The 72,089-nt window shown below is 45.9% G+C and overlaps 1 long non-coding RNA gene across 2 annotated transcripts; it reads right to left on the reverse strand.

Moving 5' to 3' along the window:
- Nucleotides 1-9,104: 9,104 nt before the first annotated feature.
- On the reverse strand, nt 9,105-41,556 carry LOC122924943. Of its 2 annotated transcripts, none has more exons than XR_006387463.1 (3): nt 41,495-41,556; nt 9,479-9,602; nt 9,105-9,163 (listed from the first exon to the last, which is right to left on the reverse strand). It is a non-coding gene; the product is annotated as an uncharacterized LOC122924943 (long non-coding RNA). The 2 variants fall into 2 exon arrangements; XR_006387462.1 differs by lacking the exon at nt 41,495-41,556 and adding an exon at nt 34,919-35,133.
- Between the last annotated feature and the right edge of the window lie 30,533 nt (nt 41,557-72,089).

A 72,089-nucleotide genomic window follows, 5' to 3' on the forward strand; every position in this document is an offset into this window, starting at 1 on the left:
CTCTCGTGGTCACCGCAGTGTGGGGCTAGTTGCATCCATGGGCCTGTCAAGTTGCTGTGTACTTCCTCGGACTCTCTGTTGCCTCCTGAATACGAGGAGTACCGGGATGTATTCGATAAGGTGCGTGCGGTTGCCCTACCTCCGCACCGCCCATACGATTGTGCCATAGAGTTACAATCTGGTGCCGTTCCTCCTCGTGGCAAAGTCTATCCACTGTCGGTAGCGGAGAATGAGGCCATGGAGGAGTACGTGAGGGAGGCGCTTTCACGCGGACACATTCGCAAATCCTCGTCCCCGGCAGGGGCTGGATTTTTCTTTGTGAAAAAGAAGGGCGGTGAGTTGAGGCCTTGCATCGACTACAGGGGTCTCAATCGCATCACGATCAAGAACGCTTACCCGATACCCTTGATTTCCGAGCTGTTCGATCGCCTCAAAGGGGCCACGGTCTTTACCAAACTCGACCTGAGGGCGGCATATAACCTGGTAAGGATCAAGGCGGGCGATGAGTGGAAGACCGCGTTTAACACCAGGACCGGTCATTATGAATCCTTGGTTATGCCCTTTGGGTTGTGCAATGCGCCCGCAGTCTTCCAGGAATTCATCAACGATGTTTTCCGTGACCTGTTGCAGCAGTGTGTGGTGGTCTATTTGGATGACATCTTGGTATATTCTGAATCCATGGAGGCCCACATTCTGGATGTCAGACGAGTGTTGCAACGCTTACGAGAGAACAAGCTGTTCGGTAAGCTTGAGAAATGCGAATTTCACCGATCCCAGGTAACCTTCTTAGGTTACATCATTTCCGCTGAGGGGTTCTCCATGGATCCTGAGAAGGTTTCGGCTGTCTTACAGTGGCCCCAGCCCAGTGGGCTTCGTGCCCTGCAGCGCTTTTTGGGCTTCGCCAATTATTATCGGAAGTTCATCAGGGACTTTTCCATGCTAGCCAAGCCTCTCACGGATCTGACCAGGAAGGGCAGTAATCCCCAGGTCTGGCCGCTCGAGGCCATCCGAGCTTTTGAGGCTCTAAAGTCCGCCTTTGTGTCGGCTCCGATTCTGTCGCATCCCAACCCTGGGTTGCCTTTTGTCCTCGAGGTGGACGCGTCTGAGACGGGAGTAGGCGCCCTCCTGTCTCAGCGTAGAACACCAGAGGGTCCTCTGCTTCCTTGTGGGTTTTACTCCCGGAAACTGTCTTCCGCGGAGTGCAACTATCAGATTGGTGACAGGGAGTTATTGGCCATCGTGCAGGCCCTTAAAGAATGGAGGCACTTGCTCGAGGGCTCGGTGGTTCCGGTTCTCATCCTGACGGACCACAAGAATCTGACCTACCTCTCTGAGGCCAAGAGATTGACACCACGTCAGGCCAGATGGGCTCTGTTCTTGTCACGTTTTAATTACGTGGTCTCCTACCTACCCGGTTCCAAGAACATCAGAGCGGATGCCTTATCACGGCAGTACTCCGAGCTGTCCGGGGAGGAGTCGATTCCGACTTCGGTCATACCTCCGAATCAGATCCTGGCCGCTATTCGCACCAGCCTGACCTCTCCCCTGGGTGAGCAGATTTTGGCGGCTCAATCTGGTGCTCCCTCTGGGAGACCCAACGGCAGATGTTTTGTGCCTGAGGAGTTGCGCACTCGGTTGTTGCGAACCTACCATAACTCCAAGGCCGCGGGGCATCCTGGAAAGAATCAGCTGTCCTGGGCTGTTTCACGTCTGTTCTGGTGGCCTTCTCTACGTTCCGACATCGCCGCATATGTAGCGGCATGCTCCGTTTGTGCCCAGAGTAAGTCCCCTCGGCACCTTCCGTTGGGCCTTTTGCAACCCATAGCCACCGGGGAGCGTCCATGGTCACACCTGGGGATGGATTTCATTGTGGACCTCCCTGCATCCCGAGGCCATACGGTCATTCTCATGATTGTGGATCGGTTTTCCAAAATGTGCCACTGTGTTCCTCTCAAGAAGTTACCCTCTGCACAAGAGTTGGCCTCGATTTTTGCCAGGGAGGTCTTCCGGTTGCACGGTTTGCCCAAGGAGATTGTGTCGGATCGGGGGAGTCAGTTTGTGTCCAGGTTCTGGCGCGCCTTTTGCTCCCAGTTGGGGATTCATCTCTCTTTCTCCTCGGCCTACCACCCTCAGTCCAATGGGGCCGCAGAACGATCCAATCAGGCCTTGGAGCAATTCCTTCGTTGCTATGTCTCCGATCACCAAGACAATTGGGTTGACCTCCTGCCTTGGGCTGAGTTTGCCAGGAACACGGCGGTGAACTCTTCCTCTGGGACGTCTCCCTTCATGGCCAATTATGGGTTCCAACCTGCCGTGTTACCGGAGGTATTCTCTCCCCAGGATATTCCGGCTGTGGAGGATCACCTTTCCGTCCTACGTGCTTCTTGGGTACAGATCCAGAGGTCCCTTGAGGTCTCTGCGCAGCGCCAGAGACTCCAGGCTGATCGCAGACGAGCGCCCGCTCCTTCCTACCAGGTCGGAGACCGCGTATGGTTGTCCACCCGCAACCTCAACCTTCGAGTGCCCACTCCCAAGCTGGCGCCTCGCTTTGTTGGTCCCTTCCGAGTGCTTCGCAGGGTAAACCCGGTAGCCTATGCCCTCGCGCTTCCTCCTGGCATGCGGATCTCCAACGTGTTTCATGTCTCCCTGTTGAAGCCACTGGTGTGTAATCGTTTCACTTCCTCGGTTCCTCGGCCTCGTCCGGTCCAAGTGGGCAATCGTGAGGAGTATGAGGTGAGCAATATCCTGGACTCACGCCTGGTCCGCGGTCGGGTGCAGTTTTTGGTCCATTGGCGTGGTTATGGTCCAGAGGAGCGTTCCTGGGTTCCCTCCGCAGATGTCCATGCTCCTGCCTTGCTCCGAGCCTTCCACGCACGCTTCCCTCAGAAACCGTTCTTTACTCCGCGGAGGAGGGGCCCTTGAGGGGGAGGTACTGTCATGGTCTTACCTTCTTGCTGTCCTCCTTCGTTTGACATGTGCTGGCGGCCATCTTGGTTTCTGGGTTTCTTGTAGCCTCCCACCCTGCGGCTTCTCCTTCCCACTGGGAGGAGCTGGATGCCCAGCTCATATATATAGGAGGTCTGTGGCTTCAGTTCCCTGCTTGGTCCTCCTGTGTTCACATGCTTCTAAGACTGCTGCTGCTTCTGGTTCCTGATCCTGGCTTCGTCTGACTACCCTTCTGGTTCCTGATCCTGGCTTCGTCTGACTACCCTGCTGGTTCCTGATCCAGGCTTCGTCTGACTACCCTTCTGGTTCCCGACTTCTGGCTTCGCAAGACCCTGCTTCGGTTTAGCCATCCGCTTGGACTTTTGCCTTACGGCTTGACTTTCAATAAAGCCTTCTTATTTTCACTATCTCTTGTTGTACGTCTGGTTCATGGTTCCTTGACACTGCCCCTGTTCCAATTACACAAGGCTGGACCTGAACGTGTCATAACCACTCCCCGCTTCAGAGTAGGTAAAAACAGTGACACACTCAGGTCCTGGGTCCTTATTCTACCATCTGACGTCGACTAACATCACGACCGCCCGCGGGACACGGGCACACCCCACCATCTTGGATTATTCTACAAAGACTTTGCCTATTACTGGACCCTACCACGGTAATTCTGAACTTACAGACATTCTATTCCCTTCCACCTCTTACCTATTTCTATCCAAACCAATTTGTTCAACTGGCAGGTATATTTATCTGTCAACTTTAATATATATATTTTTGTGTATAGTTTTAGAATAAAAAACTAGCGATTTCATCGTTCCAGTTTTGCCCTTGTTACTTGATGACCTGATCTATGCTAAGAACTCTGTCCTCAGAAGACATACTACCAAATCGTTTTATTTTTATAAATTGCTAATGTACTAGCTAGGTTTCAAATAACCGTTTCGTCCCTTTAGGATTAGCTAGCCGGGGTCTCTTCGCCCCGATTCAATACGAAGAGTGGTGGCAGCAAAATTAATTTGATTTCCAGCGTGAAATCAGTAATTTTATTTTTACCGATTGTACATACAATCGTGATTGCATCCGGTCTGGGCCCACCAACCAATCTTAAACGTCTTCTGTGCTCACAGTGGGTTCGCCTCCAGAAGTCTCTAGTGGAGACCTGTATGGCAACTGTGGCTTAGTACGACGGGATTGGCGGGTGGTTGTCACACCGATCACTTTTGGTCTATTCACAATGAAGCAACGACCTTATTATCTGAGGTGTGCCAACATTGCCATTGCCAACACACTCATAGAGGTCGTCGCTTCATTATGATACGCAAGCCCCTTCACCACAACAAGGTAACGATCACGAAGGGGAATTGACACATGTATGTGCCTTTTATTTTTTGTTTGGTTTTTGAAGCCACAGTGCAGCACCAAATGCCTGAAAAATTAGGTATTGTTGCAGCCATACAGCAGCGGCCAGAAAAATTGATGTTTCCCAGGCAGAAAGTGCCCTAAAACATTGCGGCTTGAACCCTAGTTGGTGGCGGATAAGTCACGCAAGTCATCCGGCATTCAGAGATAAAATACAGCAGCGTGTCGACCATTTTTAGCCCAAGGCAGCTCATGTCATCAGGCCTTTTTTAGTCAAATGCATCGCCCACTGTCAGTCCCTTCGGGATCAATCCCTCATTCATCTTAATAAAGGTGAGGTAATCTAGACTTTTTTGACCTAGGCGACTTCTCTTTTCAGTGACATTACCTCCTGCTGCACTCAAGGTCCTTTCTGACAGGACACTTGAAGCGGGGCAGGCCAGAAGTTCTATCGCAAATTGGGATAGCTCAGGCCACAGGTCAAGCCTGCACACCCAGTAGTCAAGGGGTTCATCGCTCCTCAGAGTGTCAATATCTGCAGTTAAGGCGAGGTAGTCTGCTACCCGTCGGTCGAGACGTTCTCTGAGGGTGGACCCCGAAGGGCTGTGGCGATGTGTAGGACTTAAAAAGCTCTGCATGTCCTCTATCAACAACACGTCTGTAAAGCGTCCTGTCCTTGCCGGCGTTGTCGTGAGAGGAGGAGGATTACTTTCACCTCTTCCCTTGTTAGACTCCCGTTGTGCTGTGACATCACCCTTATACGCTGTGTAAAGCATACTTTAATTTTTTTTTGGAACTGCCGCATCTTTTTGACTTGTGGTAATACGGTCACATTTCAGGCACTTTCTGCTTATATCGGGGGTCTTGTAGCGTGGACACCCAGTACAGGTCGTTCTCCTTCAGCCTTTTTATACGATAGTCCCTCAACAGGCACGACAGCATGAAAGACCCCATTTGTACAAGGTTGGATGCCGAGCTACTCATATCCCGTTCCTCGTCCTCAGTGATCTCACTGAAGGTATGAGCTTCCCCCCAGCCACGTACAACACCACGGGTACCAGATAGGTGACAACGAGCACCCTGGGATGCCTGTTGTGGTTGGTCTTCCTCCTCCTCCTCAAAGCCACATTCCTCCTCTGACTTTTCTTCCTCACAATCCTCTTCCAGCATTGCTGCAGGTCCAGCAAGCGATGCTGATAAGACTGTTTCTGGTGGTGATGGAGACCACAACTCTTCCTCTTCACACTCACCTACGGCCTGATCCAGCACTGTTCGCAGGGCACGCTCTAGGAAGAAAACAAATGGTATGATGTCGCTGATGGTGCCTTCGGTGCGACTGACTAGGTTTGTCACCTCCTCAAAAGGACGCATGAGCCTACAGGCATTGCGCATGAGCGTCCAGTAACGTGGCAAAAAAATTCCCAGCTCAGCAGAGGCTGTCCTAGCACCCCAGTCATACAAATACTCGTTGATGGCTTTTTCTTGTTGGAGCAGGAGGTCGAACATTAGGAGTGTTGAATTCCAACGTGTCGGGCTGTCGCAAATCAAGCGCCTCACTGGCATGTTGTTTCGCCGCTGGATATCTGAAAAGTGCGCCATGGCCGTGTAGGAACACCTGAAATAGCCACACACCTTCGTGGCCTGCTTGAGGACGTCCTGTAAGCCTGGGTACTTATGCACAAAGCGTTGTACGATCAGATTACACACATGTGCCATGCACGGCACATGTGTCAACTTACTAAAATTCAATGCCACCAACAAATTGCTTCCGTTGTCACACACCACTTTGCCGATCTCCAGTTGGTGCGGAGTCAGCCACTGATCCACCATGCGTTCAGGGCGGACAGGAGTGCTGGTCCGGTGCGACTCTCTGCTTTCAGGCAAGTCAACCCCAAGACGGCGTGACACTGCCGTATCCGGGATGTGGAATAGCCCCTGGGGAGCTGATGGGGTGCCGTTGATGTGGAGCAAGACGCAGCAGCAGAAGAAGACTTGGCCGAGAAGGTTATGGAAGAGGATGGAGGAGGTGGCAGCAGGCCTGCCTGCAAGTCGTGGCGGTGTCACCAACTGCAGAGCCACGCATTCCATGCTTGGCAGCCGTCAGCAGGTTTACCCAATGCGCAGTGTAGGTGATATACCTGCCCTGACCGTGCTTTGCAGACCAGGTATCAGTGGTCAGATGGACCCTTGCCCCAACACTGTGTGCCAGACATGCCATTACTTCCTTTTGCACAATCGAGTACAGGTTGGGGATTGCCTTATGTGCAAAGAAATTTCGTCCGGGTACCTTCCACTGCGGTGTCCCAATAGCTACACATTTTTGGAAGGCCTCAGACTCCACCAGCTTGTATGGTAAAAGCTGGCGGGCTAAGAGTTCTGACAAGCCAGCTGTCAGACGCCGGGCAAGGGGGTGACTTTGTGACATTGGCTTCTTATGCTCAAACATGTCCTTGACAGACACCTGACTGTGGCCTCTGAACACCGGGCATTATTCTAGGGCCAAAGGGAATCACAGCACCACAACCACGACGGCCCCTGCGGGGTGGCCTGCCTCTGCCTGTCATTTTTTTTCAGATTAGTTAAGTTGTACTATGCGTGCAAGCTACTGTGACACCAGATATGAGTTGCACTGAAGTGACACTATGGACTTGCAGCTGGGCCTTAAACACACAAACACGTGTGTAACTGACTGCTATTTATTCACAGTCAAAATTGTTGTTTTTCTTTAAATGGAATCGAATGTGACACCAGATATGAGTTGCGCTGGTGACACTATGCACTTGCAGGGCATGAAACACACGCGTGTGCCGGCAACTGACTGCTATTATATTACAGTCCAAATTTTTTTTATTTTTTTTTAAATGCAAGCTACTGTGACACCAGATATGAGTGGTGGCACTGGGCAAGTGGGCACAGTATACGCTGTGAGACTGACACACACGCTGGCAGGCAACTGCAATTAGATTACACAGGGAAAAAAAAAAAGAAGCAGACTGATGTACTTGCCCTAAAAAGGGCTTTTTGAGGTGCTGTCCTTACAGCAGAGATCAGATGAGTCTTTCAGGACTGTAGTGGACACTGAATACACTGGCCTAGCTATCGATTTCCCTATTAAATCAGCAGCAGCTACACTGTCCCTCCTCTCACTAAGAGTGCAGCTTCCGAATGAATCTAAAATGGATGCTGTCCAGGAGGTGGGAGGGTCTGGGAGGGAGGGTCTGCGGCTGATTGGCTGGAATGTGTCTGCTGACTGTGAGGTACAGGGTCAAAGTTAACACATTGATGACGAATAGGGGGCGGACCGAACATCGCATATGTTTGCCCACCGCGGCGAACGCGAACAAGCTATGTTCGCCGGGAACTATTCGCCAGCGAATAGTTCGGGACATCTCTACTTATATACCATTTCTTTCTAAACTAGACCCTTTTAGTGGGAGGGGTGGAGTGGAGAAACTCAGCACAAACAGATATATTGCTACAACTCTCGTCTGTCATAGACTTCTGTTAGAGCTTCAATGATACCTAATGGGAATGACACAGCAGTTTTTCCAGACAAAAACAAGTCTTCAGACATAACAACAGAGCAAAACCAGAAAGTCACAAGGTCAGGCTGTCTGGATTTGGTGGTAAACAAATCTGGATTTTCCCCTCCAAAACATGGTCTTCTTTAAACCTTACGGTAGTTGTGGAGAATTACCAGCTTCTCATTCAAAGTCTGAAAGGTCTCTCAGTATTCTTTAACCCTTTCCACAGAGCCTTGCAAATACAGTGCAAATGAACAGGATATATATCACAAAATACATATAATAAAATGTAGTTAAACAGTATTAAACAGTGCAAGTTAACCCTTTCAAGAGAAATAAAGTAGTTGAATGTTAAAGTTGATGTCTTTGAGTAGGGGGAACAGGGCAAATGTCCACAAATGTCCAGACTTTAAAGTACCCCTGCTCCAGGGCACTAGACATCTACCCCCATCCCCCGATCACATCAAACCCATAGAGATGACAATTTAACCCCTTATATGCCTTATTTCCAGACTCTACCCCCCCGCACCTGCCATCCTGGGCATTAAAGTAACTTTTACAAAGCCTTTCCCTGGTGAATACAATAAACGGATATTAACCCCAATATTACTGTACCAGCCTGGCCCATCAGACGTTATGATAATCTCTATATCAGTGATCGGTCTCCACAATCTGAAGGGAGCACTAGCCATCCCACCACCTCTCACCTAGAGGGCATTTGGCCACCCGTACACACAGAATTCTGGGAAGTCTGCACAGGACAGAGTGCCCTATGTACAGAACTTCTAGACTTGCAGGTGTCAGCCATCGAACCTAAAAAGGAGGGTTCCCCCTTATAAAGAGGGGCAAATACATCTGTATAATCACTGCAGAAGACGAGTCTTACCTTGTGATATAAGAGCCTGGTGGTCCTCCATTACATGTCACTGCGCACACGTGTATACACTGCACATGGGTCTCACCTTGTGATATCAGAGGCTGGTGCTCCTCCATCATGGCCTCCTTGTACAGATCCTTGTGTCCTTCTATATACTCCCATTCCTCCATGGAGAAATAAACAGTGACATCCTGGCACCTTATAGGAACCTGACAACACAATGACACCGTCATCACCCAGACCCCTCCAGTACTGTTACTGAAGAATTTCCCAGCAATGTCACCTCTCTAGTCAGCAGCTCGATCATCTTGTGGGTGAGTTCTAGGATCTTCTGCTCATGTATCCGGGGGCAAGGGGGGGGCTCTGTCATGGGGTGAGGGGTCCTGCTCCGCCCTCCTGACTCCTGGAGATGGATGACGGGAGTCACACAGTCCCCAGATGTCTTCTTCACTATTGTGTACTCCTGTGGATGGAGAGAGACACTTAGGGAATAAACCTTTCAGGGGCCATGTGCTCTCCTCCGGCCCTCTCCTCCTGGTTACAACATGCCTACTTACCTTCTCATGGCTCCTACAACATGACTATTGGTCACTGTTCACATGATACATCACTTACCATATTGGTGGTTGATCTTCAGGTTCTTCATCACTTGGAAGGTCTGAAGGCCTTCTACAGGACCCTGGACTTTTCCTATCACTTCCTATGATGAATTCTCCTTCCCAATGTCTAAATTGTTACAGAATACAAAAAAAGAGGAGGGAAATCTAGAAAAGTTTACCTCTCCGCTCAGCAGGGAGATGATCTCCAAGGTGAGGTCTAATATCCTTCTGCTGATCTCCTTCCTGTCCACCCTTGGTGGCTCATTCTGGAGAAGGGTCATATTGCTGGTTTTCTTCATCCCCCTCCAAAGAAAAAAGAAAAAAAGGTTAATCAGCAAGTCCAATGTTCCCTATAATGAGGCTGAGAAAAAATACTCATCCCGCAACTCAGACCCTCATAAAGCTGAGCTGATGGGAAAAACCCCGAGCTCCTGATAGTACAGTGTGTTTAAGCTCTGTGTATATGTAAGCTCCTGGCAGCACAGTGAGCATCTAAGCTCCTGGCCGGGCAGTGTGTGGGGGCAGAAAGCTCTGTATGTATCTAAGCTCCTGGCTGCTGGACATGAAGTTGTACAAATAACACTGGTTTCTTTCGCTTGACAGTGAGTTGCTGAACTCCAACATAAGCTAGAGGTGCAAAGTCTTAGGGCTCATGCACACGACCGTATGCCCTCGAGATATATGGTCCATGAGCGGGCCATATGTCCCGAAGTGGCATACATCGTGAGACTGTGCACATCGGGCCGCCTGCGGAACTACTGTCCTGCACTCGTATGATCATATGATCAAGACAAACCACAGCTTTTTCAAACATCCCAGTTTTATTTTGAATGATTACATACTTTGCCCACAGAAATTAAATTATTTCACAAAAAAAAACACTACTACTGGAAAAGCTTTTGGTCTCACTGATGTTAAGGGCTTATGTGTGTGCCCCGTAACTTGTGGCCCACAATTCATGTATACAGTCCATATGCACGCCGTTTGCGGATGAGGACCCATTCACTTAAGGTAAATGTGTCCACGATCCGCAAGAGGCCTCAGGTCTAATCCATGCTATGAGGCCATAACCTGGATGTCCTCTCCTTACAGGTCATCTCCACTGCACTCTCCTCTCAGCTGAACACACTGGAAGCAATGGCTGAGCTTAGGCTCCTTTATCTCCATATCCATCCAGAAGCCTCACAGGAGAGGGTCAATAGAAACCAGCTCCAGCTGGATTGGAAAAAATAAATAAAAAAATTATAATTTTTTCCTGTGCTCAGGCACACATCGAAATCCCACATTAGTGCTCCACAGTGCTTCCGATCTGTGTATCTGTTTCCTCAACGCACCCCTTGAGGATTTCAGACTCATTCAAGTCAATGTCATCACACACATTGTGCCCTGCTTCACACCACAGGCACACATGTTCGTGTGCATGAGTCCTTAGCACCAGAGAGGCTAATAATTATGACCATGGTAGTTTTTGGTTTTTATGAAATAATTTCATTTCTGTGGGCACAGTAAACTGATGTTTGCGGGCTGCAGTATGGGCATTGGGGACACACGGTCATGTGCATGAGGCCTAACAATCGTCAGCCGTTTGCTGTAGTTTTCAACAAATCTCTGACACCTTTCCTAAGAAATCCTAGCCCATTCTTCTTTGGCAAATCTCTCAAACTCCTCCAGATTTGATGGCTTTCTGGCATGAACCTTATTATTCAGTTCACTCCACAGATTTTCAATAGCATTCAAGTCAGGGCTTGGTGCTGGCCAGTCAACAACGTTCACGTTGGTCTTCTGGAGGAAGTTCTTCACTGGGAACGATGTATGTTTTGGGTCATTGTCATATTGGAATAGAAAGCGAGGACCCAGACCAAGTTTTTCTGCTGACTGCTTAAGGTTTTCTTTCCAAATCTTCACAAATCCTTCTTTCTTTACAATATCTTCCACCTTGACGAAATTCCCCTGTCCAGACGCACTACGCCCACCACCAAGCTTCACTGTGGAGATGGTGTTCTTTGAGTTATAAGCCTCTCCCTTTTTCCTTCAAACATAAGCAATGTTTTTTTCTGGCCAAAGAGCTGCAGTTGTTTATCATCTGACTAAAGGACATGCTTCCAGTACGCATGATTTTTCTCCAGGTTGTCCTCAACATACTGGAGTCTGGCTTATAGGTGTTGTGATGATGGTGGTGTATTAATATAGTCAACAATAGCACAGCACCATGATGTTTCGCACACACACACAGCCATCTAAATTCAGCTGCATTTCAGCGACCGGGATGTACACTTGTCCCTTGGGAGTTTTAATCTGCTTCTAATCTTCAAATTTTCTGTTAGAAATAACTGAAATGGCACCAGACTGGCAGCCATTTCAGTAAGAGTTTGGTTACCTAGGCAACCTGTCAGAGTCTGTGTGAGCTGGATGCAGGAAGCCATTTTGGTGTTCAGTTGAGAGCAGCAGCAGAGGAGAGAGCTGTGTGGTAACCGCTCTGACAGGACACCAAATGTGTGCAGGACTCTAGACATAACCCAAGAGCCAAGATAATACTCATTTATGAAAGGTATTTTTTCAATGTTAAACCCCTTTTGTTTACATTTCATGCCATATGTTTTGTCTACCATTTTTTCTGTAAATCTTTGAAAACGCATCTTGTTATGATCGACTTTGTTCCATTAAAAAGAACTATTACTTTTTAATTGTTTGTTTCCTTTCGCTCTGAAATATTAACAGCTTGAGAATCCAACTTCCTTCAGGAGAGAATTGGTTTATTCCAGTGTTATGGTGAAGATTTAATTGTATGCCGATTGTAAATGTATGGGGACTGTCCAATCAGATGTGGGTCATCTGAGAGAAGATTATTGTGCCAAGGAAAGTGACACATAGGCCTTCTGATATAGCACCCAAGTGTTACAGTGCAATAGGTCATAGGTGATCGACAGGGAGCAAGTTGATGCTTAATTAACGGTAGATTGGCAATTGCAGTATCAAAATCCCTGATCCTCAGGTTTAGTGTGGGTCTCTTTACAAACCTGGTGGCAGCAAATATAGGGTGTGGGGAGTTAATGCTTTGATTGATTCTCGGCACCCATATAATGTCACGGCCATGTTACATGGTCAGGCTCTTTCCGGCAGGCGCCTGTGTTACCAGTAGTAACTGGAGGTGGTTGCGCCAGGCTTAGCTTGGCTGTGGGCACGGTCTGCACCCACACAATTCATTCCTGTGCAGGGCTCTAGTGATTGTCTTTTTTGAGACAATTTCTGACTTGGCCAAGTCCTTCACAAATGTCCTGGTAGTTGTTATGGGTTCTTTATGTGTTGTGCTGCCTGGTTTTAATATTCGTTACAGGGTCTCAAAAGTGCAGCACAAGGCTTCAATTTTGTCCCCGTTCATTGTCAATAAGGACAAAATGGAACAAAACAGAATGGAGTTCACCAGAATGCATTCCATTCAGGTTAGTTGCGTTCCCAAGGCAGACACAAAATTGCTGCAAGTAGCATTTTTGTGTCTGGCATGGAAAACTGAACATGATGGAACTGGCACCAAAAACCATGGAAGTCAATGGTACCGAATCAGTTTTATTTTTTTCAGTTTTCAGGTTTTTTTTTTGGACACGGCGCCCATTGACTTACAATGGTTTTAGTGCTGGATCCGGTTTCTTCATTTTTGATAGACTACAACCGGATCTGTTCTGAACGAATGCAGCCGGTTATATTATTCAAACTGAAGCGTTTTGCTGTGGTTTTGAAATTCCCTGTCAGATCTCAAAACCGTACAGCAACAACGCTTATGTGAAAACAGCCTAATGTAGCATTAGTAGATTTTCTATAGCCAGTATGGCACTATTATATTTACTTTGTTATTTGTGGTGCATTGTGATTGTTTTTGTGCTTTCAGCCATGGCTACGTGCACCTGCGGACTGGAATGTGCTGTTTTGTTTAATAAGTCGATTTTACATGATTTATATAATTTTATATTATCTTATGATCCACTTTGAAGTGGTATGAAGTGGGATCTCGCCCATGCAGGATATACAGGAAGTCCTGCAGACTTCGCAACTTATGTTTTTTGGGTCTCTTGAATACAAATGAAGCAGTGTGTAGACCAGGGCTGAGGAGTTAGAGTCAATTTTGAGTACCTGGAGTCGGAGTCGGCAAAAAATTAACCGACTCCGACTCCTACTATATTTAAATTGGAATAAAAAAATAAAAAAAAGCAAGTTTAAATGTCCCAATTCAGAAAAAGTTATAATTAATTACAGTATTTTTTTTGGGAGGAGGAAAGGAAGGTTTTTGAGGAGGAAAATAAGAAAAAAAAAATTTTGAACCAAAAGATGTGCTTTTGGTGGGTTTTGAACTAATGGTAGTCTGTGGGTGGCACTGTTATGGGGGCATCTGTGGGTGGCACTGTTATGAGGGATCATTGTGGGGGCATCTGTGGATGACACATATATAGCATCTTATCTTATGTGTCATCCACAGATCCCCCCCATAACAGTGTCCCTGTGTAGTGAATGGGGGCCGGCATCTGTTTCTGTAATGGCAGCGGGGCCCGGTGCCTGCTTCATTCATAAAGTGGGCGGAGCAGGCGTGTGACGTAGTGAGCTACGCTACGAGCGCCCACCCGGCCTCCTGACTGCCAAGAAGTTAGTAGTAAGTAGTACAGCGCTAGATTTAAGATGATTGGAATACTTTAACAATACCCACAAGTTAGATATGATTACCGTATACTACAGTGAGTAGGGCCCGGTGTAGTAGAATTCAGTGACTGCAGCGGGCCCCGCTGCAATTACAGAAACAGATGCCGGCCCCCAGCCCCTCCTCCCTCTCGGCCTATTCACCGGAAGGTCGCAGCATTCGCCCCATAAGACGCACTGCTATTTTTCCCCCACTTTTGCGGAAAAATACGGTACTTCTCTACTGTAAGAATAAAGGCCAATGCATGCAGTGAGTCACGTTACCGCAAAATGAACACGTTAAGTGACCATGAAGAAGCATGCTTTTCATATGCTTCAAACTATATAGCACGCAACGCACTAGCTAAAACCCCCTTAATGACCAGGCCACTTTTTACAATTCTGCACTACACTATTTTTACAGTTTATTGCTCGGTCATACAACTTACCACCCAAATGAATTTTACCTCCTTTTCTTTCTCACTAATAGAGCTTTCATTTGGTGGTATTTCATTGCTGCTGACATTTTTACTTTTTTTGTTATTAATCGAAATGTAACGATTTTTTTTTTTAAGTTGTAAAATTTAGCAAAAAAAAAAATACATCCATATATACATTTTTCGCTAAATTTATTGTTCTACATGTCTTTGATAAAAAAAAAATGTTTGGGTAAAAAAAAAAAAAATGGTTTGGGTAAAAGTTATAGCGTTTACACACTATGGTACAAAAATGTCAATTTCCGCTTTTTGAAACAGCTCTGACTTTCTGAGCACCTGTCATGTTTCCTGAGGTTCTACAATGCCCAGACAGTAGAAAAACCTCACAAAATGACCCCATTTCGGAAAGTAGACACCCTAAGGTATTCACTGATGGGCATAGTGAGTTCATAGAACTTTTTATTTTTTGTCACAAGTTAGCGGAAAATGATGATTTATTTTTTATTTTATTTTTTTCTTACAAAGTCTCATATTCCACTAACTTGTGACAAAAAATAAAAAATTCTAGGAACTCGCCATGCCTCTCACGGAATACCCTGAGGTGTCTTCTTTCCGGTGAAATCCGAAAGGTGCCCTTTGGAATGTGTGCCCCTTTGCCCACCTAGGCTGCAAAAAAGTGTCACACATCTGGTATCGCCGTACTCAGGAGAAGTTGGGGAATGTGTTTTGGGGTGTCATTTTACATATGCCCATGCTGGGTGAGAGAAATATCTTGGTCAAATGCCAACTTTGTATAAAAAAAATGGGAAATGTTGTCTTTTGCCAAGATATTTCTCTCACCCAGCATGGGTATATGTAAAATGACACCCCAAAACACATTCCCCACCTTCTCCTGAGTACAGCGATACCAGATGTGTGACACTTTTTTGCAGCCTAGGTGGGCAAAGGGGCAGACATTCCAAAGAGCACCTTTAGGATTTCACAGGTCATTTTTTACAGATTTTGATTTCAAACTACTTCTCACGCATATGGGCCCCTAAATTGCCAGGGCAGTATAACTACCCCACAAGTGACCCCGTTTTGGGGTGTCATTTTACATATACCCATGCTGGGTGAGAGAAATATCCCATTTTTTTATACAAAGTTGGCATTTGACCAAGATATTTATCTCACCCAGCATGGGTATATGTAAAATGACACCCCAAAACACATTCCCCAACTTCTCCTGAGTACGGCGATACCAGATGTGTGACACTTTTTTGCAGCCTAGATGCGCAAAGCAGCCCAAATACCTTTTAGGAGGGCATTTTTAGACATTTGGATCCCAGACTTCTTCTCACGCTTTCAGGCCCCTAAAATGCCAGGGCAGTATAAATACCGCACATGTGACCCCATTTTGGAAAGAAGACACCCCAAGGTATTCAATGAGGGGCATGGCGAGTTCATAGAATTTTTTTTTTGGGCACAAGTTAGCGGAAATCTTTTTTTTTTTTTTTTTTTTCTCACAAAGTCTCCCTTTCCGCTAACTTGGGACAAAAATTTCAATCTTTCATGGACTCAATATGCCCCTCACGGAATACCTTGGGGTGTCTTCTTTCCGAAATGGGGTCACATGTGGGGTATTTATACTGCCCTGGCATTTTAGGGGCCCGAAAGTGTGAGAAGAAGTCTGGAATATAAATGTCTAAAAAATGTTATGCATTTGGATTCCGTGAGGGGTATGGCGAGTTCATGTGAGATTTTATTTTTTGACACAAGTTAGTGGAATATGAGACTTTGTAAGAAAAACAAAATAAAAATAAAATATCTATTTCCGCTAACTTGTGCCCAAAAAAATGTCTAAATGGAGCCTTACAGGGGGTGATCAATGACAGGGGGGTGATCAGGGAGTCTGTATGGGGTGATCACCCCCTGTCATTGATCACCCCCCTGTAAGGCTCCATTCAGACGTCCGTATGTGTTTTGCGGATCCGATCCATGTATCCGTGGATCCGTAAAAATCATACGGACGTCTGAACGGAGCCTGACAGGGGGGTGATCAATGACAGGGGGGTGATCAATGACAGGGGGTGATCAGGGAGTGTATATGAGGTGATCACCCCCCTGTCATTGATCACCCTCCTGTAAGGCTCCATTCAGACGTCCGTATGTGTTTTGCGGATCCGATCCATGTATCCGTGGATCCGTAGAAATCATACGGATGTCTGAATGGAGCCTTACAGGGGGGTGATCAATGACAGGGTGTGATCAGGGAGTGTATATGAGGTGATCACCCCCCTGTAAGGCTCCATTCAGACGTCCGTATGTGTTTTGCGGATCCAATCCATGTATCCGTGGATCCGTAAAAATCATACGGACGTCTGAACGGAGCCTGACAGGGGGGTGATCAATGACAGGGGGTGATCAGGGAGTCTATATGGGGTGATCAGGGGTTCATAAGGGGTTAATAAGTGACAGGGGGGTGTAGTGTAGTGGTGTTTTGTGGTACTTTACACAGCTACCTGTGTCCTCTGGTGGTCGATCCAAACAAAAAGGGACCACCAGAGGACCAGGTAGCAGGTATATTAGACGCTGTTATCAAAACAGCGTCTAATATACCTGTTAGGGGTTAAAAAAAAAAAAAAAAAATCGCATCTCCAGCCTGCCAGCGAACAATGGCCGCTGGCAGGCTGGAGATCCTGTCTCTTACCTTCCGTTCCTGTGTGCGCGCGTACACAGGAAGTCACGGCTCTCGCGAGGTGACGCGTATATGAGTCTAATATAATTAGCCTCTCATTGATAACTGATTAAGTAAATATGTTTTTTTGCAGGACTAGGCACTTGTAAAAGTGAAGGGAATGGATAGTCAATAGTTCAAGACTGAGGCTGTAAACCATTTGAAAAACTGTTGTCATTCAGCTAAGGCTATGAAAACTTGTAAACTCCGATTGTTAGCTTAAACTTTAAACATGACTATGGGATTCTACTAGGGAAATTATGTTTTAAAATAAATGCCCCTTCCTGGATCCTCCCACTTCCGTTTCTTCAGCAGAAGATCAGCACACAAAGGAGAAGGCAGCAGCTTCCTAGCCAGTAGTTCTGTGGTAATGACATGTATGTTGCTTTTCTTTCCTTTAAGGAATGTATAAAATACATTTGCATATTAAATACAGAGGAGTCGGAGTCGGGGAGTCGGAAGTACCAAAAACTGAGGAGTCGGACCATTTATCTACCGACTCCACAGCCCTGGTGTAGACACCAACTGTCTCATTAACCAGTTGGAGTTTTGCCTTTTATATACTTCAGACGAGAGTATGCTTTGAATCCATCTTGGGACAAACGATCTGGCTTGCAATGAGGTTTCAAAGGTGAAAGAAGCTTTTCACACACTTGCAAATGATATACGGGAGGTTGCATCAACTGTTTCATTCTCTGCGGTTTTGCCTGTGCATAACCTTCAGCATGACAGGAAGATGCGCATTAAGGAATTCAATGTATGGCTTGGTGAATGGTGTCTGAACCAAGGGTTTGGCTTTGTGTCTCATGTTAGCTCTTGTTGGAATGGAAAAGAACTGTACAAGAAAGATGGTTTGAATCTTTCTCTCAAGGGAACGAATGTCCTCGGTGAACAGTTCCAAGTATTTGCTAAGAAGCATTTAAACTAGGAAAGGGGGGCAAAAGAGTGATAATCCAGCAGTCCAACTGCCCCCCGGAACAATGCCAGAAGAGGCCAGTAGCACAAAGGTTAAGAAATGACAAGCTCAGAGTCTTGTCTACAAATGCTCGCAGTCTAGGGAATAAGATCAATGAACTTGAGGCTATAATGGCATCTGAGAATATAGATGTAGTGGCTGTTACTGAGACATGACTGGGATATATCAATACCAGGGTTCTCTATATACAGGAAAGACAGAGAAGGCAAGAAGGGGGGAGGGGTGGCCCTGTATGTGAAAGATAGCATAAAATCTAATTTGATACAAGTTAGCGAGAACAATTTAGAGAGTCAGTTTGGGTTACCTTGCAGCTTGATAATCATAAGGTAACTCGTGTAGGTGTGATATATAGACCACCTAGCCAAGTCATAGAATTAGATGATCTACTAGTTGAGGAAATAGCTAAAATGACATTGACAGGGGAAGTTATAATTATGGGAGACTTCAATCTTCCAGATGTAAATTGTAAAACCAAAATAGCTAGTTCTGCCAGGAGTACAGATATTCTAAATTCCCTACTGGGATCATCTCTACAGCAAGTAGTGGAGGAGCCAACCCGGAAGGAGGCCATTTTTAGATTTAGTATTCACAAATGGGAATTTGGTATCTGATATTACTGTAGGGGAAAGCTTGGGATCTAGTGATCACCAGTCAGTGTGGGTTACTATAAGTACAGTGACTGAGTCACACCACACAAAAACAAAAGTTTTAGATTTTAGAAAAACTGACTTTTCTAAAATTAGATTAGTGGTATACGAGTCCCTATCAGACTGGAACAGTTTCATTGGAGTCCAGGAGAAATAGGACTACTTAAAAGTGGCACTATTGAAGGCAACAGAAAATTGCATTAGGCTTGTCAGTAAAAGCAAAAAAAGGACCACTGTGGTACTCAGCAGAAGTGGACAAAATCATTAAAAACAAAAAGATAGCATTTAGGAATTATAAAAAAAAAAAACAAAAAAAAAAAAAACGAGGATGACAGACAAATTTATAAGATTAGGCAGAGAGAGGCCAAACAAGTTATACGAGCTTCTAAAGCACAGGCAGAAGAGAAATTAGCTCAGTCAGGGAAAAAAGGCGATAAGGCATTCTTCAGATACATAAATGAAAAAGGGAAACTAAATCAAGGAATTACCAAATTAAAAACAAAAGAAGGAAGGTATATGGAAGATAAAGAACTAGCTGACTGCCTCAATGAATACTTCTGTTCAGTTTTTACAAAAGGAAAATGAAGGAGAAGGACCTCAGTTAGGAAAGAAGACTAATGAATCTTTTGATGCATGTGTCTTTACAGAGGAAGAGGTTCTAAGTCAGCTGTCTCAAATTAATACAAATAAGTCACAGGGGCCTGATGGGATACACCCAAAGCTAGCAAAACCATTAACAGATTTATTTAACCAATCACTGGCAACAGGAGTCGTCCCAGAAGATTGGAAATTAGCAAATGTTGTGCCCAGTCACAAAAAAGGTAGTAGGGAGGAATCGGCAACTATAGGCCAGTAAGCCTGACATCAATAGTGGGGAAATTAATGGAAACCATACTAAGGCTGTATTCACACGTCCGCAATGTGTTTTGCGGATACACGGAGACACGGATCCGCAAAACACGGAAAGCGGCAATGTGCTTTCCGCATTTTGCGGACCGCACATTGCCGACATAATAGAATATGCCTGTTCTTGTCCGCAATTGCGGACAAGAATAGGACATGTTCTATTTTTTTGCGGAAACGGAAGCACGGAGGCGGAAGTGCGGATCCGCAAATGTGGATGCGGACAGCACATTCCACCCCCATAGAGAATGAATGGGTCCGCACCCTTTCCGCAAAATTGCGGAAAGGATGCGGACCCATTTTGCGGACGTGTGAATGGAGCCTTAAGGAGAGGATTGTGGAACATCTAAAATCCCATGGATTGAAAGATGAAAAACAGCATGGGTTTACTTCAGGGAGATCATGTCAAACTAATCTTATTGGTTTTTTTTAATTGGGTGACTAAAATAATAGATGGAGGAGGTGCAGGAGACATAACTTATCTAGACTTTAGTAAGGCTTTTGATACTGTCCCACATAGAAGGCTTATCAATAAAGTGCAGTCTTTGGGCTTGGACTCCCATATTGTTGAATGGATTAGGCAGTGGCTGAGGGACAGGCAACAGAGGGTTGTAGTCAATGGAGTATATTCAGACCAAGGTCTTGTTACCAGTGGGGTACCTCAGGGATCTGTTCTGGGACCCATATTGTTTAATATCTTTATCAGCGAAATTGCAGAAGGCCTTAATGGTAAGGTGTGTCTTTTTGCTAATGACACAAAGATTTGTAACAGGGTTTATGTTCCTGGAGGGATACACCAAATGGAAAAGGACTTCGGAAAACTAGAGGAATGGTCAAAAATATGGCAACTAAAATTTAATGTTGATAAGTGCAAGATAATGCACCTGGGACGTAAAAACCCAAGAGCAGAATATAAAATCAGTGATACAGTCCTAACCTCAGTATCTGAGGAACGGGATTTAGGGATCATTATTTCAGAAGACTTAAAGGTTGGCAGACAATGTCATAGAGCAGCAGGAAACACTAGACACGGAGGGAGTCAGGGTCACCTGGGATCCAGCAAACATAAAATCACAAATGAATGTACAACACTTATCTTGTAGAAGACTGGGAAATAGGATCAGCATGCACACACACTCCAGGAAGTTGTATAAACCGCACACTAATGCATTATGGGGAGGAATTTAAAGGGATGCAATCAGTCCAACTACATGACAGCTGAGAGAGGCTAACGAGATGAGGAACTGAAAACCAAAACAAAGAAAGCTCAAGGAGGAGGTTCTGAAAGGCATCTGTCAGAGCTTCTCAGCTGTCTGGTTGTGACAGTTCAAGAAACCATTTTTCCAGTCTTAAACAGTCCAATTTTGGTGAGCTCGTGCAAATTGTAGCCTCTTTTTTCTATTTGCAGTGAAGATGAGTGGTACCCGGTGGGGTCTTCTGCTGTTGTAGCCCATCCGCCTCAAGGTTGTGCGTGTTGTGGCTTCACAAATGCTTTGCTGCATACCTCAGTTGTAACGAGTGGTTATTTCAGTCAACGTTGCTCTTCTATCAGCTTGAATCGGTCGGCCCATTCTCCTCTGACCTCTAGCATCAACAAGGCATTTTCGCCCACAGGACTGCCGCATACTGGATGTTTTTCCCTTTTCACACCATTCTTTGTAAACCCTAGAAATGGTTGTGCGTGAAAATCCCAGTAACTGAGCAGATTGTGAAATACTCAGACCGGCCCATCTGGCACCAACAACCATGCCAAGCTCAAAATGGCTTAAATCACCTTTCTTTCCCATTCTGACATTCAGTTTGGAGTTCAGGAGATTGTCTTGACCAGGACCACAACCCTACATGCATTGAAGCAACTGCCATGTGATTGGTTGACTAGATAATTGCATTAATGAGAAATAGAACAGGTGTTCCTAATAATTCTTTAGGCGAGTATATAAGTGCCAACAATTGAAGGCGAAGTCCGCAGAAGAAAAGAAAAAATTTGTGCTGGATAACCAACTATGTTTCGGATGCCTAAGAAAAGGCCATGTTACTAAGGAGTGTAAGAAAAAGGCCACATGCAGCGTTTGCAAAGGACACTATCCTACACCATTACATGAAGAACGTCCAAAGAAAGATAATTCCTCAATACCTAAAGATACTGAGGAAGGAAAGAAAGGATCGGTATTCTCTTGCAGAGTGAAGGAAGGAGAAAGCAATGGCACATTAATGGTTGTACCAGTGTGCATAATAAATCCTAAAAGGAGGAACAAGAAGGTATATGCCTATGCGCTACTGGATGCCCAGAGTGATGTCACCTTCATTGATCAAGAAATCTGCAAGAAATTAAAAGTGGCTACAGAACCAGTGATGCTCAAACTCACTACAATGACGGGGAAAGACACATTAGTGAACAGTCAAAGGGTCAAAGGACTGAGAGTTAGAGGACTTCATTCAAACTGCACATTAGATCTACCTCCAGCTTATACAAAAGACAATATACCTCTAGATCGAGATCGCATACCTACCTGTGAAACAGCCAATGAATGGGAGCACCTCACTGTCATATCTCATGAAATGTCCCGTTGAAGGAGTTTGGTAGTAGACTGTTGATAGGTTACGATTGTCCCAAAGCCTTGTTACCACGAAAGGTAATCCCAGGAGGAAAAGGGTGAACCCTATGCTGTTCAAACTGGTCTATAATGGGGTGTTGGATGAAAACAGCAGATCGCAAACTCAAGACAGGTGACAGGATTGTGTCATCGAATATCTGTCCAAGAGTTACCAACTGTAAGTCCAGCAAAAGTAATCAAGATCCTTGAATCCGACTTTGCAGACATAAGTTCTAAAGAAAAGAGTGTATCTCAAGAAGACAAAGTTCGTACACACTCTAGAAGAATTCAGCAGAATCAACAAGGTCATCTTGAAATGCCCTTATCTTTTAGAGAACGACCTCGTCTGCCAAATAACAGAAATCTTGCCCTAGCAAGATTGAAATGTTTGAAAAAAAAGATGGGAAGAGATACCAAATTCAAGCAGGATTATTAGAAATTTATGGAAGGCATCCTCGAAGAAGGACATGCAGAGAAAGTTAATAACTAACCTAAAGAAGGAGAAGTGTGGTACATCCCACATCAAGGTGTTTACCACTCAAAGAAACCAGATAAGATTAGAGTAGTATTTGATTGCTCAGCAAAGTACAATGGTGTTGCATTGAATGATCATCTACTAAAAGGACCAGATCTTACAAACACTATGCCTAGAGTACTCTGTAGATTCAGAAAGTATCCCCTAGCGGTCATGTGTGATGTTGAAAAGATGTTCCACCAGTTTCATGTGAAGAATGAAGATAGACACTTCCTGAGGCTCCTATGGTGGGAGGATGGAGATACAGATACAGAGCCATGAGAATACAGAATGAACATACACTTGTTTGGAGCAGCATCATCATCTCCAGGTTGCGCCAATTATGGTATGAAGTACCTGGCTAATCAGAATGAAAAGGATTGCCCAACAGCAGCAAATTTTCTAAAGAAAAAAACTTTTATGTAAAATGATGGTCTTATAAGTCTAGAGTCCACAGAATCTGCAATCAAACTAGTGAAAGAAAGACAAGAGTTATGCGCAAGAGGAAACCTGTGCCTTCACAAATTCATCTCAAACAACAGAGAGGTACTGGAATCCATCAGTGACTCTGAACGTGCAGCAACAATGAAGAATGTAGATCTCAATTATAATCATCTTCCAGTTCAGAATGTACTTGGATTGGGATGGAATGTAGAGAATGACAAGTTCTTCTTTGAAGTATCTATTGAAGAGAAAGTTGCAACTAGACGAACCATTCTTTCTGCAGTGACTTCGATATTTGATATATTCGGATTCTTGGCCCCAGTAATCCTCAGAGCAAAAGAAATACTACAAGAATTATGCACAGAAGTTGGGATGGAATGAGCCCATACCTGAAAATTTAAGGCCCAGGTGGGAGAGTTGGATAAGAGACTTGCAAAATTTTAGAGTAGTTCGGATAACCAGATGCTTTGTACCTCAGGATTTCGGAAAAATAGAACTTAATCCCTTTTCAGATGCCAGTAGTTATGGTTATGGTCAGTGCTCCTACATCACAGTAATAGGAGAAGAAAAGATACACTGTGCCCTGGTTATGGGGAAGGCCAAAGTTGCACCTGCCAGTATTCAGACAATACCAAGACTTGAACTGACAGCAGCTGTTGTTTCAGCATCAGTAAGCAAGTTTATGAGAGAAGAATAGGAATTCAAAATAGATGAAGAAAAGTTGTCCTAGAATACATAAACAATGAAGCACGAAGATTCCATATCTTTGTCGTCAACAGAGTTCATAAAATTTGGGAAATAAATCTGGAACATTGGCATCACATTGACACAAAGCATAACCCAGCAGATCATGCTTCAAGAGGCCTGACTGTAACAGAATTGAAAAATTCACCGGTCCAGAGTTCCTTTGGGAAAAGGAAATCACGCCCAGTAAAGGTTACACAGACTTGTCTATGGGTGATCCAAAAGTAAAAGTTGTGCAAACATTGAGCACTGCTGCCAAGTGTCAAGATGACATACTTGAAAGACTAGCCAGATGTTCAAAATGGAATACAGTCATAAACGTAGTACCTTGAATTCAACATTTGGCAAAGGGAATCATAAAGAAGGAATTGTTGACTGTAGAAGAATGAATGAAAGCTGAAGAAACGGTCATAAGACTCATTCAACAAAGATTCTACAGTGAAGAGTTGAAGAGACTTAGTCAAGAACCTATAAGGTTTCCAAACAACCACCCATTGTACAAGCTTAATCTTGTTCTGCAGGATGGTATATTGAAGGTGGGAGGGAGACTGGAAAATCCATCGTTACCTAGCAGAGTGAAGCATCCAGCAATTCTACCCAAAAACTCTACATTCACAAGATTTATTATTGATCACTACCACTAAATATCCTTGCATCAAGGAAGAAGCTTTACCCAAAGCTGTTTGAGGGAAGGTGGTTACTGGATTGGGAAAGGAAGCCAAGTTTTAGCAAAGTATATAAGTAAATGTGTAGTCCGCAGAAAGGCACATAGACCTACCGAAGAGCAAAGAATGGCAGATTTATCGGCAGATCGTTTAAACCCATCACCATCATTTCTTTATTGCAGAAAGGATTGTTTAGGCCCATTCATCACCAAACAGAACCACAAGGAGTACAAGAGATATGGACTAATATTTACAATGTCTGAGTTCCAGAGCAATTCACCTGGAAATGTTAGAAGATATGTCAACTGACGCATTCATCAACGTCTTGAGATGTTTCATAGCCATTAGAGGTACAGTCAGAGAGCTTAGATCTGACCAAGGATCTAATATTGTCGGAGCAAAGAATGAATTGAAGAAAGCTATAAAAGAGGTTGATAAAGAAAAAGTAACTGAGTATTCGTTAGAGAAACAGTGTGATTTTTATATGAATGCTCCACATGCAAGCCATACAGGAGAAGTTTGGGAAAGACAAATCAGAACTGTAAGAAATGTGTTGTTAACCACTTCAGCCCCTCTAGGTGAAACCCCCTTCATGACCAGAGCACTTTTTACACTTCGGCACTACACTACTTTCACCGTTTATCGCTCGGTCATGCAACTTACCACCCAAATGAATTTTACCTCCTTTTCTTCTCACTAATAGAGCTTTCATTTGGTGGTATTTTATTGCTGCTGACATTTTTACTTTTTTTGTTATTAATCAAAATGTAACGATTTTTTTGCAAAAAAATGAAATTTTTCACTTTCAGCTGTAAAATTTTGCAAAAAAAACGACATCCATATATAAATTTTTCGCCAAATTTATTGTTCTACATGTCTTTGATAAAAAAAAAATGTTTGGGCAAAAAAAAAAAAATGGTTTGGGTAAAAGTTATAGCATTTACAAACTATGATACAAAAATGTGAATTTCCGCTTTTTGAAGCAGCTCTGACTTTCTGAGCACCTGTCATGATTCCTGAGGTTCTACAATGCCCAAACAGTAGAAAACCCCCACAAATGACCCCATTTCGGAAAGTAGACATCCTAAGGTATTCGCTGATGGGCATAGTGAGTTCATAGAACTTTTTATTTTTTGTCACAAGTTAGCGGAAAATGATGATGATTTTATTTTTTCTTACAAAGTCTCATATTCCACTAACTTGCGACAAAAAATAAAAATTCTAGGAACTCACCATGCCCCTCACAGAATACCTTGGGGTGCCTTCTTTCCAAAATGGGGTCACTTGTGGGGTAGTTATACTGCCCTGGCAATTTAGGGGCCCAAATGTGTGAGAAGAACTTTGCAATCAAAATGTGTAAAAAATGACCGGTGAAATCCGAAAGGTGCACTTTGGAATATGTGCCCCTTTGCCCACCTTGGCAGCAAAAAAGTGTGACACATCTGGTATCGCCGTACTCAGGAGAAGTTGGGCAATGTGTTTTGGGGTGTCATTTTACATATACCCATGCTGGGTGAGAAAAATATCTTGGTCAAATGCCAACTTTGTATAAAAAAATGGGAAAAGTTGTCTTTTGCCAAGATATTTCTCTCATCCAGCATGGGTATATGTAAAATGATACCCCAAAACACATTCCCCAACTTCTCCTGAGTACGGCGATACCAGATGTGTGACACTTTTTTGCAGCCAAGGTGGGCAAAGGGGCCCACATTCCAAAGAGCACCTTTCAGATTTTGCAGGCCATTTTTTACACATTTTGATTGCAAGGTACTTCTCACACATTTGGGCCCCTAAATTGCCAGGGCAGTATAACTACGCCACAAGTGACCCCATTTTGGAAAGAAGACACCAAAAGGTATTCCGTGAGGGGCACGGCGAGTTCCTAGAATTTTTTATTTTTTGTCACAAGTTAGCGGAAAATGATGATTTTTCTTTTTTTTCTCTTTTTTCCTTACAAAGTCTCATATTCCACTAACTTGCGACAAAAAATTCTAGGAACTCGCCATGCCCCTCACGGAATACCTTGGGGTGTCTTCTTTCCAAAATGGAGTCACTTGTGGCGTAGTTATACTGCTCTGGCAATTTAGGGGCCCAAATGTGTGAGAAGAACTTTGCAATCAAAATGTGTAAAAAATGACCGGTGAAATCCGAAAGGTGCACTTTGGAATATGTGCCACCTTGGCATCAAAAAAGTGTCACACATCTGGTATCGCCGTACTCAGGAGAAGTTGGGGAATGTGTTTTGGGGTGTCATTTTACATATACCCATGCTGGGTGAGAGAAATATCTTGGCAAAAGACAACTTTTCCAATTTTTTTATACAAAGTTGGCATTTGACCAAGATATTTCTCTCACCCAGCATGGGTATATGTAAAATGACACCCCAAAACACATTGCCCAACTTCTCCTGAGTACGGCGATACCAGATGTGTCACACTTTTTTGCTGCCAAGGTGGGCAAAGGGGCACATATTCCAAAGTGCACCTTTCGGATTTTGCAGGGCATTTTTTACACATTTTGATTGCAAAGTTCTTCTCACACATTTGGGCCCCTAAATTGCCAGAGCAGTATAACTACGCCACAAGTGACTCCATTTTGGAAAGAAGACACCCCAAGGTATTCCGTGAGGGGCATGGCGAGTTCCTAGAATTTTTTGTCGCAAGTTAGTGGAATATGAGACTTTGTAAGGAAAAAAGAGAAAAAAAGAAAAATCATCATTTTCCGCTAACTTGTGACAAAAAATAAAAAATTCTAGGAACTCGCCGTGCCCCTCACGGAATACCTTTTGGTGTCTTCTTTCCAAAATGGGGTCACTTGTGGCGTAGTTATACTGCCCTGGCAATTTAGGGGCCCAAATGTGTAAGAGGTACCTTGCAATCAAAATGTGTAAAAAATGGCCTGCGAAATCCTAAAGGTGCACTTTGGAATATGTGCCCCTTTGCCCACCTTGGCTGCAAAAAAGTGTGACACATCTGGTATCGCCGTACTCAGGAGAAGTTGGGGAATGTGTTTTGGGGTGTCATTTTACATATACCCATGCTGGGTGAGAGAAATATCTTGGCAAAAGACAACTTTTCCCATTTTTTTATACAAAGTTGGCATTTGACCAAGATATTTTTCTCACCCAGCATGGGTATATGTAAAATGACACCCCAAAACACATTCCCCAACTTCTCCTGAGTACGGCGATACCACATGTGTGACACTTTTTTGCAGCCTAGATGCGCAAAGGGGCCCAAATTCCTTTTAGGAGGGCATTTTTAGACATTTGGATCCCAGACTTCTTCTCACACTTTCGGGCCCCTAAAAAGCCAGGGCAGTATAAATACCCCACATGTGACCCCACTTTGGAAAGAAGACACCCCAAGGTATTCAATGAGGGGCATGGCGAGTTCCTAGAATTTTTTTTTTTTTTTGCATAAGTTAGCGGATATTGATTTTTTTTAGTTTTTTTTCTCACAAAGTCTCACTTTCCGCTAACTTAGGACAAAAATTTCAATCTTTCATGGACTCAATATGCCCCTCACGGAATACCTTGGGGTGTCTTCTTTCCGAAATGGGGTCACATGTGGAGTATTTATACTGCCCTGGCTTTTTAGGGGCCCTAAAGCGTGAGAAGAAGTCTGGAATATAAATGTCTAAAAATGTTTACGCATTTGGATTCCGTGAGGGGTATGGCGAGTTCATGTGAGATTTTATTTTTTGACACAAGTTAGTGGAATATGAGACTTTGTAAGAAAAAACAAAACAAAAACAAACAAAAAATTTCCGCTAACTTGTGCCAAAAAAAGTCTGAATGGAGCCTTACAGGGGGGGGGGTGATCAATGACAGGGGGGTGATCAATGACAGGGGGGTGATCACCCATATAGACTCCCTGATCACCCCCCTGTCATTGATCACCCCCCTGTAAGGCTCCATTCAGACGTCCGTATAATTTTTACGGATCCATGGATCGGATCCGCAAAACACATGCGGACGTCTGAATGGAGCCTTACAGGGGGGTTATCAATGACAGGGGGTGATCAGGGTGATCACCCCCCTGTCACTGATCACCCCCCCCGTAAGGCTCCATTCAGACATCCGCATGATTTTTACGGATCCATGGATACATGGATCGGATCCACAAAACACATGCGGACGTCTGAATGGAGCCTTACAGGGGGGGTTATCAATGACAGGGGGTGATCACCCCCCTGTCACTGATCACCCCCCCTGTAAGGCTCCATTCAGACATCCGCATGATTTTTACGGATCCATGGATTGGATCCACAAAACACATGCGGACGTCTGAATGGAGCCTTACAGGGGGGTTATCAATGACAGGGGGTGATCAGGGTGATCACCCCCCTGTCACTGATCACCCCCCCCTGTAAGGCTCCATTCAGACATCCGCATGATTTTTTACGGATCCATGGATACATGGATCGGATCCACAAAACACATGCGGACGTCTGAATGGAGCCTTACAGGGGGGTTATCAATGACAGGGGGTGATCAGGGTGATCACCCCCCTGTCACTGATCACCCCCCTGTAAGGCTCCATTCAGACATCCGCATGATTTTTACGGATCCATGGATACATGGATCGGATCCACAAAACACATGCGGACGTCTTAATGGAGCCTTACAGGGGGGTTATCAATGACAGGGGGTGATCACCCCCCTGTCACTGATCACCCCCCCTGTAAGGCTCCATTCAGACATCCGCATGATTTTTACGGATCCATGGATACATGGATCGGATCCACAAAACACATGCGGACGTCTGAATGGAGCCTTACAGGGGGGTGATCAATGACAGGGGGGTGATCAGGGAGTGTATATGGGTGATCACCCGCCTGTCATTGATCACCCCCTGTAAGGCTCCATTCAGACGTCCGCATGTGTTTTGCGGATCCGATCCATGTATCCATGGATCCGTAAAAATCATGCGGACGTCTGAATGGAGCCTTACAGGGGGGTGATCAATGACAGGGGGGTGATCAATGACAGGGGGTGATCAGGGAGTGTATATGGGTGATCACCCTCCTGTCATTGATCACCCCCCTGTAAGGCTCCATTCAGACGTCCGTATGCTTTTTGCGGATCCGATCCATGTATCCGTGGATCCGTAAAAATCATACGGACGTCTGAACGGAGCCTGACAGGGGGGTGATCAATGACAGGGTGGTGATCAATGACAGGGGGGTGATCAATGACAGGGTGGTGATCAATGACAGGGGGGTGATCAGGGAGTTTATATGGGGTGATCATGGGTGATCAGGGGTTTATAAGGGGTTAATAAGTGACGGGGGGGGGGGGTAGTGTAGTGTGGTGTTTGGTGCGACTGTACTGAGCTACCTGAGTCCTCTGGTGGTCGATCCTAACAAAAGGGACCACCAGAGGACCAGGTAGGAGGTATATTAGACGCTGTTATGAAAACAGCGTCTAATATACCTGTTAGGGGTTAAAAAATTCGGATCTCCAGCCTGCCAGCGAGCGATCGCCGCTGGCAGGCTGGAGATCCACTCGCTTACCTTCCGTTCCTGTGAGCGCGCGCGCCTGTGTGCGCGCGTTCACAGGAAATCTCGGCTCTCGCGGAAGGACGCGTATATGCGTCCACCCAGAAGAGCAGGGCCGCCGCCAGGACGCAATCCTGCGTACGGCGGTCCTGAGGTGGTTAAGTTCAGTGTTGAAAAAGAACGCTGGAAGAATAGATGATGCTTCACTTAGGACCCTGTTCTATGAAGTAATGTCTATTGTTAACAGTTGTCCACTTGCAGTTGATAACATCAACGATCCAACAAGTTTGGACCCTTTAACTCCAAACCATCTACTTCACCTTAAGTCTGACTACATACAGCCACCACCTGTCAAGTTCACCAAAGAGGATTTATATGCCAAAAGGAGATGGCGAAGAGTTCAATATCTATCAGAACAGTTTTGGAATAGATTGAGGAAAGAGGACTTTGCCTTTTACTTATTAGCATAAGATTGGCTAACACCCAGAAGAAAATGTCCAAGTTGGTGACATAGGGCCAGATTTATCATTAGCTCAGGTCAGAATAATGGAGTGAAAAAGTCCCAAACGCTAAAACTGTGCACAAATTTGCGACTTTTTTCTGCTCTGCACTATGCTCACCAGTTTTCTGAAAGTGGGCGTGTTTTCTTATGTAAATTAATCTCTAGACAGATTTACTATTGGGACTATTTAAAAAGTTGCAAAAAAGTTGCAATTTCACTCCAGTGAGGACCATGCTTATCTTATGAGACTTTTTAATAGAACATGCGACTTTTTCATAAAAACATGCAACTTTTTCGTAAAGATGTGCGACTTTTGTAAAGCTGCTTACTGACGGATAAACTGCTACCGTCAAACCACATTTATTACAGTCTTAAAGGGCCGATCATAAATCTGACTTGGCTAAAAATGAGTTTAGCCATATGTTAAAGTGGAGTGAGCTGTCAGAGTCGTGATAAATCTGGCCCATAGTGTTAGTGAAAGAACAAGATTTCCCTAAAAGTCAATAGAAATTGGCCAAAGTTCTAGAAGTTTAAAAGGATGACGACAAACTAGTAAGAAGAGAGTTGTTACAAATAGGAGACTCAAAACTTGACAAAAAAGGAAAACGTCTCGCTATTCCACTCAAGTTGGAACGTCCTATACAGAAGTTAGTTGTTCTACTTGAGTGATAAAAGACACTTGAAAGTTGAGAACCTGATGGAAAATTCCTCAAATTCATGTTCAAGTCCCACCACTAAGAACATAGAACTATAGGTAATTTTGGTGGGAGTGTAGCTGGCCAGCTAAGACCTATCCTAGGTTGCTAATATAGCCAAACCTGCCAATAACCTAAATACAGTTCCTATGTTTATGTATTAAAGACAAAAGCAGAGTTATTTACTGTGACATCATGTTTTGGATGTCATAACTGTCTTGTATCTTGTTAATGGCATTGGGGGACACAGTACCATGGGTATATGCCCAGCTACCACTAGGAGGCACTAGATATCAAAAAAGGTTAGCTCCGCCCAGGTGAGCTATATCCTCTCCACAGCACTAGGCTATTCAGTTTTAGTCTAGTGTCCATAGGAGGCAGACATGACCTGCTCTTTTTTCGCAGGTCTTGCTGCTTTTTGTTATTTTATTTTTATTCTTTTTCCTTTCTTCTGCAGGTCTCGACTTGCCGCAGGATGGGGCTCCATTGTGGATTTCCACTTTAGTTGCACCCCCTGTGGGCACATACTCAGGTGCCTCGCCGGTCACCCAGTCCCCATTGACTGCATTCACAGTGGCATGCCGGCATTCCCACGGTCCCCGTGTTGAGTCTGCCGATGGGGTGACCCTGCAGTGCCTGAAGACATCGGAAGGCGAGTATTTCCCCCCATCCCTGTCCTAGATTTAGTGGGGATCCTGGGTGAGGTCCCCTGTCGTGGCCAGGGTGTGGGATCCACCTTTTTGGAGGTCCAGGGTGCTATTCCTTCTTCTTTAACCCCTTCTCCCCCAGGTGGGGAGGAATTTCTCTCTCTCTCTGGGAGAGGGGGGGGGGGGGGGGGGCTTTTCTCTCTCCCCCGGGCTCCTTTTCCCTTCTACTTGGTCATTTTGCTTCCTTTGCAGCCTCCCCGGGTCCACTCCCTGGCCTCTCATCTACTTTAGTCCCCGGCTTTTGCCGGGACTAGGCCGCGTTTTTCTCCTGACCATCCCCGGGCCACTGGTGCTTTACAGGGAGTGCAGAATTATTAGGCAAATGAGTATTTTGACCACATCATCCTCTTTATGCATGTTGTCTTACTCCAAGCTGTATAGGCTCGAAAGCCTACTACCAATTAAGCATATTAGGTGATGTGCATCTCTGTACTGAGAAGGGGTGTGGTCTAATGACATCAACACCCTATATCAGGTGTGCATAATTATTAGGCAACTTCCTTTCCTTTGGCAAAATGGGTCAAAAGAAGGACTTGACAGGCTCAGAAAAGTCAAAAATAGTGAGATATCTTGCAGAGGGATGCAGCACTTTTAAAATTGCAAAGCTTCTGAAGTGTGATCATCGAACAATCAAGCGTTTCATTCAAAATAGTCAACAGGGTCGCAAGAAGCGTGTGGAAAAACCAAGGCGCAAAATAACTGCCCATGAACTGAGAAAAGTCAAGCGTGCAGCTGCCAAGATGCCACTTGCCACCAGTTTGGCCATATTTCAGAGCTGCAACATCACTGGAGTGCCCAAAAGCACAAGGTGTGCAATACTCAGAGACATGGCCAAGGTAAGAAAGGCTGAAAGACGACCACCACTGAACAAGACACACAAGCTGAAACGTCAAGACTGGGCCAAGAAATATCTCAAGACTGATTTTTCTAAGGTTTTATGGACTGATGAAATGAGAGTGAGTCTTGATGGGCCAGATGGCTGGATTGGTAAAGGGCAGAGAGCTCCAGTCCGACTCAGACGCCAGCAAGGTGGAGGTGGAGTACTGGTTTGGGCTGGTATCTTCAAAGATGAGCTTGTGGGGCCTTTTTGGGTTGAGGATGGAGTCAAGCTCAACTCCCAGTCCTACTGCCAGTTTCTGGAAGACACCTTCTTCAAGCAGTGGTACAGGAAGAAGTCTGCAAGGTAAGAAAAACATGATTTTCATGCAGGACAATGCTCCATCACACGCGTCCAAGTACTCCACAACGTGGCTGGCAAGAAAGGGTATAAAAGAAGAAAATCTAATGACATGGCCTCCTTGTTTACCTGATCTGAACCCCATTGAGAACCTGTGGTCCATCATCAAATGTGAGATTTACAAGGAGGGAAAACAGTACACCTCTCTGAACAGTGTCTGGGAGGCTGTGGTTGCTGCTGCACGCAATGTTGATGGTGAACAGATCAAAACACTGGCAGAATCCATGGATGGCAGGCTTTTGAGTGTCCTTGCAAAGAAAGGTGGCTATATTGGTCACTGATTTGTTTTTGTTTTGTTTTTGAATGTCAGAAATGTATATTTGTGAATGTTGAGATGTTATATTGTTTTCACTGGTAAAACTAAATAATTGAAATGGGTATATATTTGTTTTTTGTTAAGTTGCCTAATAATTATGTACAGTAATAGTCACCTGCACACACAGATATCCCCCTAAAATAGCTAAAACTAAAAACAAACTAAAAACTACTTCCAAAAATATTCAGCTTTGATATTAATGAGTTTTTTGGGTTCATTGAGAACATGGTTGTTGTTCAATAATAAAATTAATCCTCAAAAATACAACTTGCCTAATAATTCTGCACTCCCTGTAGTATATAACCCCCCCCAGTATATAGTATATAACATCCCACAGTGTGCAGTATATAGTATATAACACCTTATAGTATGCAGTATATAGTATATAACACCCCACAGTATATAGTATATAACCCCCCACAGTGTGCAGTAAATAGTAGTTTACCCCCCACAGTCTGTAGTATATAGTATATAACACCCCACAGTATGCAGTATATAGTATATAACACCTCACAGTATGCAGTATATAACACCCCACAGTATGCAGTATATAACACCCCACAGTATGCAGTATATAGTATATAACACCCCACAGTATGCAGTATATAGTATATAACACCCCACAGTATGCAGTATATAGTATATAACACCCCACAGTATGCAGTATATAGTATATAACACCCCACAGTATGCAGTATATAGTATATAACACCCCACAGTATGCAGTATATAGTATATAACACCCCACAGTATGCAGTATATAACACCTCACAGTATTCAGTATATAGTATATAACACCCCACAGTATGCAGTATATAGTATAACATCCCACAGTATGCAGCATATAGTATATAACACCCCACAGTATGCAGTATATTGTATATAACACCCCACAGTATGCAGTATAAAACACCTCACAGTATGCAGTATATAGTATATAACATCCAATAGTATGCAGTATATAGTATATAACACCTCACAGTATGCAGTATATAGTATATAACATCTCACAGTATGCAGTATATAGTATATAACACCTCACAGTATGCAGTATATAGTATATAACACCTCACAGTATGCAGTATATAGTTTATGACACCTCACAGTATATGGTATATAACACCCTACAGAGTACAGTATATAGTACCCCACAGTATGTAGTATATAGTATATAACATCCCATAGTATGCAGTATATAACATCCCACAGTATAACACCCCACAGTATACAGTATATAGTATTTCCCTTATGTTCTAACCAGCAGCAAATGTGGGGGTTTATCTGCCCCAGTGAAACTGGTAGGACAGACGGAATATTTAATGAAGTCAAATAATCAAGTAAATTAACGCCCCCATTACCTCACTGAAAGGGTCTTTCTTCTGCACCCTGCTTTCCCTTCGGACGTCCGGAGAATATACACAGATACACGCTTCTAGTGTCACTACAAATACCTCTGGTTTTATCTGTGTTCTCTCAGTCTTATAAACATTCATTCTAACAATCATTAACAGGTGTGGTTTACACATACAAACAATTCGCTATGTCGGCTACTGCAAACATACTTGACTGATGTCCTTGGTACAGATCAAATAACATTTCTTTATAAAACTCCTCACTACATAGCATACGGCTTGCTTCATTTAACCCTTCACTCACTATAAGAGGCCATACAATAGTGTTTTTTTTTCTGTCCTTTAGACTGCAAGACAGATGGGGGCGGCCATTTGGCTGCCTTATATTTTCTATTTCTCTAACCGTTGTTTCTCTGGTCTCTCCCGGGGCTTGTGTGTATTCAGCCTCCAGTCACCTGCTGCTCTGTGTGGAGCTGGTGCTCCTGTTCCCTCTAGTGGTTATTTGGTGTATAGCAAACTGTTGTTAAAGTTTGTTCGATTCCCTCGCAAATGATGTCACTTCCGGGGGCGGGGCTTAGCCAAATCTGGCGCCAAATTGTATTATAAAAGCCTCCGTCCATCCAGGCTGTTTCTGTTGCAGCCTGGTTGGTTACTTAGAGAAACTATTGTAATTAGCAACTTCTTGTGCTTTGGGTATGTCTGGTTCTTCTCTTTCTCTAATAAATAAGGATTGTTCATTCATTATGGCTTACTTTTTTCCGCAGATAATGTCTTCTGCCGGTGATGGTGATCGGACTGGGCGCAAAGTGACATCCAAGCGAAGACATCTGGCATGTAGGGATTGTGACACCCCTCTAGCAGACACCTATGAATTTAATAGGTGTCCTTCTTTCCGTCCTCCTCCTCTGCCTAATATGGAACCTACTACAGGAGGTAGTAGTCTGGGTAAAGGACTTTGTGGAGTCCTCAATGAACACCCTAAAGGATTCCCTGTTCTCCAGAAGATCCCGTGCCCAATCGCCTCAAAGGTCTACTCCCATGCAGGAGGAAGCCTATCATACACCATGGACGAAGTCCATTCTTCCGAGTCTAGCGGGGAGGAAGAAGAGGCCGTAAGGTACTTCTTTCCTATAGAGAAGACCCAGAGGTTACTTAGATCCATCCGGTCGGGGGACCAGGATGTTGATCCCGGGGAAGCTTCAGAGTCCACCTCTAGGGGGCCAAGGGCCTTCAAAGTGGACGAGACTCTGTCTCGGTTAATGAAGCTAGAATGGAAGCATCCTGAGAAAGCACCGGTCATCTCAAAGTGCTTCAAGTCCATGTTCCCGATTGCATCATATAGTAAAAAAACCATTTTCCTGTCCTGGCACATGATAAAGAATGGACTGACATAGTTGCAAATGGGCTTAAATGTGCAGCCAGAAGAGCGCCCACCATCGCAAACTATGTCAGCCCCAGCCTGTATCAGGAGGAGAAAAAAATCGCAACCAGTCTGGCTTAGGACCAAGGGGAGTTTCAGGTGTGGACACCACAGGTGTATTTGCTGTACACACATGTTAAAGAGGACCTTTCACTCGTATACAAACTAAAAACTAACTCTATCTGTGGGCAGAGCGGCGCCCAGGGGTCCCCCTGCACTTACTAGTATGCCTGGGCGACGCTCCGTTCGCCCGGTATAGGCTCCGGTGTCTCAGCTCCGTCTGTTGTATTGGAATGATTTTTTGTAGGAGGCGTGTCCCTTGCTGCAGCACTGGCCAATCGCAGCGCACAGCTCATAGCCAGTCAGATTTTTTTTCAGGACCCATTGAAAATGAATGGGTCCAGATCCGTTTTTTTGGGGAACAGAACAGATCAGGAAAGAAACAACGGACGTGTGAATGAACCCTAAGTGGTGATAACTTTAAAACGCTTTGACTAATCCAGGCCTTTCTGAGACTGTTTTTTCGATACATATTGTACTTCATGACACTGGTAAAATGAAGTCAAAAAAATTAATTGTTTTGCATAATAAAATACCTAATTTACCAAAAATTTGGAAAAATTTGCAAATTGAAAAGTTTCAGTTTCTCTACTTCTGTAATACATAGTAATACCCCCAAAAATTGTGATGACTTTACATTCCCCATATGTCTACTTCATGTTTGAATTATTTTGGGAATGATATTTTATTTTTTGGGGATGTTACAAGGCTTAGAAGTTTAGAAGCAAATTTTTCAGAAATTTACAAAAACCCAATTTTTAGGGACCAGTTCAGGTCTGAAGTCACTTTGCGAGGCTTACATAATAGAAACCGCCCAAAAATGACCCCATTCTATAAACTACACCCCTCAAGGTATTCAAAACTGATTTTACAAACTTCGTTAACCCTTTAGGTGTTGCACAAGAGTTATTGGCAAATGGGGATGAAATTTGAGAATTTCATTTTTTTGCCTAATTTTCCACTTTAACCCATTTAAAAAGGGTTAACAGCCAAACAAGACTGTATCTTTATTGCCCTGACTCTGCTGTTTACAGAAACACCCCATATGTGGCCGTAAACTACTGTACGGCCACACAGCGGGGCGTAGAGTGAAAGGTGCGCCGTATTGTTTTTGGAAGGCAGATTTTGCTGGACTGGTTTATTTACACCATGTCCCATTTGAAGCCCCCCTGATGCACCCTTAGAGTAGAAACTCCCTAAAAGTGACCCCATCTAAGAATCTACACCCCTCAAGGTATTCAAAACTGATTTTACAAACTTTGTTAACCCTTTAGGTGTTGCACAAGATTTAATGGAAAATAGAGATACAATTTCAAAATGTCACTTTTTTGGCAGATTTTCCATTTTAATATTTTTTTTCCAGTTACAAATCAAGGGTTAACAGCCAAACAAAACTCAATATTTATGGCCCTGATTCTGTAGTTTACAGAAACACCCCATATGTGGTCGTAAACCACTGTACGGGCACACGGCAGGGCGCAGAAGGAAAGGAATGCCATACGGTTTTTGGAAGGCAGATTTTGCTGGACTGTTTTTTTTTACACCATGTCCCATTTGAAGCCCCCCTGATGCACCCCTCGAGTGTTGAAACTCCAAAAAAGTGACCCCATTTTAGAAGCTACGGGATAGGGTGGGAGTTTTGATGGTACTAGTTTAGGGTACATATGATTTTTGGTTGCTCTATATTACACTTTTTTGTGCGGCAAGGTAACAAGAAATAGCTTTTTTGGCACATTTTTTTTGTTATTTACAACATTCATCTGACAGGTTAGATCATGTGGTAATTTTATAGAGCAGGTTGTCACGGACATGGCGATACCTAATATGTATACAATTTTTTTTAGTTATGTAAGTTTTACACAATGATTTCATTTTTAAAACAAAAAAAATGTTTTAGTGTCTCCATAGTCTAGGAGCCATAGTTTTTTCAGTTTTTGGGCGATTATCTTAAGTAGGGTCTCATTTTTTGCGGGATGAGATGACGGTTTGATTGGCACTATTTTGGGGTGCTATTACACTTTTTGTGATGTAAGATGACAAAAAAATTGATTTTTTTTACTTTTTTCTTTTTTTTTAGGGTGTTTACCTGAGGGGATAGGTCATGTGATATTTTTATAGAGCCGGTCAATACGGACGCGGCGATACCTAATATGTATACTTTTTTTATTTATTTAACTTTTACACAATGATTTCATTTTTGAAACAAAAAGAGCCATAGTTTCTTCAGTTTTTGGGCGATTATCTTAGGTAGGGTATGATTTTTGCGGGATGAGATGATGGTTTGATTGGTACTATTTTGGCGTACATGCAACTGTTTTGATCACTTTTATTACCTTTTTTAGGGAAGTAAGGTGGGCAAAATTTCAATTTCCTCATAGTTTTTTTATTTATTTTTTTATGGCGTTCCCCGTGCGGGGAAAGTATCATGACCATTTTATAGATCAGGTCGTTACGGACGTGGCGATACCAAACATGTGTAAGGAATTTTATTTTTTTCATTTTTAACCAGTGATAAATGTGTTTTTTTATTTTTACTTTTTTTTTTCACTTTTTTTTTTACCCAGACCCACTTGGTTCTTGAAGATCCAGTGGGTCTGATGTCTGCATAATACAGTACAGTACACTATATAGTGTTTTGTGCTGTATTTTACTTACACTTTGTCTGAACAGATCTATGCCTTTAGCACAGATCTGTTCAGCACCATGGACAGCAGGATGCCTGAGAAGGCGTCCTGTTGCCATGGGAACCTTCCCCGTCTGCTCAGTTGTGGCCACAACTTCGCAGACGGGAAGGGTAAGGAGGGGGGCTGTCTGGGGGCTCTGTCCCTCTCCATCGGGGGGCTGCAAAGGCACAGCAGCCCCCCGATCGGAGAGGGAGGGAGCTCCCTGCGCTGTTAACTTTTTCAATACAGCGGTCTGTATGGACCGCGGTATGGAAAAAGTTAAACGGCTGACATTTGCACAGAGGTCAGCCGTTTATACCAGGGTGTCAGCAATGTGCTGACACCCTGGTATACCCACTGGCCACAAACGAATTTTCAAGAGGAGGTGGGCGGGGGATCCCGATCCCGCCTGCCGCACCGCCCGCCGGCAAAAAGTCATGCAGGGGTTCAGGGCGGGGGGTGCAAAATCGATATTTTAGGCACACTAAAGTTTCTGATCCTCGCGGTCAGGGACTGCGGGATTCAGCAAACCGCAGATCTGAATTGACCTGCGGTTTGCGGCGATCGCCGATACGGGGTGGTCACGTGACCCCCCTGGCGTTGTGACAGGATGCCGGCTGAATGATTTCAGCCGGCATCCTGTTCGGATTAACCCCCGCAGCTCAGCGATCTCGATTTAAACTTAGGACGTACCGGTACGCCCTAAGTCCTTAAGGGGTTAAAAGGTCTCATTTTTAATGTCTTACTATGTCATGAGGAAGGGCTGAAATTTGTCTTTGGTAGCCCGAAACGCGTAGACAAGACGGCTATTGTTGTAACTGATGGATGAGATTTTACCGCAAGCAAAATACATTTATTTTCCTTTATCAAAGTGGAGCTGGATTTCTACAAGCCTTTCGGGTCCTCCGTGCTCACAGCTGAAGGAGGGGCAGGTGAGCGCTGCGGAACTGTCTCTCTTACTATATAGTATATAACACCCCACAGTGTGCAGTATATAGTATATAACACCCCACAGTGTGCAGTATATAGTATATAACACCCCACAGAGTGCAGTATATAGTATATAACACCCCACAGAGTGCAGTATATAGTATATAACACCCCACAGAGTGCAGTATATAGTATATAACACCCCACAGAGTGCAGTATATAGTATATAACACCCCACAGAGTGCAGTATATAGTATATAACACCCCACAGTGTGCAGTATATAGTATATAACGCCCCACAGTATACAGTATATACTATATAACGCCCCACAGTATACAGTATATACTATATAACGCCCCACAGTATACAGTATATACTATATAACGCCCCACAGTATATACTATATAACGCCCCACAGTATATACTATAACACCCCACAGTATCAGTATATAAGTATATAATAACCCACAGTATACAGTATATACTATATAACACCCCACAGTATCAGTATATAAGTATATAATACCCCACAGTATATAGTATATAACACCTCACAGTATACAGTATATAACACACCACAGTATGCAGTATATAACACCTCACAGTATGCAGTATATAACACCTCACAGTATGCAGTATATAACACCTCACAGTATGCAGTATATAGTATATAACACCCCACAGTGTGCAGTATATAGTATATAACACCCCACAGTGTGCAGTATATAGTATATAAGTATATAATAACCCACAGTATACAGTATATACTATATAACACCCCACAGTATCAGTATATAAGTATATAATACCCCACAGTATATAGTATATAACACCTCACAGTATACAGTATATAACACACCACAGTATGCAGTATATAACACCTCACAGTATACAGTATATAACACCTCACAGTATGCAGTATATAACACCTCACAGTATGCAGTATATAGTATATAACACCCCACAGTGTGCAGTATATAGTATATAACACCCCACAGTGTGCAGTATATAGTATACAACACCCCACAGTGTCCCGCAAAAACTCAGCCCCACACAGCTTGGTACAGTTATGGAGCTTAGAATACGGAAATCCGGGTTTTTCTTTTCCAAACTTTTTACTTTTGTAATCGTAGTGACCCGGAGAATAAAAATAACAGGTCAGAAAACACTGTATAAAAAAAATAAAAATAAAAAGCTGGTGGAATATTCCCACCACATTGTCTGTAACCATAAATGGTGGCATCAGAAAGCGCATCTTGTCCTGCAAAAAAACAAGCCCTCACATGGCTGTGTGACTGAAGAAATAAAAAGTAATTGGCTCTGGGAATCATTCTCATAAAACAGATTCTCTCATCAGAATGATGACAACCCCCACTATCCCCACTACTCCTCCCCCATCATACTAAGCTGAGGAGCAGAGAAGGATTCCTTGTGTGTAATGGAGGAGAATCTCCAGAGGTGACATGTCTGAGCTCTCCACCACACTGTCTCCTCACAGCTCATCTTACCTGCAGGCTGGAGGAATGGCTGATACCAGAGAGAACAAGAGCCCTGACTACCGACCAGGACCTGCCCAGTATCTGCTGCACTGCCAGAGCTGAAGGACCTGCGGTGACCTCACCGTCATGTGATCAGTGCAGGGGGCGGAGCTCATCAGTGGAGAGGATAAGAGGTGGTGAAGGACCTGGGGTGATGTCACCGTCATGTGATCTTTGCTAGAGAGGGCGGAGCTGAGCAGTGGCGGGATAAGCCGTGGTGTGAGGGCTGATACTAGTCATGTGACATGAGGGGCGGAGCTGAGCAGTGGCGGGATAAGCCGTGGTGTGAGGGCTGATACTAGTCATGTGACATGAGGGGCGGAGCTTCATATGGAGCTGACGTGGTGTAGAAGTTCTGAGAGGAGCTGGAGTTGGTTTCTGATTCTTTAGCTTCTTGTCCTTTTCAGTTCCAGTTCGCGTCCTGAAGGGAAATCATTAGAAAGCGGCTAAAATACAAACAACGGGCGTTAAACGGGTAAAAAAGTGTGATTTGAAGAATTAAATGAATTTGGGCCAATGATCTCGCCCGCTAATATTCCCCGCATCAGATACAGCGGAGATCAGCCCGGGCTGGGCAGGTGCTGGGCAGCGGCTAACCGGTGTTCGGGCCGGGTCTCCTCAAAAGCCATAAAAATATACAAAAAATACAAATAATGTGAATAAGAAACCAACTTCAGCCTCGTACTGACGAGTTCAGTGTTTTCTCTCCTCTGAAGCCCAGGAAATTCTCCCTATAATAAAAGCCTGGAAATGCTGGGAGTTGTAGTTCTCTTATACACTATAATAACACCGGAAAATGCTTGGAGTTATGGTTCTTTCCACTGATATTCTATAATAACTACAACTCCCAGTGTCCAAGGTGTTATCTCCTGTGATATAATAACAGCCTGGATACATTGGGAGTGGTAGTTTTCTCATCTGATATCCTATAATAACAATCTGGACATGATGAGAGTTGTCATTTTCTCCCCTCATATCTGGACATGCTGCTGGATTCAGTAGTCCATAGGCCGACATCTTGGAGACTTGTGCCTCTAGTAGAAAAGGCTCCTCTGTTATCAGCGGAAGAACCTGGAAAACTTCATGTGACTGAGAAAGTACAGCCGCTGGTGGAGCTCTGCCACCGATCACACCGGGTGCAGCCCCCTGTATATTAGGTTCTGCAGCAGGAGGTTGAAGTCACATTATTATTTGGTGCCATACAGACATCCACTCTGGCATGGTGGTCATACAGATGCTGGATATCCTCCTGTGGTCATACAGATGCCGGATATCATCCTGTGATAGCAGTCATACAGATGCTGGATATCCTTCTGTGGTCATACAGATGCCGGATATCCTTCTGTGGTGGTGTAAGACCGTGAACCTGGGAGGGACCCCCAGGATACAGCGAAGTCATGGAATAAGGAAAGCGACACGGACACCAGCTCCTGATGCAAAAACAGTAACTTTACTGAACAGTAGTTTTAACAGAAATAACAATAACACTAGTTACAGAGAGTATATATATACACTCACCTAAAGAATTATTAGGACCACCATACTAATACGGTGTTGGACCCCCTTTTGCCTTAATTCTACGTGGCATTGATTCCACAAGGTGCTGATAGCATCTTTTGAAATGTTGGCCCATATTGATAGGATAGCCTCTTGCAGTTGATGGAGATTTGAGGGATGCACATCCAGGGCACGAAGCTCCCGTTCCACCACATCCCAAAGATGCTCTATTGGGTTGAGATCTGGTGACTGTGGGGCCATTTTAGTACAGTGAACTCATTGTCATGTTCAAGAAAGCAATTTAAAATGATTGGAGCTTTGTGACATGGTGCATTATCCTGCTGGAAGTAGCCATCAGAGGAAGGGTACATGGTGGTCATGAAGGGATGGACATGGTCAGAAACAATGCTCAGGTAGCCCGTGGCATTTAAACGATGGCCAATTGGCACTAAGGGGCCTAAAGTGTGCCCAGAAAACACCCCCCACACCATTACACCACCACCACCAGCCTGCACAGTGGTAACAAGGCATGATGGATACATGTTCTCATTCTGTTTACACCAAATTCGGACTCTACCATTTGAATGTCTCAACAGAAATCGAGACTCATCAGACCAGGCAACATTTTTCCAGTCTTCAACAGTCCAATTTTGGTGAGCTTGTGCAAATTGTAGCCTCTTTTTCCTATTTGTAGTGGAGATGAGTGGTACCCGGTGGGGTCTTCTGCTGTTGTAGCCCATCCGCCTCAAGGTTGTGCGTGTTGTGGCTTCACAAATGCTTTGCTGCATACCTCGGTTGTAACGAGTGGTTATTTCAGTCAACGTTGCTCTTCTATCAGCTTGAATCAGTCGGCCCATTCTCCTCTGACCTCTAGCATCAACAAGGCATTTTCGCCCACAGGACGGCCGCATATTGGATGTTTTTCCCTTTTCACACCATTCTTTGTAAACCCTAGAAATGGTTGTGCGTGAAAATCCCAGTAACTGAGCAGATTGTGAGATACTCAGAGCGGCCCGTCTGGCACCAACAGCCATGCCACGCTCAAAATTGCTTAAATCACCTTTCTTTCCCATTCTGACATTCAGTTTGGAGTTCAGGAGATTGTCTTGACCAGGACCACAACCCTACATGCATTGAAGCAACTGCCATGTGATTGGTTGACTAGATAATCACATTAATGAGAAATAGAACAGGTGTTCCTAATAATTCTTTAGGTGAGTGTATATATATATATATATACATATATATATCAAATACAATGAAAACATCATGTCACATTCCTTTCTCTTGCCCCCAAATGACACTGTTCACGTGCCCTGAGTACTCTCAGCCTGGAGTGTAGCAACAACGGAGTGTCCAGAATACCCTATACCCCAGACTCAGAGTCACGGTACCAGCCCAAATGAAAAACCGTACCCAAAGCGGCGTACACAGCAGAGCCTGCAAGTCGATACTGTGCCGCAGGGTAACGGACCTGACTGCTGGCGCACACGGCAGAGCCTGCAAGTCAATAACCGTGCCGCTAAGTCACTGACCTGGGTATGTCCTGTGTTTACTGGTTGCTCCAGACTGACAGCAAGTCCCCGCCACAACATGTGACCCTGTAGAACCTGTACTCTGACCCTCTGTTCCGATCAGCTTCCTGACGCCGATACTCATTCCTGCGAACAGAATCCGGATCCACACGGTTCTCTCATGCAGCTCACAAAATGGCGGACTTCTTCTTCTCCAAGCTCAGCAACTCCACCTCTCCTGGTAACTCCAACCGTTCCACGGCTCTTCCAGCCTTCCGGGACCCAGTCCTCTCTCTCTATCTCTCTCTCTCTCTGGGAAGCCTTCTGGATAGCTGACCCTGGCCTGGGCCTTATCCGATGGGGACTTACACGAACTTGCAGGTCCTTCCATACACCATGAGGCCTCACAGGGTCTGTAACCACATTCCACAGTCCAACTGACCTTCCAGGAACCGATCCTTTCTCCCTTGGCAACATCTGCATTGCTGACAGGCATCAGTCACTTTGACCGCTCCAAGTCCCACGGACGTGAGGATGGCACTGGATCCTGTATTCAGCCTTTGCTCTCCTCATGTCACCATTCCTGCAACACCAGGAGAGCCGGCCGCCACCATAGGAGAAGCAGAGGCACCGAGGATGACACGATCGCAGGTACAGCAGAGAACTTAGTTGTTAATTTATCGAGTAAAACCGTGAGCCCTGCGCAACTGAACTTACTGAAGAAGGGATTGTCCTTCAGCCCCACTGGGACGCTGGACACCTTTGCCCTAGACATAGACCTTCAGCGATTTTTTCGCAATCTGCGCCTTAAAGCGCATTTCTGCAAAGATGACACAGATACTAATGATGACCGTATCGATACTGAGGAACACTCGGATCAATTAACCCTGAAACAATTTGCATTGATAATAAAAAGTCATTTTACACCACCCAAAATATATCACCCTGTGGAAACCTTTGCTAGTCTAGTCCAACGTGATGTTAATACTTTGTTGCAACATTGTAGACAGGGTCATCTACATATAAGACACAATCTTACCTCAGAAGAGAAACATGCACTGAACCATCTACTTGATGATAAATCCCTTATATTTAAGCCAGCAGATAAGGGGGGGGGGGGGGGGGGGGGGGGCCCTGGTGATCCTTGATAAAGGATACTATATAACTGAGATTTTAGGTCAATTAAATGACACTGATACATATAAAATCCTACAGTCGGACCCAGTATATTCAATAAAAGACACACTGCAGAAAATAGTGACAGGGGCTAGAGAAGAAGGTATCATTGACAATAAACTAAGTGAATTTTTAATAAATCAGCATCCAATCACGCCGGTATTTTATACCCTCCCAAAAATTCACAAATCTATGACAAGACCACCTGGATGCCCTATAGTGGCCTCGTCTGATTCGATCCTCTCCCCCCCGCTATCTTTCTTGAGAAAATTCTTACACCTCTGACTGTACAATCACCTTCCTACATACGTGACACAGGACATTTTCTGAGTGAGGTCCGCCCCCTCAAAATGGATGGAGACTGCATACTCGTCACGTTTGACGTATGCGGCCTCTACACCTCCATCACTCATGACAAAGGCCTAGAAGCAGCATCTAGATTGCTCAACAGCAGCCATCACACGGCACCCCAAAAATAATTTTTTCTGACACTTTTAAAATTCATATTAGAAAAAAATTACTTTTTATTTCAAGATACGTTTTTCCAACAGTGCCGCGGGACCGCAATGGGATCGAACGTCGCGCCGCCGTACGCAAATAGCTACATGTCATCATTTCAGAGTGAATTTGTTTATTCTAATCCTTTATTTCTGAAACACTGTACATTTTGGCGTCGATTTATTGATGACGTGTTCTGCGTGTGGCAAGGCGACGTTCGATCCCTCACGGAGTTCAATCTCTATCTTAACTCCATTTGGAGTGAACTACAGTTCACCATGCACTTCGATTATCGTAAAATGTATTTTCTGGACACGTGGGTAATACGCAATGATGATGGCACGGTGTGTACTGATCTATTCACCAAAGAAACTGATCGCAATAGCCTGCTTACCTGTCACGGAAGGTGTACAGGAAACAAGACAACACAAAATGAATATACGACTCACTGGATCCAAAACTAAGGAACAAAAAGGGAGACCCCTGCATTAGACCTGGCTCTCTCCCTGACTGCTCAGCCTATGCGAAAATCCCAATGGTAGATGATCGCATATCCTCGTACCTCGACTGTATAACACCTGAACACCCTATAATAGTGAGGGGACACGACCACCGGCTCCCTACACTTGATACGGAGGGAGTCAGGGTCACCTGGGATCCAGCAAACAGAAAAACACAAATGAATGCACAACACTTATCTTGTAGAAGACTGGGAAGTAGGATCAGCATGCACACACACTCCAGGAAGTAATATAAACCGCACACTGATGCACTATGGGGAGAAATTGAAAGGTATGCAATCAGTACAACTACATGACAGCTGAGAGAGGCTAACGAGATGAGGAACTGAAAGCAAAACAAAGGAAGCTCAAGGAGGAGGTTCTGAAAGGCGTCTGTCAGAGCTTCTCAGATGTCTGGTAGTGACATTACCTTCACAAGTAGCCATCCCCCAGCAACCAAGAAAGCCATTCCCTTTTCACAGTATCAACGGGTAAAAAGGATCGTAACGGACCCTGATACCTGTCAAACCAGGATGAAAGAGATGACCAATAAATTTCTCAATAGAGGCTATCCCAGACATCTATTAGAAATTCAAAAGAAAAAACTTGACCAACCACAGGAAGAAAAAACAAATAAACCACCACGCATCCCACTAGTGGTGAAATATCACCCATGGACACATAAAATCAGAGGTATTATTAATAAACACTGGCACGTAGTTTCAAGATCATACCCCCAAATAGAGGCATTTCAAAATCCACCAATGATGTGTTTTAAAAGAGCAGACAATATCCGTGATAAAATTATTCGAGCCGACATAGGCACCATTGAACCAAGCCTGCGACAAACCACACTGACCACTCCACGTCAGGGCACATTCCCATGCCTGAACTGCAATAATTGCTCCAGTGTTATTAAAGGTGCCTGTCTAACACATCCCCATTCTGGGGAACAGATTCCAATTAAGGGCATGTTCACATGTGACAGTAAACATGTCATATACATTCTCAAATGCCCCTGTGGTTTGCTTTATGTGGGTGAAACCTCTATGCGAATTAAAGACAGATTAAGCTAGCATAAATCCACTATTCGCACTGAGAATTTACTGCTTCCTTTACCACATCACTTTCATGAGAAAAGACATGCAATATCCCAATTGCGATTTCAAGTTATTGAAAATGTGCCATTACCCCGCCGCGGGGGTGATAGGAATAAAATGCTTCTAAAGAGAGAGGCGTATTGGATCCACTGATTACAAACGGTGGAACCAAGAGGCCTCAACCGAGATTACAATATCTCTGGCTTTATTTAAATGCTTGATCATGCTTGCATAACATGCATAATGCTTATACTTTGATTTATGTTTGATTTTCAGCGGACTTGAATTTTCTCACCGCCTTACACTGACTTCTATGGTCCATGGTATGCACATCACAGAACCTGTATCGGCCTCCATGTGGGAGGAGCTTTACATCTCATGACGTCAGTTCCTTTACCTTTTGAATGTATATAAGACACAATGGTAGTAGTGTAATATATGGTCTGATGAAAGCATGACTTTAGAGCTGAAATGCGTCACTATGTGTTAATATGTGACTGAATAAACCACAGCAGTGAAACTTCTATCGCGAGTGCCGGTCCTCTTCTTCATACCATTCCTGCTCTGTCTGGCACACAGCATGAGTCATCATCTGTTTTGCATATCTAGATCCGGCAGTACCTTCGCTGTGTTGGGGAAACCTCAGCCTCTTGAGGTAGAAAAACTGAATGACAGTCTCAGAAACAGCATTCAAGAATCAGTGGCTGTTTCTCCATCTTACAGTGGCAGTCATACAGAGGCTGGATATCCTCCTTTAGTTATACAGAGGCTGGGTATCCTCCTGTGGTGGCAGTCATACAGAGGCTGGGTATCCTCCTTTAGTTATACAGAGGCTGGGTATCCTCCTGTGGTGGCAGTCATACAGAGGCTGGGTATCCTCCTGTGGTAGCAGTCATACAGAGGCTGGGTATCCTCCTGTGGTGGCAGTCATACAGAGGCTGGGTATCCTCCTGTGGTCATACATATGCTTAGCTTCTGTGAAATGTTTAGACACTGGTAGATCCAATTTCTGCTCCCTGATTGTGTACTACATGGGATGTTAAAACAAGGTTGAATCAGCATAGGTACACAATCAGGAGAATGAGGGCAGCGGAGCGGGGGCACAGCTATAGCGCAGTGTAGCCTGACTTGGTTACTTTGGTCTCTAACTAGCTAGGGCTCCTGGGATAAGGGGTGGTGCGTGTGATTCGCAGGTTGTATATAATCTGGGGGAGGGACCTCCCACCAGTGTCCAGTAGTAGCTAGCGAAGTTTGTGAGCGGTCAGGTTAGTGTGATTATGGCCTCCTTAGATGAGCTTTTGTAGTGTCCCACTACGTAAAGGTGGGCACTACTAAGGGTTATGTTGTTCCCCACCTCCTGTGGAACATGGTCATGGTATTTTGTATTGCATAGTAATGTGTATTTTCATGTTATCTCCTGTACCAGGCCTGCTAGGGGTGTAGTTTCTCCTCCTAAGCTGTAGAGGGAGCTAGGGAACCCCCTAGTATATATAGTTAGGCCCAGACAGGAAAGAGTTAGTTTAGTCTAATCCAGGAGGCTAAGTAGCTCAGTCTGGCCTGCCTGAAGTTCCTGAGTAAGAAAAAGCTCAGAAGTTATTCCAGGAGAAGAAGTTGCCTCCTGAATATATCTAGCACCTTGTAAAGTACAGAGCAGAGCCATTTTTATCCAGCCAAGTAGAAAGCTGAAGGGCAGAAGGATATTTACAGCAAGAGGATTTATACCAGAGGAAGGTTTCCCTAACCAAGGATAAAGCCAGCTATAGGGCATACGGGCCTTGGAGAAAGTCAGAAAGGATTCTGCAGAAAGTACAGCCTGATCTGTGAGTGTTATTCCCTCTGAGTATCTTGCAAGAACTTTGCCTGCCATTTATGTGAAGCCTGCCTGTTACCAAGTCCCTGCATGTGGAACTAACTGAAACCTGTATATAGTTGAACTGTTCAGTAAAAAGGAGTTCTGGTTCACTGCAACTGTGTGTACCTCAATTATTCCTACAACAAATCGGTGTGCCACCGTTACCAGCACTGGCGTCACAAACTATAAGGGATCTTGCCACCGACACACTAAACTTCCAACACCCAGGGCACCTCACCTACCACCCGGCCTGGTCCCTATACACAGAGAGTGCCCCAGAGGATCCATGTGCCAGCCTCTCCATCACTGCTGTACGCCTGCCCAGGGTATCCTACAAATTGTGAGTACCAAGAGCAATCCTTGGTCTGTTAACTATCCCTGGGATCTCACACTCGCTCCCCCTAAAGGACTGGCGTACTGCATATTTTGGCGTCACGAACAGGATAAGAATATTCCTACGCCATAGTGGAATCTGAACTGTGTTCCATAATTGCCTATTAAGTGATAAATGCCCTATTTGCTTATTTGAAAATTGCTGGGCCAAAGAACTGTGGACAATCGCGGTGTGAAAACTGTATATTGTGGACTGTTTGCTGCTTTTTGAGTCACCGCTTACTGTCAGTGAATTGACGGCATTATGCTTAAAGATGGCCGCCTAAGCTGACTGGATTATCGTTGCGCCATCGTTGTGTCAGTTTGGTGCGAAAAAAAGAGAAGTTACTGCCCTGCCTGCAAAGGAAAAAAAAAAGATACTGCCTACCACGAATCTTGAAGCTCCGAGAGGCCGCGCCCATCTCCTGACGCTGCACGTGGGACCTCCGCACAACGTAATCACGTACCTCGCGAGACTTGGACAGTGCATCATCGGAGTGAGTAAAAACCTCTGTATTAACCGGTCTCTTTGTATTCAAGTGCCGGGAAGATTCCGATCCTTGCTGGGAGACTGGGGGGAGGTCCCTTGTTAGTAATAAAGGACTTGATCCGGGGGGAAAAACACATCCAATTCGGATTTGGCCTGCTCCGCCGCTCCTTAAAAGGGCCATACCCGCTCCGTGGTCACCCTTAGCAATGGCCTAAGCAAGCAAAGTCCAGCGTGAGTCTGCCTACAGAACTTGCCTCCATAGACCACGCCATGTCCGCACCTGAGGAAACAGGGCAGATGGCCCCCAATGAGCCTTCAGTAATGCACGCAGCTGATAACAGGACGCCCGCCGCTGCGGCAGCAGCCAGTCTGATGCCGCTGACCATGCCATATTATTTTGGGGCCCCCTGGTTCCCGCAATATTCTGGGGAAGCCCACAAACTGAAAGACTTTAAAGACCAGATCATGGCCTTATTCCGGCTCTATCCTATCTCTGCTGAGCAACAGATGGAGATTCTCTTAGCGCAGTTAGAAGGGGCCGCCAGCAGGGAAGTCATGTCATGGCCCAGCGCCGAAAAAAATAACATGGAACAGATCTTTGATCGCCTCGGCACCACGTTTCAAGCCAGGACGGTGTCGGAAGTTAAGATGTGATTTTTCAGCAGGAAGCAACAGCCCGGTGAGTCACTCCGTGATTTTTCTTTGTCCCTGCAAGAGACCTTGAGGGCTGTGGTCCAGGTGGACCCCCGGGAGGCTGAGGACCAGGACCGGACTCTGAGAGAGCAGTTCATTGCGGGTGTAAATGCTGAGCACTTAAAGGGGCAGCTGAGGATGCTGTCGGCCCAACACCCCAATTGTGCATTTTTGGACTTTAAAGAGCTGGCCATCAGTATCCTGGGTCAAAACCCGCCCACAGGGCCGACAGCCTCCCTTGAACCTCAGGCCTGCCAGCCCAAAATTATTGATGTGAAACCGTCCGGAGCCAGTCAAGCCACCCAGGCTCCAGTAACAGATGTGGTGGCGACGTTAATGGAGCAAGTTAACCATCTCATTAAGAGCCTGGAAAAGGTGTGCAGGAAAATAGAGGAATGGGAAAGACCATTGTTATTGGAAGATGAAAACCCCCTACCTCAAAGGCTCCTCCCGCCTGCATATAAGGAGGTCTACCCCAAAGAACCCGATGGACGACCGAGTTACCGGTCTAAGAATCGCAAGCAGCCTGTCTGCACCTATTGTAAAAATATGGCCATACTGAGACAACGTGTTGGCAGTTAAACGGGGCCGAGGACCGCCCCCTCGGGAGGTAGAACAATAGGTCCAAAAGGATCCGAGTTGGATGCCCAGATACATGGGATCTCATCCAAAAATTAACATATGCATTAACAGGATACCTTTTGAAGCCCTCCACCATCAGTGTGCTGTGTGCTCAGCAAAAATTTGCAAATGGAAAAGGAGAAATCTGCACTGCCCGGATCCGGGATAACCGGCCGGTAATCCTGCAACCGAATTCCCAGATCATTTTGTGGTGCCGTGCTGTACTAGGGATCCAGGGCCAAGACCTATCCAAATTGAAAATCATCCCTTTGTGCGAGCAGCCAAGAGCCTGGTGACTGTATCTCAAGGCAAAGTGCCTGTCCGTTTGATTAATTTCAGTGATCACCCTGTTGCTCTCTCTCTAAGCACTGCCCTGTTGCTCAGCTTTTCCAGGTATCCTTCCAGGATGTTATCCGTCTGCCTGCCACAGAGACGTCTCAAACTGCACAGAGCAGCAGCGCCCCTGCCAGCGCCTCTTCAGTATTATGGTGGGAGGAACTTCATGTGGGGAACGAATCCACCCCGAAGGACCAAATAGAGGGAGTCCTGAATCTGGTGAAAGAGCATCACCAGGCCTTTCGCAAGCACTCCACGGATTATGGAGAGGTCAGTGTAATCAAACACACCATACCTACTGGCTCTCATCCTCCTATCAAGGAGAGATACAGACCCATACTGCCTACTACCTACCAGTCCGTAAGAGAGATGATACAAGAAATTAAGAACTCTAACATAATCCAGGACAGTCACAGTCCCTGGGCTGCACCCCTAGTTCTTGCTCGTAAAAAAAGATGGCAGCATTAGGTTCTGTGTGGACTATAGAAAAATCAATCAAATCACCCACAAAGACGCTTATCCATTGCCACGCATTGAAGAGTCTTTGACTGCCCTGGGGTCATCAGCCTGCTTCTCAACTCTTGACTTAACCAGTGGATACTGGCAGGTGTCTATGGCCCCGGAAGACCGGGAAAAGACCGCTTTCACCACGCCTATGGGCCTGTTCGAATTCAACTACATGCCTTTCGGACTTTGTAATGCTCCAGGGACGTTCCAGCGGTTGATGGAGCGTTGTTTAGGCCATAAGAACTTTGAGACTGTATTGCTATACTTGGATGATGTCATTATCTACTCCAAGACATACGAGGATCATTTAAAACATCTGGCCGAAGTGTTTTTTCAAGTCCTCGCTAAATATGGCCTTAAAGTCAAGCCGTCCCAAGTGCTATCTGCTGAAACCAGCTGTGAAGTATCTAGGCCATGTTGTTAGTGCAGAAGGAGTCCAGCCCGATCCTGATAAACTTGCTGCTGTCCGTAATTGGCCTACTCCTACCACCGTGAAGGAGGTGAGAAGTTTCCTCAGTTTTGCAGGATATTAAAGATGCTTCATCCCGCATTTTGCACAGATTGAGGATCCGATCTAGGAACTTCTGAGGGGGCATCCCAAAAAGAGTCCAAAGACTCCTATTCCTGTTGAATGGAATTATAGTTCCTTCAAGCTGGAGTTCCTTGCTTTAGTGTGGGCTGTGACTGAAAAATTCAAGGACTACCTGGCTGCCACTCCGTTTGTCGCCTTCACTGACAACAATCCCCTGGCGCACCTGAATACAGCCAAGTTAGGAGCTCTGGAGCAAAGATGGGCCTCCTGTCTTGCCAACTATGACTTCACTGTGAAATACCGGGCAGGCCGCTCAAATGATAATGCTGATGCCCTGTCTCGGCTTCCCACTACAGAAGCACCAGATGAACCAAAGGATGCCTGGGAAGAAGTGAAGATGCCGGCATTTTACAAGTTTGCTCAGCAAGATAATGTTCACACTGAAAATAACTCAGCTGCTGATCCCTCTCCACCGAATAATCCTGAGTCCAGGGGTGAACAAGAAAGGTGGATTAAGCTCCAGTCAGAAAGTAGAGTCCTCGGTGAACTGCTCGACTTCCTTACTAGTGGAAGAACTCCTGAGAGAGTCCGCTGGAAGAGTGCAGACCCAGAACTATTGAAATTGTGGAGACATCGCCACCAACTCTTCCTTCAAAAAGGGCTGTTGCTGAGAAGGAGCCTGGATCCAGTGTCCTGCGATAGGGTGTACCAGATCCTCATACCACGTTAAGACGCCATTCTTGTATTGGAGATGTATCATGACCGGTCCGGACACTTCGGCGTGCATAAAACTGAGGCCACCATTCGCAGAAGGTTCTATTGGATTGGGATGAGAGAAGACATTGAAAAATGGTGCCGGGAATGTACTGCCTGTGCCGTCAGGAGAAGTGAGCGCTATGACCAGAGAGCGCCTTTCCATTCTATTGTGAGTAAAACTCGCCTGGAGCTTGTTGCCATTGATCATGTGAAGTTGGAGCCAAGTCGCTCAGGTTATACTTATGCCATGACCATTATTGATCACTTCACTAAGTTTGTCGTAGCAGTGCCTGTGAAGGACCTGACCGCCAAGACTGCGGCGGAAGTGTTCTGGAAGCATTTCCTCCTGCCCTACGGCTGCCCAGAGAAAATCCTCACCGACCAGGGGTCTGCGTTTGAATCACAGTTGTTCCAGGAGTTGTGCCTGCTACACAATTGCCAGAAGGTCCGGACTACAGCCTGTCATCCGTAAGGTAACGGACTCTGTGAAAAAATGAATCAAACTCTCATCGAAATGTTGAGAGCAGTGCCCCTGAGACAAGGGGTAATTGGCCTACTCTGCTGCCACAACTTATGTATGTGTATAACAATACAATTCACTGCTCCACCGGGTACACACCCTTCTATTTGATGTTTTGCCGTCAAGGGAGGCTGCCTGCTGACCACTCCCTGGAAGTGCAAGTACCCGATGTCATCAACCCACTGCCAAAGACTGATTGGGTGGTGGAGCATCAAAGACGTCTTCTTAATGCCAAAGAGATTGTTCAGGAGCGCATGGAAAGTGCCCGAGAGCGGCAGCAGAGAGACTATGACCTGACTGCTCATGCAGAACCTCTTGCAATAGGAGACGTGGTGTGGTTGAGGAATAACCACCGAACCAGCAAGCTGGACAGTAAGTGGGAGAGGACGTCATAACTGCTATCCCTACGTCATAACTGCTATTCCTAATGCTGAGACCCACGGTTACCAGATTTCCAGGGAAGGTAAAGGCTCCCAGCTCGTACACAGGAATCGTTTGAAGCCCTGCATAGAAAGAGAAACTGCAGCAGGGGGCATTGAGCCAGAGTCTCCTGAACCAGAGTCGTCAGCCCAACCTGTTGTTCCTATGCGGGCTGTTGAGAACCTGTTACATGACAAAGAGCCACTTCATTGGTTCCTCACACCCTGGTTGAACTTGGTGGTACCGGCTCCAGTTCCTGCTAGTCCTCCACCCCCGGATGACCTGTCCCAGGGTATACCTGAAAGGGCTCCAGAACCTGTGGATTCCTCTGGCCCCCCTGAGCCAAGGCAGGAAGAGTCTCTGCCAGTAAGAAGGTTCACGCGGCCTACTAGGGGGCACCCACCTGTGAGATTCGGAGACTACGTTGTTGACCAGAGTAACTACTCCCGGGAAACTCCTGTTTAACTGTCTACAAGACCCGGGTACGGACTCATGTTGTTATTTTGAGCCTCCAGGAACTTATGTTATTATTGCGTATTTATCATTATGGACTATCCTGGTTATTCCTGATACGCTGTGCCAGGTCAGCGCCCCTGTTCCCTGTTCTATCCTGTGAAGAGAACGACGCCCCTTTTCACCGCACTTGTCCTTTGCCAGTGGAACTGCCTGCTAATTTAATTGTAAATGTAGTGGTTGTTGTGTATGTCGGCTTTGCATTTTTGTCTTTCAGGTCACGGTTTCCAGCTGGACGGGCCCCTGTGTTGCGCCGAGGACGGACAACCTCAAAGCAGCTGTGTATGTAGTGTCCCACTACGTAAAGGAGGGCACTAATAAGGGTTATGTTGTTCCCCACCTCCTGTGGAACATGGTCATGGTATTTTGTATTGCATTGTAATGTGTATTGTAAGAGTTAGTTCAGTCTAATCCAGGAGGCTAAGGCCTCTTTCACACTTGCGTTGTCCGGATCCGGCGTGTACTCCATTTGCCGGAATTACACGCCGTTTCCGGAAAAACGCTAGTGTACTGAAAGCATTTGAAGACGGATCCGTCTTCAAAATGCTTTCAGTGTTACTATGGCAGCCAGGACGCTATTAAAGTCCTGGTTGCCATAGTAGGAGCGGGGGAGCGGTATACTTACAGTCCGCGCGGCTCCCGGGGCGCTCCAGAATGACGTCAGAGCGCCCCATGCGCATGGATGACGTGTCCATGCAATCACATGATCCATGCGCTTGGGGCGCCCTGACGTCACTCTGGAGCGCCCCGGGAGCCGCACGGACGGTAAGTATGCTGCTCCCCCGCTCCCCACTACACTTTAACATGGCTGCCAGGACTATAGCGTCTTGGCAGCCATGATAACCATTCAGAAAAAGCGAAACGTCGGATCCGGCAATGCGCCGAAACGACGTTTAGCTTAAGGCCGGATCCGGATCAATGCCTTTCAATGGGCATTAATTCCAGATCCGGCCTTGCGGCAAGTCTTCAGGATTTTTGGCTGGAGCAAAAAGCGCAGCATGCTGCGGTATTTTCTCCAGCCAAAAAACGTTCCGTTCCGGAACTGAAGACATCCTGATGCATCCTGAACGGATTTCACTCCATTCAGAATGCATTAGGATAAAACTGATCAGGATTCTTCCGGCATAGAGCCCCGACGACGGAATTCTATGCCGGAAGAAAAGAACGCAGATGTGAAAGAGCCCTAAGTAGCTCAGTCTAGCCTGCCTAAAGTTCCTGAGTAAGAAAAAGCTCAGAAGTTATTCCAGGTGAAGAAGTTGCCTCCTGAATATATCTATCACCTTGTAAAGTACAGAGCAGAGCCATTTTTATCCAGCCAAGTAGAAGGCTGAAGGGCAGAAGGATATTTACAGCAAGAGGATTTATACCAGAGGAAGGTTTCCCTACTCAAGGATAAAGCCAGCTATAGGGCATACGGGCCTTGGAGAAAGTCAGACAGGATTCTGCAGAAAGTACAGCCTGATCTGTGAGTGTTATTCCCTCTGAGTATCTTGCAAGAACTTTGTCTGCCATTTATGTGAAGCCTGCCTGTTACCAAGTCCCTGCATGTGGAACTAACTGAAACCTGTATATAGTTGAACTGTTCAGTAAAAAGGAGTTCTGGTTCACTGCAACTGTGTGTACCTCAATTATTCCTACAACAAATCGGTGTGCCACTGTTACCGGCACTGGCGCCACAAACTATAAGGAATCTTGCCACCGACACACTAAACTTCCAACACCCAGGGCACCTCACCTACCACCCGGCCTGGTCCCTATACACAGAGAGTGCCCCAGAGGATCCATGTGCCAGACTCTCCATCACTGCTGTACGCCTGCCCAGGGTATCCTACAAATTGTGAGTACCAAGAGCAACCCTCGGTCTGTTAACTATTCCTGTGACCTTACATTCGCTCCCCCTGAAGGACTGGCATACTGCACTTTTATCGGCTGTAGGGCAGCAGCAGAACAGCATGGTTCTGACTGGCTGCAGAGGAGTTTGCAGGCGGCTTTGGAGGGTCCAGCTGGGCCGCCAGCCACGACTGCAGTGAGAGCCAGGGCGAGGAGATCTTTGCCACCCAAACGGTTGAGTCCGGAGGCGACCCCCCGGGTGTGGCAGCGCTTAAGGAGCCCCATCAGGGACCTTCCGCTGGTGTCGGCTGGGGCTGAGCGGGTTATTGCCAGCTGGCGCAGCGGGAGGAATCCTGCACAGCGCTGGGCACCAGAGGGAGAGGGACGGGTCAGCTACCGTCTTTCGTCTTCAGTGCGGTGAGGGTGATTTGATCTGGAGCGGCGTTCTCCCCCGCCGGAATCTCTGGGAGAGAAGCAAGCCGGAGGAGAGGTCCGGTACTGCAGCGCAGAGATCTTCTGATGGTGCGCTGGCTGTGGGAGCAGGCTTGGCTCCGCCCACAGTGCAGCAGGTGGAGGGTGCTACAGTGTCCGGGAGGGATGCGGCTCTCGGCTGCCCTGCCGAGGAGCCAGAGGCGGCATGGAGGACGGAAGAGGGCAGGGGAGAACGGTACCAGCGACCACCTTGTGGTGGGCCCAGTTTCTACGGAGAGTCCGAGTCGCAACCAGGCCAGCTGGCTGGTGGCTGGGGTTCCCTGCATTACCAGGCCTTGAAAGATGGCGAAGTTAGCCAAGAAGAAGAAGAGGTGAACGTCGGGCTTGAGGACGCGGCTGGAGCCGGTCTGTCCACATCTTCAGCGCCGAGCAGATCGATGACGGGAGGAGCTACAGGGCGGTCGGCGGCTGCTGGGGGGATACCCCATGGACAGCCAGGTGAGCGAACTTCGTGTCAGCGGCAGTTGTGTGGTGGGGCGGGGTGTGACTTGGTGGGTCGTTTGGGGTCTGAAGGGTTAGCCCAGGAGTTGTTGTCAGGTATGTTGTCACTTTTGTCACACTTAGGTTCGGGTATGGGGTCGTCCCCAGCGGCGGTGTGGGCTTCTGCGCCGGCAGTGGGCGTGGGGGACCGGGCTAGGGTGGTCAACGTTGAGAGAAGGTGCTTCAGCTGGGGAGACGGTGGTGTGTGGGGGTGCTAAAGGCACGATTGGGGAAGAAGTCAGGCTGGAGGACGCTGCTAAAGGAGACGTTTATGTCTGCTTTGAGGAGCCTCTGGGGGCGCATTTGAAGCTTGAGGTCAGGGAAAAAATTTGGAGGGACGAGTATGTTGATATTCTCGTTGCTTCCGCTAGAGAAGTTCCAGACTCTTAGACACAGGGAAGGCAGACGATAGCAATTGGCATGGAGGAGGAGAATCGACGGTATCAGTTGATTCCTCAGACATTTTTTAACTGGCTTCAGGCATTCGCTATTTTAGCGAGTGTGTTGGGAGAAAAGGCGACGGAGAATTGCTCCACTCTGTTTTGCTATATGGATGCGATTGGGGGGGCATATCGGACATACGGGGGGGGGGGGGGGGTTGCATGGCTCAGGTATGATGAGCAGTTTTGACAGAGCAAAGCGGTGCAGTCGGGTATTCTGTGGGATCACAAGGACATCAGCCTCTGGATGCGGCTGATGGTGACTCCAAAGGGGCTTAATCAGCCCTTTCGGGTCGGGGCCGCGGGTTCCTCGGCGTCAGAGTTTAATAGCGAGAATAAAAAGAGGTGCTGTTGGCAGTATAACAAGGGTTACTGCAAATACCTCGCTGATTGCCGATTCAAGCATGAAGGATCAGGTTGTGGGGGGGGCCCACAGTTTGTTGCAGTATTTTAAGCGGGGTAAGGGTAGGGGATATGAGTCTGCGCACAAAGGGGGTCACTGCCGTGATGGTGGAAGAGATGGGGCCGTGGCTTAAGACTTACCCAAATAGGGAGGCTGCGGAGTTGTTGACGGGTTTAAGGGACGGTTTTAAGATTCCGTGCGGGTCTGTTCATGTTGATGTCGCGGCTCGCAATTTGGTATCTGCGTTGCAACGGCCGGATGTGGTAGCGGAGAAGATTGCAAAAGAGGTAGCAGCGAGGAGGATAGCTAGCCCGTTTGCTGAATGTCCTTTGCAGGGTTTGTAGGTTTTGCCGCTGGGGTTAGTCCCAAAAAAGGAGCCGGGCAAATTTTGACTTATCCATCACCTGTCTTTTCCTGTGGGGTGTTCGGTCAATGACGGTATCAGCGACGAGTTATGTTCAGTGTCATGCATGTCGTTTGATGAGAGGGTACGTTGGGTTAGTCGTTTTGGACAAGGGACTTTGTTGGCGAAGACGGATATTGAGGCGGCGTTCCGTTTACTGCCCATTCATCCGGATAGCTTTCATTTACTTGGTTTTAAGTGGGATGGTCAATATTACATTGATTGTTGTTTACTGATGGGTTGTGCTATTTCGTGTTCATTGTTTGAAACATTCCGTTTATTTTTGGAATGGGTGGTGAAGCAAGAGGCGGGCTGGAATTCAGTTCTTCATTATGTTGATAATTTTTTGTTTCTTGGTCCGGCTGGATTGTGGGTTTGCTCAGTTTTGATGCGCACGATGGAAAGGGTGGCGGTCATGCTCGGCGTGCCGTTAGCGGCTGAGAAAACTGAAGGGCCGGCTACATCGATCAAGTTTTTAGGTATTGTAATTGATAGTGTGGCAATGGAATGTAGATTACCCGAAGATAAGGTGGCGGATTTGAAAGGTTGGTGGTTTTCCTGCAGAAGGCAAAAAAAGTGCAGCTTCGGCGAGTGCAGTCCGTCTTGGGAAAATTGAATTTCGCTTATAGAATCTTACCGATAGGTCGGGTTTTTTGTAGGCGCTTGGCCATGGCTACAGCGAGGGTAAAGGTGTCTTTTAATTTTTTGCTGTTGTCATCCGAAGTACGGGCTGACTTAGAAGTTTGGGAGCAATTTTTGGCTGAATTTAAAGTGAACCTGTCACCAGTTTTATGGTGTCCTAACTAAGGGCAACATGGCAACATAAATACGTGACTGATTCTCTTAGCAAAATGCTGGGTCACTTTCTTTAATTGACCCAGTCAATCTGCCAACATCTTGTATTGAAAAGCTCCAGCTGATAATAATGAGTCATGAATATTTATGAGCTCCTGACTCTCCCCGCCCACCTGCTGCTGATTGACAGTTATTTTCCATATGAATCAGCAGCAGGTGGGCAGGGGGGTGGCTACAGCTCTGAATAAAAAAAAAAACGCTGGACTCAAATCAGCTCATTAGCATGCGGCATGTGGCATCTTTTTGTGTATATTATGAGGTAACCATCTGTCACACCAGTAAGTGAATACATCTAAGGGACTTTTTAGTAGGTCATGATTGTATATAATTAGTTAGATTATAATCAAATATCCACATGACTGTTTACCAATACATCAGGGTCGTGCCTTATGGCGCGTTTTGTCAAGGGAGTTCGGGGCCCTGGCCTGAGGAGTGGAGGGTTGCTGGGTTTTTGGGCAATTTGGCTTTGTTGGAATTGTTCCCGATTGTTTTGGCAAATGAATTGTGGGGGGACTTGTTAGAGAATAAACGGGTGCGTTTTTGTTGCGATAATCTGGGGGTGGTGCAAGCAGTTAATAGTCAGTCTGCTAATTCCCCTCCGGTGTTGCGCCTGCTGCATCATTTGGTTCTTAGAGGTTTGAGGTTGAATGCTTGTTTTGTGGCTGTGCATGTTCCAGGTGTCTACAACTCTATTGCTGATTCACTTTCTCGTTCCCAGTGGGACAGCTTTCGCAGGCTGGTGCCGAACGCGGACGTGAGGGGTCTGCCTTGTCCTCAGTGGCTCTGGAGCGTGGCCTTGGGGTCTCCTCAGATCTAATCTGGTGGTCTGTGAGTAGGGGTACGTAGTTAGCCTATTCTTCTGTGTGGACCCAGTGGGAGAGGTTAATTGATCAGGTAGGTTTTTCTGTAGCCTCCAAAAGGGTAGCAGCTGTGGCTTTTTTGTTGCCGCTGCGGGGCTCGATGTGTCTAAGAGTTTTTTGGTGCGCCAGGCCTTAAAAGGTTATCGTCATAGTGTTATAAGATGAGACTCTCACCGCCCGGTCTCGTTTGCAGTGTTGCAGAAATTGTGGGAGCAAACTAGTGTGTTGTGTTCGTCGGGGTATGAGGCGAGTCTGTTTAGAGCCACTTTTTCTCTGGCCTTTTTGGTGCCTTTCGGGTTTCTGAGTTGGTGGCTCGTAGTCGGGTTGGTGGGGGCGGTTTGTTACGTGAGGATATTTCCTTTGGTGAAGTGCGTTTGCGGTGTGGGTTGCGCAGGTCTAAGACTGACCAGGAGGGCAAGGGGGCGTGTATTGTGTTATGCGCATTGCGTGGGTCAGTCTTGTGTCCCTTTAGGAGTGTGCAAGAATTTTTGAGGGTTCGGCCTGATGTTCCAGGTTCGTTGTTGGTACATCGGGACGGTTCAGCTTTGTCTCAATCTCAATTTGTGGCGATTTTTTTAGGAAATGCCTAGCTTCAGCGGGTTTCCCGGCGCAGGAATTTGCGTCTCATTCTTTTAGGATTGGCGCTGCAACTGAGGCGGCTAGATGGAGTTTGGGTGAGGATGCTATCAAGCAGATCGTTCGTTGGGAATTGGTGTACTATCGCTTGCATATTCGTCCTGACATGTTGTAAATGCTGTGTTTGGGAGCGGTGTTATGATGTTCCCGTTTTTGGGGTTACTCAGTCGGCAAGTCTAATTGTGTTTGTTTGTAGGGTCATCACTGTGCTTGGCGTGGATTCTTGGACATTCCTACGTACATTGGGGAGCTTTGCATGCGGACGTGAGGAGGAACGGAAGGCAATTGGGTTTCCAACCCGACGAGTTACAAGTGCAGTGGATTGGTTTGCGTGGGCTCTTATGGGGAAGGGTGCTTCACAAATTTCATGCTTCTGTTTCTTTTGACAGGCCCCCTGATATTTTGGTTTTGCATGTTGGTGGGTACGATTTAGGGGTTCGCAGTTATAGAGAGGTAATTTGGGACATTAAATTGGACCTGTTGCGGTTATGGTGTGATTTTCCAGGATTGTTGGTTGTGTGGTCTGAAGTGGTTGCTCGGAGAGCTTGGCGTTTTGCGAGATCTGTGGAACGGATTAATAGGGAGCGGGCGAAGTTGAATAAGGAAGTTGGGCGTTTTGTGCGACGTCACGGTGGAATTGTGGTACGCCATAAGGATTTGAAGGCGGCCTCGCCTCAGTTCCTGAGGGATGACGGGGTACATCTTAACGATGTGGGAACGGACTTATGGGTGTTGGGGCTTCAAGAGGGCTTGGAGACGGCCCTTAGGGTGTGGCAGGACGCCCATAGGTGAGGTGTCACCTCTGGTCGTTTGTGGTATGTTAATGGAGGGTCCTGGAAGGCAATGCAAGGTTTTAGTAGGTGCATGACAAGTTGGAGTGTGCATCTCATGAGGTTCGGTAAGCTAGTGAATGGGGCTCCTGTTTGGGCAAAAGGGGCCCACAGGGGTAGCTGGAACTATAATTTGGAGGATTTGGTGCTCTTGGGTCGGTGACCGCAGCCGAGGGTAAGGTGGCATGACGAGTAGAGGTGAAGAGTGAAGAACATAGCTTGCCTGGTTGCCTTCTAGGATCCTATTACTAGGTTTGGAATGTTATTATAGTTTGATATGTTATGTGTTCATTATTATTATCGTGAAAAAGTTGGTGAATAATCTACTGTTTTTTAATAAATTGGGCCGTGAAGGCTTTTCTCCAAGAATTTAGCTCTGTGTGTTAATTTAGGGTGCGGGAGTGGTAAGTAGGTAGGTATGGTGTATGACTGAAGGGATCTTCCATCCTAGTAAGTCAGAAATTGGATCTACCAGTGTCTAAACATTTCACAGAAGCTAACCATACTGAGAGGGACTAACGTTTTAGAATTATCGATCAGATCACCATACCGAGAAGGGCTGGTGATAGAGTGGTTTTACTGAAACAACGTGAACTTTACTGGATTTATCATTTACAAACATTAAAGCCTAATGGACTGAATGTTGAATTTAGGGTGATTTAACCTCTTGCCTATGGGATCCCTGCCCTATACCTGTTTGTATAAGTTAAGAATAGTGCTTTTTAATTATCTTCTTTTCTCCTTTACAAGGATATCTTTTCAGGATATCTGGATGGAAATAATTGTCATAATTTTGAAGACATCTCTCTGCATGAGACCTCCATGTGTAATTGTTTTTTTCATTATGTACCCATTAGGGGATTTTTTTCCCCTGTGCTTTTTCTTTTTTCCTTTTCTCCCTTGTTATTGACCAGATGGACAGGAGTGGTATAAATTAGCATAGACCCTTATCACCCGTATGGGTGAGTAATATTTAATTAGCCATGTAGGTGGTGAGTGTTATTATACTACCCCCCTTTTTATCCTTTGGAGCAAGTACTCCTATCTGGGGAGTGGTGTAGGGACCTGGGGACGAGGGTAGGGGAGGAGTGGCACTTACGGTGTCCCTCTCCCTCGTTCAGCTTGGGGACACTTGTTCTGGTATTGCTGGGGCAAATGTTCCTGTGTAGAGCATCCATGGACCTTGCACCATCCCTTACATAAACCAGTGCGTAATCAGGGATGTAGTGGTTGGGGATTAGGGACAGTAACATGCCCCCCTCCCCTTATCACAATGGGGTTCACATGCACCTTAGATGACACTTAAGGCAGTGCCCTGTTATAGACATTCCCTGATTTATGACACATGGGTTTATTTTACTCCAACTCCACGTAGCAGCTTGTTACACTCAACACCATGGTTACTATACACCACGCCGATAGCCTGCTCCGTTGGTCATGCGCTGTTCTGCTTTACCACACAGGATGCGACATGCTGGGTGTGGGAAAATAACCTTTTACGCAGTACTCATGCGCGGGATATGCCGAACTCTCACATTGGCGGGACGCATACCGGCGCGTGCGCACTGTTCATCATGGGACGCTGAGTTTGTTCGGTACATGGAAGGAATCATAATGGGGGTTTGTCTTCATTTTAATTTATTCACATTATAAGCACAGGTGCACTTATTGTTTAATCATGCCTTGATAGGATGTAATTATGAATTTTGTACATAATCATGGATATGGTGGAATTGTTCATTATAATCACAGTTACTGTACAGTAACACTGGATTTTAGGTGACTATTGAAATTGAATAATATATTCAAATTTTTAGAGTTTTTTCCTGTATATACAGTCAGGTCCATAAATATTGGGACATCAACACAATTCTGACATTTTTGGCTCTATACACCACCACAATGGATTTGAAATGAAACTAAAAAGATGTGCTTTACCTGCAGACTGTCCGCTTTAATTTGAGGGTATTTACATCCAAATCAGGTGAACGGTGTAGGAATTACAACAGTTTCCATATGTGCCTCAAACTTGTTAAGGGACCAAAAGTAATGGGACAATTGGCTTCTCAGCTGTTCCATGGCCAGGTGTGTGTTATTCCCTCATTATCCCAATTACAATGAGCAGATAAAAGAGTTAATTTCCAGTCTGCTATTTGCATTTGGAATCTGTTGCTGTCAACTCTCAAGATGAGATCCAAAGAGCTGTCACTATCAGTGAAGCAAGCCATCATTAGGCTGAAAAAACACAACAATCCCATCAGAGAGATAACAAAAAACATTAGGCGTGGCCAAAACAACTGTTTGGAACATTCTTAAAAAGAAGGAACGCACCGGTGAGCTCAGCAACACCAAAAGACCCGAAAGACCATGGAAAACAACTGTGGTGGATGACCGAATAATTATTTTCCTGGTGAAGAAAACACCCTTCACAACAGTTGGCCAGATCAAGAACACTCTCCAGGAGGTATGTGTATGTGTGTTAAAGTCAACAATCAAGAGAAGACTTCACCAGAGTGAATACAGAGGGTTCACCACAAGATGTAAACCATTGGTGAGCCTCAAAAACAGGAAGACCAGATTTGAGTTTGCCAAACAACATCTAAAAAAGCCTTTTCAGTTCTGGAACAACATCCTATGGACAGATGAGACCAAGATCAACTTGTACCAGAGTGATGGGAAGAGAAGAGTATGGAGAAGCAAAGGAACTGCTCATGATCCTAAGCATACCACCTCATCAGTGAAGCATGGTGGTGGTAGTGTCATGGCGTGGGCATGTATGGCTGTCAATGGAACTGGTTCTCTTGTATTTATTGATGATGTGACTGCTGACAAAAGCAGCAAGATGAATTCTGAAGTGTTCCGGGCAATATTATCTGCTCATATTCAGCCAAATGCTTCAGAACTCATTGGACGGTGCTTCACAGAGCAGATGGACAATGACCCAAAGCATACTGCAAAAGCAACCAAAGAGTTTTTTAAGGGAAAGAAGTGAAATGTTATGCAATGGCCAAGTCAATCACCTGACCTGAATCTGATTGAGCTGCATTTCAGTTGCTGAAGACAAATCTGAAGGGAAAATGCCCCAAGAACAAGCAAGAACTGAAGACAGTGGCAGTAGAGGCCTGGCAGAGCATCACCAGCGAGACCAGCGTCTGGTGATGTCTATGCGTTCCAGACTTCAGGCTGTAATTGACTGCAAAGGATTTGCAACCAAGTATTAAAAAGGGAAAGTTTGATTTATGATTATTATTCTGTCCCATTTCCTTTGGTCCCTTAAAAAGTGGGAGGCACATATGCAAACTGCTGTAATTCCTGCACCGTTCACCTGATTTGGATGTACCGTATTTTTCGCCCTATAAGACGCACCGGCCCATAAGACGCACCTAGGTTTTTTGGGAGGAAAATAAGAAAAAATATATTTTTAACCAAAAGGTGTGCTTTTGGTGGGTTTGGAACTAATGGTGGTCTGTGGATGGCACTATTACTGGGGATCTGTGGATGACGGACACTGTTATGCGGGGATCTGTGGATGGCACTGTTAGAGGGGGGTTCTGTGTATGGCACTGTTATGGGTTGGGGGGTCTGTGGATGGCACATATATAACAGTGCCATCCACAGAACCCCCCAGCCCATAATTGTGCCATCCACAGATGTCCCCCATAAAAATGTCATCATCCACAGATCCCCCCCCCCCCCCCCGCCGCTCCAGTATACAAATATAAAATGTCTTATTCAATTAAAAGTGATTACACATGCCCCCCAACTCCTAATAGTACCGTACATCCTAACCGCTTCAGTACAACGCCTGAGGTCACACCCACCACACTCCAACAAGTTTAACCCCGTGCACACCAAAGCAGGGAAAACACCATTAAACGTTGCCGCAGGCAACTAAATGAAGCCACGACCTTAACACAAGGTCGTAACACATCACTGGTCACATGCTCCTTTATGGTCACATGACAAACCCCGACGGCAGCAGCTTGTGGAAGGAGGAAGGGCTGTGTGCTGGGCAGTGATGGCGACCTGTGTGCTTGGGGGGCAGTGATGGCGACCTGTGTGCTGGGGGGGCAGTGATGGCGACCTGTGTGCTGGGGGGGCAGTGATGGCGACCTGTGTGCTGGGGGGGGGGCAGTGATGGCAACCTGTGTGCTGGGGGGGGCAGTGATGGCGACCTGTGTGCTGGGGGGGCAGTGATGGTGACCTGTGTGCTGGGGGGGGCAGTGATGGCGACCTGTGTGCTGGGGGGGCAGTGATGGTGACCTGTGTGCTGGGGGGGGGCAGTGATGGCAACCTGTGTGCTGGGGGGGCAGTGATGGGGACCTGTGTGCTGGGGGGCAGTAATGGCGACCTGTGTGCTGGGGGGGGGCAGTGATGGCGACCTGTGTGCTGGGGGGGAGCAGTGATGGCAACCTGTGTGCTGGGGGGGCAGTGATGGCGACCTGTGTGCTGGGGGGGCAGTGATGGCGACCTGTGTGCTGGGGGAGGCAGTGATGGCGACCTGTGTGCTGGGGGGGCAGTGATGGTGACCTGTGTGCTGGGGGGGGGGGCAGTGATGGCAACCTGTGTGCTGGGGGGGCAGTGATGGTGACCTGTGTGCTGGGGGGGCAGTGATGGGGACCTGTGTGCTGGGGGGGGCAGTAATGGCGACCTGTGTGCTGGGGGGGGCAGTGATGGCGACCTGTGTGCTGGGGGGGGGCAGTGATGGCGACCTGTGTGCTGGGGGGGGCAGTGATGGCGACCTGTGTGCTGGGGGGCAGTGATGGCGACCTGTTCGGGGGGGGGGAGTACTGTCTGTACCTTGGGAACAGTTCTCCGGAGAGGCCTGCGCAGCGGTCGGTGGGTGTGGGGTGCAGACAATGGTGTATATCTTATGTCAGGTCTGTGTGAGAGAAGGGGCACATGGTGAGGATTGTGTGTTTTGTAGGACACCTGATCAGACAGTAGGACTTGGGGGAGCAGTGTCGCTAGATGGGGTGACCTGGGGTGCAGTACCTGGTCTCGGGGCATATGGGGTCAGCGGGGAGTATTGTGTGGTAGCCATTAAGATCAGATGAGGAGATCAGGAGTGCAAGAGTAAGGTGACGTGGGGGAGTCCAGGCTCTGTGGGGGCAGTGTGTTTGTGTGGAAAGAAAAAGGTCAGTGGGACCCATGCAGAGCAATGGCGAGGGATGGGTGTCGTCATGAAGCAAGAAGTTTATTGGGCAATTCATGGATCAAACACCTGTTGTGAATTTTGCTGTTAAGCTCCTTGTTAGAGAACAGCAAGTTTTGCAAAAAGTATTGAAACATTGAACCCAAATATCCCTAACCTTTTGGTGAGTAGTGTATTTATACATAGTTATTAGATCTCCTCTTAGTCATCATTTTTTCTAAACTGAATAACCCTAATTTTCATAATATGGGACAAGAAGTCCATCCATTCCAGTTATTACCTTAGTTGCCCTCCTCTGAACCCTCTCCAGCTGTCTGTCTTCTACACAGGAGCCCAGAACTGTACACAGTCCTCCCTGTGTGGTCTGACTAGTGATGTGTAAAGTGGCAGGACTATGTTCTCATCTCACCAGCATCTAGTCCCCTTTTGATGCACCCCGGTATCTTATTGGCCTTGGCAGCAGCTGCCTGACACTGGTTTCTACAGTTAAGTTTACTGTCAACTTCCTAAGTCCTTTTCCACGTCAGTATTGGGGCTCATACACAAGAACGTATATTTTCTGCATCTGATCCGCATTTATCAGTAATTATTTATTAGAAAGAGTCACTAATTCCATGGCGCTGCACATCAAGAGAGGGTTACACATACATAATATAAAAACTACAAATACCATAAACATGAAGCTATTAAGAAGCCGGTACAGATGGGAGAGGACCCTGACCACAAGAGCTTACAATCTACAAGGGAAGGAGAAGGACACAGTAGGTGAGGGTAAAGCTGCTCATCTGGCTGTGTGGTGGCAGCCTGCTCATTGTAGGTGGTAGGCTTTCCTGAAGAGGTGGTTATCAGGTTGCTTTTAAAGGTTTGGATGTTTTGGGGGGGGGTGGGGGGGGTCCTGTTGTACTGGGGTATTGAGTTCCAGAGTATGGAGGATGCAGATGAGAAATCTTGTAGATGATTGTGTGAAGAGCAGACAAGAGGAGAAAAAAGAAGGAGGTCTTGTTAGGATCGGGGATTACGTGTGAAGGTTGCATAAAACAATCCAGCACTGCCGTTCTTCAAACTAGACACTTTATATTGCGATACACAGGCAGATAAAAACGCAAGTGTATTGTGAAATGAAGTATCCGATTTGAAGAGCGGCCGTGCTGGACATTTTATACTATATTGAAAAAGTTCCAACTCACCGTAACACACCGCTCTAAAGAAACGTTGATTTCACCCTGGACTGTTGGAGCTGGTAAGAGGGGAGTACCCCTATTCATTTTGTCTTCACATGTGGAGATGTATTAGCAAAGCAGGAGAGAGATGTAAGGAGGGGACAGATTGTTCACGGCCTTATATGTAGTGGTTAGTATTATAAACTGAATTTGCTGGGCAATGTGGTAAACCTCATTTTCCACTTCTCTGCCCAAGCCTCTAATCTATCCAGATCCATCTGAGGCAATATAAGTGAGCTGGATACAGTACCTACAGAATTCAGCACCTGACTCCATTCATGTTCTGCAGGTAATAAAGATGGAGGGAGGATACATATGAAACACATATATGAGCATCACTTGGTCACTGAAGTCATGTTGGCATTATTCAGGGGTTAATTGTGACATCACAAGCGATTTCCACCACTGCTATATCACTCAGCAACAGTATCTAGATAGGTTTACCATTAAACCGCAGGAATGTACATATGGGGTTAATTATCACAGATCACCCGGTCAGATAAATCAGTGATATAGTCATCATGTCACCAATCTCACTGTCTCCGCACAGGAGGGTTAGTCTGTAGGAGCAATGAAGGTCACAGCGCTAGGAGAAAGTATATGAGCCAAGAAGACAATGTCTGTCAGTGACAATGGTGACGCTGTCGTGGAGCAAATAGAAAAGTTTATTATTGGCTTTTAAGCTGGAGATGCACGGTGACATCAGATGATATTGTCCATCCCTCTCATCTCTCCTTCTAAATCCTGGTATGTCTTGTCTGAACTATTAATGTCTCTTTCCCTGCTGGATTTATTGAGTATTTGTTTACATTGACTTTTTCACCCCTGTATCTGGGTTTCCTTGATTAGGCCAAATGTACCCCATCCCCTCTTGGTCACACCTGATTGAACACTGAGTGGTATAAATTTAAGGTCCTAGGTCTTTTCAGACCTTGGTCTTTCCAAATGCAACTCTTAAGTGCACAGACTGAATTATACCAGAATTGGACCAGAAGGGGACCACAGGTAATTACAGACATAGTTAATGCAAACAATGTTTAAATTTTTCATCTTACTGTTTCCACTTGTCAACAACCTCCTGAAATACCCCCACGTTCATTCACCCAGCAAGGAACTATTCATCTCTCCCTCCATCTTACCTTCTCATCTGACCGCTTGCACAAACCTGCTTGGCAACATAAAACACTTCCTTCCCAAACACACACAGATACCTCCTGCCCTCTCCTATTCTGACCTATTAACACTTTCTCTGCTTCTCCTCAGCAAATCCCCACTATCACCTCTACGTCCCAATACAAATCTCCTTCTACAAATTTCTGCAACCCCTTAAACCTAATAACCATTCCTGTGACCCCTGCTCCTTTGGTTCCTCTTGCAGGAGCATTATGGAACGCCGGCTCTGTCTGTAACAAACTGTCGTACATTCATGAACTTTTCATCTCTCAAAACCTTTCCTTTCTGGGTCTCACAGAAACATGGCTGACATCCTTGGACACCTCCTCCCCTGCTGCACTCTCATATAGTGGATTTCAATTCACTCACCCCCCCCTCCACGCCCGGCTGCAAACATGGTGAAGGAGTTGGTCTTCTCCTATCAGACACCTGCTCCTACAGCCCAACTCCACTGCCACCCTCCATTACGCTCCCCTCATTTGAAGTACACTCTGTTTGCATCTACTCTCCCTCCAACCTCCAAGTAGCCATCATTTACCGCCCCCCAGGCCCAGCCACCATCTTTCTTGACCACTTTAACACCTGGCTACTACACTTTCTTTCTGCCAACATCCCCACTATCATCATGGGTGACTTCAACATCCCTATTGACACCTGCCACTCAGCCGCCTCTAAACTCCTATAGCTCTCTTCCTCCTTCGACCTATCACAGTGGTCTTCAGTTCCCACCCACAGGGATGGTCACACTTTGGATCTTATCTTTACCCGCCTCTGCTCCCTATCTAACCTTTCTAATTCGCCTCTCCCCTTATCCGACCACAACCTACTCACCTTCTCTTCACTGGTCTCTTCTGCAGCTCCCCCAATTCACACACTAGCACACCCCCACAGGAACCTTAAACATCTAGACTTTCGCTTGCTTTCTGACTCTCTTCTCCCACTCTCTACCATCTGTTCCCTCCAAGACCCAGATGCTGCTACCACCCTATATAACACCACAATAAGTACAGCTCTGGACACTGTTGCCCCCCTCACACACAACAAAACCCGAAAAAATTAACAGACAACACTGGCACACCAACCTGACCAAAAAACTCAGACAGGCTTCCAGGGCTGCTGAGCGGCGATGGAAGAAATCCCATTCAAAAGATCATTTCACCGCATACAAGCAATCCCTCCTCATATTCAAATCCTCACTCGCTGATGCAAAACAGGCCTACTTCTCATCTCTCATATCTTCCCTGGCCCACAGCCCTAAACAACTTTTTAGCACTTTTAACTCCCTTCTCCGTCCCCCAGCGCCCCCACCCTCTCCTCTCTTCTCAGCTGAGGACTTTGCCAAATATTTCAAACAAAAGATAGTCAACATCAGAGAAAGCTTCACTACACAGTCCCCACAGACCCTCTACACAACTGCTCGATCCTCTTCTCCCAAAACCCGCTTCTCCACCATTACAGAAGAAAAACTCTCCACTCTACTCTCCAGATCACATCTCACCACCTGTGCACTTGACCCAATCCCATCCCACCTCATCCCTAACCTCACCACAGTGTTTATCCCAGCCCTAACTCATCTCTTCAACCTATCACTAACCTCTGGTGTCTTCCCCTTGCTTTTAAACACGCTACCATTACACCCATCCTCAAAAAGCCTTCACTTGACCCATCTTCTTTGTCCATTTATCGCCGCATATCACTGCTTCGGTATGCCTCAAAGCTACTTAAACAACATGTCCATTCTGAACTGTCCTCTCACCTTTCCTCCTGCTCCCTCTTTGACCGCCTACAATCTGGCTTCTGACCCCACCATTCGACTGAGACTGCCCTCACCAAAGTCACCAATGACCTACTGACAGCCAAAACCAAGAAACAATACTCTGTCCTCCTTCTC

The sequence above is a fragment of the Bufo gargarizans genome, chromosome 1, assembly GCF_014858855.1.
Source record: "Bufo gargarizans isolate SCDJY-AF-19 chromosome 1, ASM1485885v1, whole genome shotgun sequence".
Classification (NCBI taxonomy): domain Eukaryota; kingdom Metazoa; phylum Chordata; class Amphibia; order Anura; family Bufonidae; genus Bufo; species Bufo gargarizans.